Below are 72,089 nucleotides of genomic sequence, written 5' to 3'. Positions count from 1 at the left end.
TATTATTAATTTCCTACCCTTTACAGTGGCTATTCTCTGGCATTATTTGTATAGCTCTTCCTTAAATTGGCTGAGAAAAGGAGGCTAATTCCTTAGTTTCCAGCCTTCTTTCTTTTTATCGTCAATAAAATGTTTAGGGGGAAAATGCCGACTATGTAAACTAGAGATCACTAGAAGATTTTATATGTATATATTTTAAATTTCCTCCTCCATAACAAATGGGTTCAACAAAATGTTTTCTCCCAGGCTCTGGGTACTTATTTTGGGGATTTAAAAGCTCTAGGTTTATTTATTTGTTTATTCATTCATTAGATAGGCCCTACAATCAACAAGAATGGGGAACATATGGTTATTAATCTTTCTTGTCATCCATTCACAGATGTGAAGTTCACACTACAGCAAATGTGAAGTCAGCAGTACACAACCACAAGGTAGGGATTTTCAAGTGAAACAAGTTTAGAGAAAACAAGAGTGAAGGGGGGAAGATGGAAGATGCAGGGAAATGAATGTAGAATAGAGATGAAGATGTGAAGAAGATGAATGGAACCAAGAGAGGGGAGGGCAAGAAAAGATGAGAAGGATGTATAAAAGAGGAAGGAAGAGAGAAATAAAGATAAGAGTTTTTGAATATATAAGAATGAAAAGAGTGCAAGAAAAAAAAGGAGGAGACATAGTTACAAAACCAGAGAGAATATTTAAACTAGAGTGTTGATGCAACCATGGCATATCTGGGTGTCCTGAAGATGTAAAGGGTAATCACTCTCTCAGCATGTATGTACTATTGATATGTTAATATCATATATATTTTTCTTTATTTGCAAGCAATGAAGTTTGCAAACTGACTCTGATTAACTAGGTCTGACTCTCTCTTTGTGCATGTACGTAGATTGACAAATACATGTATATAAATATTTATGTTGTACACACAGTAGCGTCTGAAAATTCCCATAGAGCAGTGGCCAACATGAAAAGTCCTATTAGTATTGATGCAACATCAGACAGGCGTGTTTGTGATGATATAACCCGCAGCAATATCAATACTAATGTGGCTGTTTGGGAATATGAAATATGTAAGTAGATTGAGTCCTTAATAGAATTGCAGTAAGATTCAGAATGCTGAATAAAATATGCAATGTGAAATGGAAGATGGATTCTATCTGGTAACTTGAGATGGGGTGCATTTTTCTGGGTCCTCTATGATAGGTGTGAGGAGAACCCAAGTTCAGCTCTAAACACAATACGGTCAAGTCTCAATATATACATTAGCTATATTAATGTATTGACTAACAGTTGACTGTCTTCTCATGACATCTAAAATCAACTGCCTTGGATAACTGCTTCACCCTGCCTACTGGTAGAGCCATCCTGGGTAGTGGAACATGCACTGGTCAACCCTGTCCACCCACACACTGTTTCTAGATGTAATCTCTTTGATCTCATTTAGTGCTTCCCTGTGACAGGCATATATAGTTGTTCTCTAACTTTCAGTGCCCATTTGTCCATGTCTGTATGGTACATGGTAGAACTGGGAGAGGCAGTCATTTGAACAGACAGCAGAAGCTTATCTGGACCTAGGCCTTGGAGGAGAGTGGCCAAGTGATCTGAACTGAATGAATGTTGGCAGCTCTGATGTAACATGGTTCTATATAGCATCCCAGGATCCTTTGAAAATAAGTGAAATGGTTTTATGTAGAGCGTTTGCACATTCAGAGGGTTCATCTGGTTGATGGGCCTTGCAAAAGCCTCCAGGAAATCTGGAGAGAGAGGAAAGCTTAGGTCAATGTGGATATTTCTTTAGATACAAACAAAAATCCATCAGTGATACCTTTATTGGCCAACCGAAATACACAGTATTTATTATGTAATTTTGATTTTTTTTGTATTACTACTTTTTGTTATTATGTTGTGCTGTAACTGGTGTGTGTGTGTATTTTTGTATTTTTTCTGTTGCCTTCACTTGTAATCTGCCTTGATTCCACAAGGAAAAAGTGGAATATAAATAAATCATATCATCATCATCATCATTGTTACAAGCTTTGACGCTCCATGGGCTTCTCATCGGACAAGATTTACAAACCAAACAGGAGAGAAAAAAAGGGCCTACAAAGAGGCTGTGGACCTCACGGAATGGAGAAATATGGATTGCAAAAGAGGGTCCCTGTTGAGATGCACAAATGGACTTTAAATTTCCTGGACTTTGAAAATCTCTCTATTGCCACATGCCAGGAGGAGGAAGTGGCCTCCCTGCAAAAGATATCTTCCTCATCATAGATCTTTACTGGACTGAAACAACATGCAGGATCTAACAGCCTCCTCCAATTGTTTGTCCCCCTCTCTGTTGTGGGCTTGTAACCATCTTGCCTGATGACAAGAAGCCCCATGGAGCTTCGAAAGCTTGGCAAAAACAAGTATTATTCTGCCATTTTGGTTAGCCAATAAAAGGTATGCACTGCATAGATTTTGGTGTTGGCATTTGTAAATGGCCCAACACAGCTGACCCCTGCCATGATTCTTAGATTAAATACTGAACAAGTAGCCCAAGGATTTGTTTATGGTTGGTGGGGGGAAGACTGTCAGAAGATGGACCTTATCAAGGTTGTCGCCAAGTGCTTTTCGGCAGTTTTATTTTATATGGTTTATTACAGTACAGCCTGTAGCTAAACATGCTACAAAAGATTAGTTTTGTGTGGTTGTTGTGTGCCTCAAGTTAGTTGTCCTGCCTATGGCAAATTCTAAGGCAACCCTATCACAAGGGTGTTCTTAGCAAGTTTCTTCAGAGGTTGAGAGTTTCTCCTCTGAGGTTGAGAGCATGAATGGAACTTAGCCCAAATTCATTCCAGGGGTGGGGCATGGTGAGTTGGGATGTCAAACGCCAGGGGCCCCAATGGCCCTGTAGTCCAGTGCTCAAACCATTGACAACTATGCTGGGCCCACATAGATTTAACAACAAAGATTTTAAAATGAAATGGAAATTATGAAAAATAAATTCATTAATGACTTCATAAAATATTATTAGATTGTAACAAAGCTGCTTCCCAATTTTCATGATTTAATCCCTTTCTCAAATACTTGAATAATTGTTTTGAATTTAATTTACAAAGTTTATATAAACCTTAAATGGTTTGACTAGAACTTAATATGGATGCTGGAAAATGTATTGGGAACAACAATTGACTATAATATCGACTATGTCCATTTTGACTATCAGTGTATTTTTTTTTTCTTTTTCCCAACTTTGCTATACTTCATTAAACTAAGGGTTTGGCTGTGAAGTTGTGGTTGTGATGACCCATTATGTTTAAACAAATAATAAAAAATCCACAGAGGAGCTCACTGGAGCAGTGCAAAGTGCTGTGCGGGCTACAGGACAATCCTGAACAGCTCTACTTGGATATCCTCTACCCCATAACCAGTTCAGGGTGCCATATCCCAGCCGGGGGTTGGGGACAATCCCGGTTGGGCCGGTGCCATCCCGACGTCCCGGTCCGGTTTGGCCACCCAAACCGGACGGCCCGCCCACCGCGGCCACTCAGGCCCCGCGGCGGCTCCAAGGCCTTGCAGGCAGGCCTGGGAGGGCTCTCCGCGGTTGGAGCTCCACCAGCCCGCGGAGCGACGCTCCCTCCTGGGCCCAGCGAGGCCAGGGAGGAGGCGAGAGGAGGCCGCTTCCAATGTGGGCAATCACACGACGCGATGATGAGGGGCGGCCTCCGCCTCCTTCCCGGCCTGGGAGCCGTCCGCAGGCTTGCATCCCAGGACCGAGGAGGAGGAGGAGGCCGCATTCCACCAGCGGCGAATCGCTGCACGATGAGGGGCGGCCTCCGCCTCGCATGTCCCGGCCTGGGAGTCCGAGCCGAGGCTTGCTCCCAGAAGCCGAAAGGAAGGAGGAGGAGGGCCGCTCCATGGCAATCGCAGGCGAGGGGAAAGAAGGCGGCCTCCGCGCTCCTTCCCGGCCTGGGAGCCAGGCCGAGGCTTCTCCCCCAGCGGAGGGACAGGAGGGGGAGGCCAGCTTACCACCGGGCGATCGCTCTGCGATGACATGTGCGGCCCTCGCGCTCCTTACTTGGCCTGGGAGCAGGCCGAGGCTTCCTCCCAAGCCGGGACAAGGAGGGTTGAGGCCATTGCCACGCGGCGATAGCCGCGATGAGACAGGTCGGCCCTCGCGCTCCTTTCCCGGCCTGGGAGCAGCCGAGGGGCTTCCTCCAGCCGGGATGGGAAGGAGGTCGGGGGACAAGGTTTAAAAATGTAGGACTTTTTTTCAAAATTCCTGTAGGCAAATTAAAAAAAAAAGGTCCTTACATTTTTACACCTTGTCCTACATTTGTCCTGCCTGGATGGTCCCCAGCTATGGACCCCTAATAACAGTCCTCCTTTGGCCGGCGAGGGACGTGAGAAATAGGCTGGCCCAACTCCACCAAGCTGGCTAGCCTGAATATCGAGGCTCCTCCCTCATAAACTGTCATCCTTCGGCCGGGAGGGACGTGAATAGGCTGGCCCAGGGCTCCAACCAGGGTTAGCCTGAAGATAAGGCTCCTACCCACATAACGTCCTTCTTTTTCGCTTGGTCTCTGCGAATCATACAAAGGGTTTCACTGCGCCTGCGCAGTGCTTGCTCGGAACTATGGACTCACGGGCGAGTGTTAACTCTGCACCATATTGAAACTTTTTGACTGGTAACTCCGCCCACCCGTTATAAGGCCCCTGCCTTCCCGCTCTTTTCCCAGTTTCCTTTTTTCCGCCGCTCTAGTGCTTCTAGCACTTTCGCTGCTTTTTTCTTGCTGATTGAATTCATGTCGTTGTTTGAACCTTCGGCTGTTTTTGACCATTCTCTCTCTCCCGCCACGGGTGGTAACTTCGGACCTCTCGGATTGTTTTTTGACTCCGCTTCGTGCTTTGCCCTTGGCATTGACGACTCGGAAAAATATTGCCTGGCCCTTCAAGACGTTGCGACAGCTGCGGGGGCCAAGGTGCCCGTCCAGGACCCTTTCATTCCTCTGCCGTTCTGCCTGGAGGGGAAGAGATCCTGATGCCAGAAGGCCTGCATCTCTGTAAAGTCTACTGTCTTCCCAAGCCAGGAAAAAAACCGTCGAATCCGTGTTAATTCAGCCATTGCCCTGGGGGGAGATGTCCGGTGGGGAAGGGGCCCCCGACGCTCATCATCGCATCACTCCGGTTGCTCCGGCCGCATCATCTTCAGGGCCAGTCGCTAAAGTGTGGTCTCTGTCCCGGCTGGGACACGGTTCTCCGAACCAACCTCCGAGTGACCCGTTGGTCCCTCGAGGACCAGTGTCCACCGACGGAAACCCTCAAGCGCCCCACAAATCCTCGGGGACGAGGGTTCGAGCCCAGGGAGAGAGATCGGAGAGGAAGCCATCCCCGGACGGGCTCGCGCTCGGGAGACGCACCCCCTAGGAGTCGGAGGAGGAGGTTCGCACCGCACCGCCTACTGTACCTCCACAGGCGTAGTCGAAAGCATCTCGACACGCCTCCAAGTGCCCGTGTGACCGACAAGCATCTTCGTCATCCAAAGGCGCGGGCATCGGAAGGGGGCTACGCCATACCAAGGGGCCCACTCCAAGACGACCGCTGTTTGTCCTTCTTGATGGATTTGCCGGTGAAACACCCGTCTTACCGCCCGAAAGACCTGGCGGTGGACTCAACGTCTCTAAGAAGAGGCGTCACACGGAGGACTACTGAGGCCTCCTCCACCCAAGAAGTCCAAGTCCAAATCTGGGACGAACGGACCACACTGCGTTCGGGAGACGGAGGGCCCGGAGGCTAAGTCATTCTAAACACTGCTTCTCGGTAACGACCTCGTTCCCCTTCCGGGAGGAGAGAAGGGGACCAGCTGAAGAGTGACGAACCTTACTCGCGCCCTCCTGAGCCAGCGGTCCCGAGAACCGCGAGACAGTGGAACGGTTTTGCCGACCACACCGCTTCCGCGGGACCGAGGACTTGGCCGCGGCTAATCAACCGGCCTCTCCTGTGAGGGAACCTTCTCCACGTGTCGGTTCACTCGTTTGCAGACGAGGCTGCCCCCCTCTCAGACTGTTGACGGCCCCAGTGGAAGATGGACACTGACATGGTCTCGGAACGGAGACAGAGGAGACTCAGAGGTACTACATTGTCGGGTACCCACGGAGAAGGCCTTCAGAGCAGCATCACCCAGGGCTCAACCTGCGTCCTGTGATTGCTCAGGCTGACAAAGCCACTCCTCATCCTCCCAGGCCGTGGGCCTCGTCCTCAGTGCCTCGCCGCCAGTCCTTGGAACCGCCGGCACCCTCACCATTCCGTGCCCGCATCCATCCCGGGGCAAGGGTACCTGACATCCCCCTGGACTTTGATTCCGACGTACCCGACCCGGTGAGCCCTTGTCTCATCACGGGATCCTTCGGACGACGAAAAGACGATCACATCATAACCACCTCGCCGAGGAGGAGATTGCACCACCTGGCTCGTTTCCTCACCCAACCGGATGATGTTCGCGGCCTTCAGTGAGCATATCATCAAGATTGGTCGCTACCTCGACATCGACCTGTCTCACCCGAACGAAGTAGGCCGCGACCTGTTGGAGACGCGAGAGTTCTCGGAGCGTCGTTCCCACCCCACCTTGCATCCCCGATGCTGCCGTATATGCAAATCCATCGGTGCAGGAGATTTGGGATACCCCGGCCTCGTTGCTGCTCTTCCAAGAAGGTCGAAAAACTCTTACAAGATCGGCACCACGACCTGCTCATGGCTGAACCGACCATCAAGCCCGAATTCCGGCCATTGTAGAAGGGGCCACAGCAGACCTTTGTGGCCTAAAAACAGGCGACGATCCCCGGGCGACCGAGACGGCCAAGAGAGACTGCGACGGCCTAGCAACAGAACGCCTACTCTCTGGTCCGCACCTCATCGTAAAGGCTAATACTTACAATGCCTGCATGGGGGCATTACACCAGGTCTGATGGAAAGCATCTCACCATCGTTTGACGTTCCCGGATGAGGGTCCAACGCCGCTTGGTAGAGATCCGCGACGAGGGCCACTCCATAGTGCAAACTGGGATTATCACCGCCACCAGGAACGTCGCCGACTGCGCGGGGACGAGGGCATGGCGGCTTCACTAGCTTGCGGGACACGACTTGGTGAGGGGATCGGACCCTCAAGGCCCAATGTAAATTAAACTCGGCCATCGAGGACATGGCCATCGGGATGGCACCGGCCTTTTCCACGCCGACACCGACGAGCGTCTGAACCGCAAGTTCAGACTGAAGGGTCCCGCTGCCTACGAAGAAACATGGGATGTCTTCGATAACCCAATCTCGCCCCTTCAGAAGGGACGAAATAGGCACCGTCCTTGGCCACCACAAAGCGTCAGCCCAGGGCTCTTTCTCTCAGGACGACAGGCCTTCCAGCAGCAGGGCTCGGCAGAGGCGCCGTTACCGCCTCCCAGGTCTTCCTCCTCCTCTGGCCGTCGTAACTTCCCGCCCGGTACCGGCAAAAGATCCCGCGGCAGGGACACCGACCCAGGTGAAGAATGAGAGGAAAGAAGAGAGAGCGAAGGGGGACGAAGCGCACTTCGTTTCCCCGTCGACTTATTCTTTCTTGGACATCCTGAGGCCCAATTTGCAACAACCTGGGTATCATAAACTCGGACTCGTGGGTGATTAAAACATCGTCCGTAGGGGGGTATTGCCCTCGAGTGCCAAGAAGCTCCCTCCACACTGGAGCGTTTATGTTCCACTTCACCCGGACACCCTTCTCGACGAACGTGCGCATCTTCTTGAAAAAGGGGGCAATTTCCCCTTTACCTCCTGATCAAGTGTCTAGAGCTTTCTTCTCATGGATACTTCACGGTACCCAAGGCTGATGAGTGGGAGGGGATCAGGCCCATCCTTGAACTAAGAATTGAACTTGTTCCTTGACTACCGTCGGCTTCGACAGAATGGTAAAACTCTAGCTCCATTCTGCCTCTGCTCCACCAGGGTCTATGGTTTGCGACCGTGCTACATGAAGGCTGACTTTGCTTATTTTCCACCTCGGGATCCGGGAGAGTCCCATGAAGACCGTTCCTCGCCTTCGCTGTGGGCTCGGTCGGCTTACACCTACAACGTCCTCCCCTTCGGCCTGGCCACGGGAACCAAAGGGTCTTCACGGAAGTGCCATGGCCACCGGGTGGTGGCCCTACCCTCCATCAAAAGGGGTACATGGTTCTTACATATCTCGACGACTGGGCTGTTCGCCGCCGAAGTCCCAAGACACGAACGCAGGAGGCACTCTCATTCGCCTTACACCTTTTGCGACTCCCTCGGTTGGGTGTCAAACGGGAGAAGAAAGTCCACTTCAACCTTCAGACAGGTCAAGTTCATCGGCGCCATCCTCGGACTCCGAGGACATTTTGCTACGCCATTTCTCCTCCAGACCGTTTCCAGGCGCTGACGACCGCCCATCAGGCCTTTGCAATCTCTCGCAGAACGGGTGAGGGCCAGAGAAGTCCACAAGCCGCCTGGGAAACATGGGATGTCAAGACCTTCGTCACCCACTGGGCAAGACTTCGGATCCGACCTTCCACGTCCTGGTTCCTCTCCGTATTCTCCCCGTTGGAGGGACCCTCTTCAAAGGTGCCATCGGGTTACCGAGAACCGGTGGCCCACGTCCCTCAGATGGTGGCGGACAAACTCCACAACGTCTGACCGGGATGCCCTTCCATCAGCCCCAAAGCACAGCTGGACTCTGAACCAACCGGACGGGGCATCCCTGGAGGGAATTGGGGCGCCCACCTGTCGACCTTGTCCATCAAGGCGCGACAGGGGTCCGCCACAGGAACAAGCTGCTCACACATCAAACGCTCTGGGAGATGCTGGGCAGTACTAAAAGGGCCTTTGAGGGGCATTAGAGTTTGTTCAGTCTAGGAAGAGTGGTTCTCCTGAGGTACGGACAAACACACCGTGATGTACTAAAATCAACAAACAAGGGTGCGGCACCAGATCCAAGGACCCTGCTCGACCTCACGCTCACGCATCTGGGACTGGTGCATCCACAGACGTGTCCTCCTCCAGGCGATTTCCCACCTTCCCGGGGGGAGGACAACGAGCTGGCAGGGACCAACCTCAGCAGATCCCCATCGGGTGTCACGAGTGGAGGGCTCCATCCCGAGGACGTCAGCGTACCATCTGATCGGGTGGGAACCCGCCCGGATCGACCTCTTCGCGGACCATTGCCGCCGAGAACAACCACTGTTCCCCAGTTTGCTCCAGGGAGGCGTTTCGTTTTGACGGATCTCGGAGACGACGTTCGCCTTCACTTGGACGGGGGGAAGCTCCTTTACGCTTCAAGCCTCCCGTTCCCTTCATCATCAGGGTTGGTGTTCCAAGGATGGACGAGTGGAACCGCTCGCATGCGGATCCTACATACCAACCGTGGTGGCGAGACAAGCCGTGGTTGCGAATCTCTTCTCCACCTCTCAGGAGAGATGTTCCTCCGGCCTCGGGGACCCCCGCCCGGACACTGTGTACGATCCAGGACGGAGGATTTCTCCACCCCGACATCGGAGAGAGCCTGCCGTTGGTGGCCTGGAGGATTCCGACCCTAAATGCTTGCCGGGAGGCAGGAGGCAGAGTCTGAGGCGGTGATCCTGGCTGCGAGGAGGAACACCTTCCACCCAAGCGCTCTTATGCACCTGAAAGGAAGAGAAGATTTGCACTCTTCCTGGACCAAAGGGGCTTATCTACTGCTCAGGTTTTCCACTCCAGTGGTTGCTGGAGTTTTTGATGGCATTTTGGTAATGGAGGGGCTGTCCCTACGCAATCCAATCAAATGCTTACCTGTCTGCCATCTGTGCCAAACCCATACCAGGTTCGGGGGGAGGGTTTTTCTTCAAAGACCCCTTGGTGAAAGGGGGGAGGGGGTGTCCTGAGAGGGTTGTGCCACTCTTTACCTCTGTGTCGTGTTACCAACGCCGGCTGGAGTTTGGAAGTCCGGTGCCTGTCCGCCATCCAATCAAAGACCTTCGAACCGATGGCCACAGCGGAGAATTGACGACTTGTGACTTGGGAAAAGCCTCGTTTCTTGTGGCCATCACCCTCTGCACCGCCGTGCGGGCGGAACTCTGTGCTTTGCGGAAGGGGGACCAGCCATTCCTGAGCGTTCCAAGGGAAAGGTGGTCCTCCCGCACGAGACCTTTCCTTCTTGCCGAACGGTTTGTGTTATTCTTTTCACATGTGCCCAGGGACACTTGTGTTGCCCACTCTCGCATCCACACCCGGACGTCGGATGAGGAACGACGCCTGCACTCTCTTGATGTCAGGAGAGCGCTGGTTTTTTACCCTGGGACAGAACTGCTGCCTCTACGTCGTGTCCGAAGAGAACTTTTCCAATGCTACTCGGGGAACCGACAGAAACAAGTGGTTGCTGTTTCTGTCTGCGCAGAGGTTGTCCAACTGGGTGGTTGGGTACCATCACCTCTGCCCTATGAGCGGTAGGAGAGCCTCTCCCTGGCAGGGTTCGGTCCCCATTCCACGAACGGTCGATGGGCAGTCATCCTTTGGCACTTCCCTGTCGGGGAATCCCATTGGAGAAGAAAGTCTGCCAAGGCTGCTGTCTGGTTCCCCAACCTCTGACTTTTATTAAGCACTATAGAGTGTGACACCAGGGCCATCCGAGACGCAGCTTTGGCGGGGAGGGGCTGTGTGGTCAGGGTGTTGGCATTGATTGTTTACTACTGATGTTATGGTGGACTACACTTGTACAGTTGACACTGTTTACAGTTGTTGCATGTTCATTTGGCACAAGTTCTATGGTGATCGGTCTTGCATGAACTCTGTTCCCTTCTCAGGGTTAGCAACAGTTATATTGCATTTGATTTGGTGCTTATGAACAAAAAGACTGGACTCTTTTTATGGTTCAACAGGTGTTTATGTGTTGTAATAAATATACTTGGTTCACCATTAGCCCTTTTGGTCTCACGGCCACTCCCTCCGCCGCATACCTTAGCTGTCAGTCTAACAACCCATTGTATGATTCGCAGAGACCACCCGAAGAAGAAGGACAGGTGCTTACCGTGTAAACCGTATTTCTTCGAGTGGGTCATCTGCGGAATACATAGACATCCACACCGTCCCGTCCCCTCAGTGTCCTGCTCACATTGGCTCTCTTCCATGGCGCTGCGTGGCGGAAAAATTGCGGAACTGGGGAAAAGAGCGGGAAGGGCAGGGGCCTTATAACGGGTGGGCGGCGGAGTTACCGCCAAAAAGTTTCAATGTTGCAGAGTTAACTCTGCCCAGTGATTCAGTGTAGGTTCCGAGCAGCCACTGCGCAGGCGCAGTGAAACCCATTTGTATGTATTCGCAGAGACCACTCGAAGAAAGCAATACTGTTACAGGTAAGCAAACATTGTCCTCCTTCAGCCTTGGAGGGAGTTAGTGAAAAGGCTGGCCCAGCTCCATCAACAAAAAGGGGTATCGTGTGAAAGCATTAGAAGGCCTCATCCCTCCATACACTGTAATCCTCGATTCTGTGAGGGAGTGAACAGGCCAGACCCCAAGGCTCACCAAGGGATAGCCTGATGATTAGAAGCTCCTCCCCTCCAAACTGTCAATCCTTCGGCCGTGCGAGGAATGAATAGGCGGCCAGTCTCCATCAATGGGCTACGCCTGGAAGATAGAAGCTCCCTCCATCCCATAACTGTCATCATTCGGCTGGGAGGGGAGTTAAGTAGGCTGGCCCAGCTCCACCAAGGGCTAGCTTGAAGATAGAGGCTCCTCCCTCCACCAAACTGTTTTTTTTCATCCTCGGCCTGGGAGTAGAGGAATAGGCGGCCCGGCTCATCAAGGGACTAAAGCCTGAAGATAGAAAAGCTCCTCTCTCCGATTTAATTGTCATCCTTCGGCCATGGGAGGGAGTGGAATAGGGCTGACCAGCTCCACAAGGGCTAAGCCTTAAGATAGAGGCTCCTCCTCCATACCCTGTCATCTTCGGCCTGTGCGGGTAATATAGTGGAACAGGCAGGCCCAGTTCACTAGCCTGAAGATAGAAGCTCCTCCCTCCATAACTGTCATCTTTCGGCCTGGGAGGGAGAGAATACGCTGGCCCAGCTCCACTAGAGCTAGCCTGAAGAAAGAGGCTCCTCCCTCCTTAACTGTCATCTTTCGGCCTGAGAGGAAGTGAATAGGCTGGCCCAGCTCCATCAGGGCTAGCCTGAAGAAGAAGAGCGCTCCCTCCGGTCCATCTGCCTTGGTCCAGGCCTCAGAGGGAGAAGAATGCTGGACCTGATCCCCTCCCCCTCACCATCCCCTTCTCCTTTTGTGTCGTGTCTTTTAGATTGTAAGCCTGAGGGCACGGAACCATCTATTATCCCCTCTGTTGTAAACCGCTCAGATTCCCAGTGATTGGGTGGTATATAAGTAAATCCTATTATTATTATTATTATTATTATTATTATTATTATTATTATTTGAGCTTGTTTGGAGGTTCTAGCAGGGGAGCGCAGCTATCGTATACCCTTGACCGAAGAACGGTACCGGTCGTCCTCTTCCACCGAGCGCGCAGCTTCGGGAGGGACGCACATGGAGCGGTGAGGGAGGAAGGGGACACCCGCCTAGCCAGCCAGATCAGCCGAATCAACCCTGGTGATCAATGGGGTGACAGATGTCTCAGCCAGATCGCCCTCACATCCATCCTTTGAAACCCTGGAAGGTCTAAGTATTTTCTAAAAATAATTCTAAGGACTAAACTAAACATGCCAGGACTCTTTAGAGTAGAGCTATGTCAGTTAAAGTAGTATCAAAATGCTTTAATTATGTAATGCAGAAAGAGAGACCTTCTCACTGGTTCATTTTGAAATCTGTCTCATGAAATATATTGGATCATAACAGAAAGAAATGCTAGTTTTGATTGTTGTAGTAAAAACTAAATTGTTGGTATGTGCCTTCAAGTCAATATCCACTTATATAGACCCTATCATTGAATTTTCTTGTCAATAATTATTTGGTGGGAGTCAGTCATTGCCTTCCTCTTAGGGCACTTTCAGATTGATTAAAAAGACTAGAAAATTCCTGCTTTTGTTCCTGTTTTTTTTCTATATTATTTTGGAGCTGTGTGCCCATTTTGTTTATCCCACAATACGTTCTGTCACCTCCCAGTATGGTCATAGACTTTTTGTACAAGCTCCCCATGCCAGTTTATTTTAACCCGATACAAAATGGGAAAGAGCAAGAACAAAATTTGGGACTTTTTCAGTCTGGACGGACTCTTACATAGATTTAAGGGTAGATTATAATGATCTGCCCATGCAGTTTCATGTTGTCCTGCCTCCTTCTTATGGAAACCAGTTTTGAAACACTGACACCTGTTCCCCATGCTGTGCAGCAGTGGGAACATTGGCAGCACTTGGCTACAGATATGAGAAAAAGCTGCCACCATTTTCCCAGTTCTCCAGTGAAATTTCTCCTGGTTGTAGAAACACAGTTGGATGCTGCCTGTACACCTCCCACACTCACATAACCTGGATTTACAGGAGCATATGTCAGTTTTGGATGTTGTGGAAAGTTGTAGTCAATACCATCTCGCTCAAGGTTCCTTCCCCCACTACTATGAAAGACAGCATTGCAGCATTGAGGATATTATGCAAGAAGGTGTTGAAAACCTCCTTCCCCAGTATCCAGATAAGACATATGCTCACAACCCCCAAGTTACACAAGTGCATTTTACTAACAAGATTCCAGCCTTTGTGAGTGTACACATATGCAGCATGCCCATGCTGTGGGAATAATTCCCCCCTCCAGTGCATCTGACATCATCTGGCCTGGGAGGGAGTGAAAAGGCAGGCCCAACTCCATCAGGCTAGCCAGTGCAAGAACAAGGTCTCTCCCTCTAGTCCATCTGCCATGGTCCAGGCCTCAGAGGGAGAGAAGAACCACTGGACTTGATTCCCTTTCCCAACACCATTCTCTTCCCTTTTGTGTCTCTCATGTCTTTTTAGATTGTAAGCCTGAAGGCAGGGAACTGTCTAATTAATAATAATAATAATAATAATAATAATAATAACTGTAAGCCGCTCCAAGAGCCTTTAGGGCTGAAGAGCGGAGTCTAAATACTGTAAAAAAATTCTGTAGAAGAACAACCACTGTTTTGTTTATTTCTACACAGAAAAAGACAACTCCACTGCAGATGACCCCCTTGTGTCATGTTTCTATGAGACCAAATATTCTTTGGTGAAGATATATTTTTAAGCTTAACACTTTGGTTATTTATTACAATAAAATACATACCAACCTTCTTTGAGTGGCCTCAGAGAGATATACCTGATGAATAATCAGTAACCTCACAATGACCATGTAAAGTAGTTTAGGATCAGATTGTGAAGTAGCTCAAATTCCGCTATGAGTTTCTTTCCTAACTGGGAATTTGAGCCTGAATCTCCACATCTAGTCAGAATCACTGATTACTACCCCACACCTGTATTTTATTTTATTTTAATTTAATTTAAGATAGTTGAAATTATCAAACATAAAGGCCTCACCCCTGGTGCAAGGTCATTTGTAGTAGAACAAAGAACAAGTGTGTGGATGACTAGTTTAGTCATCCTTTGAATTGATTACGCTGGTTTCCTCTGAACAAGAGCCATGCGATTTCAAATGTGATGAGCCAATAAATCATGCTCACAACATCTTTGAGGTTTCTGCCCTCCCTCCTTCTCTTTTTTTGTAGTGGTGCCCTTCTCCCGGTGGCAGCTGGTGATTCGGATAGCAATGACTGCCCCACAATATCAGTGGGCACCCCACTGATATAGGAGTCACCACTTCTGCCTTCTCGTCCCTTTGTTATTGGCATTAGGAACAGTGTGACTCTTGAACCATACTGAAAACTTTTGTTTAAGTTGAAACAAATTGGGTCATTTATGTGTGCATTCATGTTTTCCTAATTTAAATTCATTTTCAAAAATTTCTATTTAAATCTACACTAGCTCCAGGTTTTCAGGAGCCCAACTGGGAGGAAGCCCCCAAAAGGCCACTTCTTAAAATGTGAGGGGGTGATTATAGTGTATAGCTGTCAGTTCATCTTATACTTATAGTTAAGGAATGGGATACAGACACCCTCCCCCTTTAATTTGTAATTTTGATTTTTGTTTTGTCCACAACAGGGAAGGAGGCTCAGAAACAAATCTCACAAGCTGTGTCAAATGCACATAGGAATGATACAGAACGTCTGAATCAGAGCTGAGAGTTAACATTTATATGGTTCAAAAACATCCATTGAAGATTTATTTTAAAAGGAACATTATGAAAACATTCATCAATGAAAAAAACACATTCTGTCTTTTTGCCTAGTGTGTGTGTGTGTGTGTAAATTTGTTATAGCCTCATATTTTCAGCCCTAAGTGAGTCAATACATCTGTGGGGGTATTTTACATTGGTTTGGGAGCCTGGGAAAAACAGCCAAACCCTATCTTCCTGTCCTATAAGTATTAGAGATTTATATATACCAAGAAGACTGTAACTCTATCCTACTGGCAAAGTATCCAATGCCGCCCCCCCCCCCCCTACTGACTGCAATAGCAGCATAACTTTTTCATTTGTGACTTTAAGCTGGGGCAGCAGGAAACATCATAAGCCTCATCCGAAATATATATTAGCTGGCGCAGCATGTCTTGGGATAAGGCCATTAGGTCTTGGGCAGGTGATTTTTCCACTATATATCCCAGGGCATGCTTGCTCATTCTCCAGTGATTCTGTAGGTGCTGCAATATAATCTAGTATGCCAGGCAATGCAAAAGCCAAACTCTGTCACTTTGAATTGCAAAGTCTCTATGTATTCATAATGCATAAACAGACTTCTGCTATAGAGCACTCAGAAGCTGTCATCCTGCAGGTCTGGAAAATTGGACAACTTCATAGTTCTTTATGAAAATGCTATGTTTCCTCCCCTCCCTGCCCATTCCTTGGGAGTACTAAATTATGCATTTGAGAATGGGAAACATTAAGAAGCTGCCTTTATTACTAACAAAACTCTAGGTCGGTAGGATAGGGAACTACAGAGTCTCTGACAGACTGTTAATAACTTCTGTGATTTCTGTTTCCTGGAGGTGATGTTTTATAATATGTGTTTTCCTTTCTCTTTTATTGTAATACTTATACAGAAGATTATTATTTCATTTGCACATCTCTTAACTTTTTTCCAAGATTAAAGGTTTCCCTAGTTCGGGAGCAGTGTCAATGAGAAGGGCTTGCATTGCATCTCATTTGTGAAACTGTCCATTGATTTTTAAGGTTTGCCTTAGTATTGTATAGATTGCATCGGATAAGGGTTACTATTCACATCTTTTTTTGCTTTATTTAATGCCATAAAGACCTGTGAGGGTATCCAGTGCAAAAATTAAAAAAGAAAAAAAAAGGGAGGACTTGTGTGGACTTGTGTCAGTGGGCTGATGAATCCGCTCTGGCTTTTAGTCTAAATTATAAAGTAACTCTAAAAGGGGATGAAACTTTTTTCAGTATAGGATTCAGCAGGACAGGGCTCAGATATTGTGAGGATAGAGTTCATCACCTTGGATAGGTTCTTAAAATTTTGACTAAAATACCGAGTGGATTCACCACCCAGCTAACATGGAAGCCTATAGCAGCCACTACCGTCTCTGAAATATCATCCATCATCCTATGGACCATAGTCTAGGTTTCTGTGGCCCTCAACAAAGTCCCCTCTGGTTGACCCTCTCCTACTTGGCTAAGTCCTCACTAACAATGGTGACTATTCATGAAGACTATATATGACCTCCCATATCAAACACAATATGACTTCCAATACCAGTGGCTGTAGCTGTAACACATTAGCGGGAAGGTGCTAATGCGTTTCAGTGATGTCTTGCTTGAAGGCTTTCCATAGTTATTCCGTTGGCTGCTGTAGGAAACAGTGGTTTAGATAGGTCTTTTGTGCGATCTAGTACAGCTTTGCTTACTTATGAGAGGTTGGCAGCTGCCACTTAAATTTCCCACATTACTCCTGGTGTAGGAATGCTTTGAATACTGGGGTAAATTAAAATGGCAGCTTTCACCTGCCTGTTGCAAGTACTATTGCCAACTCAGCAACATTCTGTGATTTTAGTCACAATCTGAGACCATAGGGCAGATTCCTGTGATGTCACATGTCTGGATCCTTATAATGTCATAGCAGTTGGTCAATGTGGTGTCACAAAAGTGGGACAGACAAGGGCTAGAAAATGGATTGGAACTGCTTCTGATCAGCATCATGGCAGTCTGAGTACATGGACCCTGAATTTGGGTAACCCACCTAACAGGCAACCCAGATCCATGCTGTTAACCACAGTAATGATTTTATATGGTAGTGAGCTATGCATATCTACCACCTCTCAGAGCTTGAAAGTGTCTGCATGTATGCACCTTCAATTTGCCTGTCAACTTATGGTCACCCCATGAATTTCATAGGGTTTTCTTAAGCAAAGAATACCGAGAGGTGGTTTTGTGAGTTGCTTTCTCTGAAATACAGCCTTTAGTACCTGGTATTCATTGAAGTACATTAATTACAAATAACATGTTACTTGCAATGGATTTCTTTCTTTATTTATTTTTGCAATAGCTAAGGCATATTTATATGCTACTGAGGAATAATGTTGTTTTCTTTATTGTGAAACTGAAACTTTTTAGTTACTTTCTCATTTCAGTGGTGTGGTATCCTTGGCAGGTGGAAGAAGAAAATTGCATCTCTATGTGTTGGCTTATGATGTGAGTTTCACATTAGAAGTCTGTGGGTTGCATCATTCAGATGTTTGAAAAAAAACAATTAAAGAGGTTTTAGTTACTTTTTTATTACTTTTCAGAAATGGAAAAATAAATACTTATAAAAACTTTCAACTATAATGATTACTACTTTGAAGTGGTTTGGACCTGTAACTGTAACTCATTACTTTTTAAAAAGTAACTATCTAAACTCTGATCTCTCTCTTACTCTCTTTCTAAATGACTACTACTAGTGATGGTCCATACCCAGGGTTTATGGAAGAACTACAGTTCAAGGCTAGAGTACATATTTTATATGTGGCATGTCCATGGTACAATCTCTGCCATCTCTAGTTTGAAAATATCAGATTGCTAGTGATGAGAAAGAATTCATGCTCTGTCTAGAGCATTGTTACCACTCAGGGTAGAAAACACTACGCTAGATAAATATGGGAGAGCCAGATGGTCTGGGTGTTGGACTTAGGACTCTGGAGACCAGGGTTCAAATCCCCACTTGGACATAGATACCTACAAGTCACATTTTCTCATCCTCAGATGACAGCCATGACAAACCTGCTCTAGAGAAATTTTTCAAAAAATACCCCATGATAGGTTCACCCTTGGGTCTCCATAAGTCGGAAATTACTTGAAAGCACAAAATAACAAGATATACAAAATGTCTGAACTGATAGCCAGACGTTGCCTACTGTATGTTCTTCATAGCTGACCTTTATCATGTGTCTATTTTATTGTTAAAATGTTTATGCACAGCAGTCACTTTGAGGCTGCTTAATTTTTTATTTTAGCTTTTATAATTGGTTGATTTGACATTATGAATTATATGTTTTTATCTGATTGTGCATTGTTGAGGCAGTGTGGTGCCTAAAGCAGCGTGGTAGAGTGGCTTGAATGTTGGACTAGGACTCCAATAGGCCAGGGTTAAAATCTCCAATCAGTCATGGAAACTCACTGAGTGGCCTTGGACAAGTCCCACTCTTATAGCCTGAGAGGAAGCAATGGCAAACCTTCTCTGAAGAAATTCTGTCAAGAAAATCTCATCATAGGGCCACTCTAAGTGAGAACTCAGATACATATATCTGAACAGTACTATTGATTCAGCATGAAAGCTACAGAACATTCTTTGTTAACTGCAGACTCTTTGTCATCAGAAGACATTTTGAGACTTCTTTTAAATGTTCCCTTTTGGTAAGAGTATGCATATGTGGATGTTAACAGCTACTTCCTTTTATAATCAGATATTACAATACAGAGATGGCTGGTGACTTCCATATCAGTGGGTTGGTGAATCTGGGTGTTAACAAAACCATCCAAGGTGCTGAAACCTATTTCCCAAATATATTCAAGTCCTAGGCTTGTGCAGCATTTGCATGATTAAATCTAGTGTGTCAGTTGCATCCATTCCTTAGGATGCTTGGTGAGGCCACTGTGACACATACCTTAGTCACATCCTATCTGGATTAATATAATGTACTCTGTGTCGGACTGTGCTGCCTTTGAAGAGGTTTGGAAACTTCAGCTTCAGTCCAAAGAACTGAAAAAAGGTGCTGGTTACATGGATCACATACCTCCCTTGTTGCAACACTGGATGCTGGTGTATTTCCAGGAGAATTCAAAGTGCCGGTTATGGCCTATAAAGCCCTTTATGGCTCCTGCCCAGGCAATTTGAAGGACCATATCTTCCCATATGAGCCTACCCAAGCTTTAAGTTCTTCAGGGGAGGTAGTTCTCTTTATGCCACTGCCTTCACAAGCACAATTGGTGGGGACACAGGAAAAGGTTTTCTCTATGGCTGCTTATATGCTTTAGGACTCCCCACTAGGGATTTTAGGATGGCTCCTTCCTTATGGTCTTTTTGGAAGCATGTTAAGACATTTCTAGGAACAGATTTTTTAAACAATGCCTTTTTATGGTACTATAATGTTTTGAATCTTTGTTTTAGGGTACAATTTTAGATGATTTAAATTCTGTTGTTGTACAATAATATTTTAATTTCAGTTTTATATGTTCTAACTATATTTTTTATTGTAATTTTCTTTTGTGTGCCACCTTTTGTTCCAGTCATGGAGAAAGGCAGGATATAAATAAAATGAAGGATGGATGGATTGCTCTGATACAGGTGTGTGAACTATATGGGCTCCCAGTGCCCAGATATTGTTGGACTGCAGTTCTTATTATCTTTCACTGTGCTGTGCAACACATTGGATATTATCGCATGGGAGATGGGAAGGGACAGGACGTCCTTGTCTCGTCCTTCCCGTGTGATCCTAAGATTATCATACAACATCATCATTATCATGCCCTTGAGACATTCTTATTATGTGATCATGATAAGATTTTCAGATGACATTGCACTTATCCTGTCTTTCTCCTGCCCCTGAAGTGGCATGGCCCCATCAGTTTGTATTAACAGAAACTCGTGTTAATACAATGACGGGTCCACTAATGGGACAAGCGCAGGCATGATAAGGACAGGGTAAGTACAGGAGCAATCCCTCCTTAATCCATGTGATAATCTCCATTGTGATCCAACAACATCTGAAGAGCCATATATTCTTCACCTCTGGTTTAATAATTTTAGATATTGGACAATATCAACAATGATCTTGTAGTCCAGTCTTGACCAGTGAACAGAATTCATTTTAGAGATCAGACATGGAGAAGGTTTCCAGAAATTTCTTTGGAGCTACAGTTTGAGAGGTAACTATAAAATGCAAATAAGATTTTCATGGTGAAAATATTTTTAAAATGACTGTGACAATATTTACTTTCTTACTGTTCTTCCCAAACGTCTGGTTTTGCTTAGATGCTGTTGGCAGATGGGATGTGGATCATTTTAATTAGATTTTATTGGACTGTTATATGGCCCATAATTGTGATCATTACTCATTTTCACTGTGATTCAAACAGCGCCTCTGTTTAGACATGATGACATTTTGATGAGACAAACTCTGTGTCACTTTTAAAGCAATGGGAAAAAATGTTTTCTAAGGCAAAATGGAACTGGTTCAAAGAAGGTTACAGGATACCATTTTCATTTCCAATTGTGTCTGAACTGTAGATATTGTACATAAGGTGTCTCTGAGACCTACGTAGTCATCAGGTCACAGGAAAAAGACATAGAAATATATTGAACTGAATTCTACAGTAATGTCCAACTAGATAAAACCATGAAAACAGTTATTGAATGTAAAGTCAACACACAAGTAAATCAGACTGATTCTATGGGATTATTCTAGTTGGAACTAACTGTAACCTGAAAGCAAGAGCATGGAATAAGGGTCCTGAGTTAATCTTTTTCCCCCATCTTGATTGGAATATTTGTCCAGAATATCAGGTGTCATAATTCCACAAAAAGTGGCTATGTGTTGTACGTCAGAGGGAATGGTACTTAATTGCAAGGGCTATCAGACATTAGTCCTCTATTTGAAGGCATCATCTTTTTGAATTTCTGTCCAGTCCATGTCTGGGTTGAAGATACAAATCCCTTAGAAGAGGGATCAAAGACCTTCAAACTGACCACCTACATTTAATCCCTAAACAAAAGAGCAGACATGCTGGATGGCCTGTTAAATGATTGATAGCTTTGCTTAGAAGATTGTTCTCTGTAAAGTAGATACCTGGATCATAATCCTGCAAAGTCTGTCCTGAGAAACAATGGTTGATGGAGTAATAGTGGAAGCATAGAAGTAGATTACAGAAAGCCTTTCATTGTGTAGATCATAATAAATAATGGTTCACTCTAAAAGAAATGGGTGCATCACATCTTATTGTCCTGATTGAATTATACTCTGGACAAGAGGCTACTGTCAGGACACAATATGGAGAAATAAAATAGTTTCTAATTGGTATGGAGGTCAGGCAATGATGCACATTATCACTGTATCTGTTTAATTTATATGTGCAACATATCATCTGGAAATCAGGATTAGACACAGGAAGCAGGTATGAAAATTGAAGAAAGGAACATTAACAGTTTAAGATATTCAGTTGCTACCATATTTGCTGTTATTATTTGCTTTGACATATGATGACCCTATGAATGAGAGACCTCCATAAACCTCACTTACCAACTGCTAGCATATTACTTGTGGAATCTGGAACAGCTGTTGATGAAAGTTAAGGGGAAAAGTGCAAAAGAAAGGTCACAGTAACATATTAAGAAAATAAAAATGATGACCAAACAAGATTTACATAACTTTAATAGTAGGGAAATGTGGTGGCTCAAGTGGTTAAGATGCCAATTCTGTTGATTGCAAGATGCCGCATGATGGGGTGAGCTCCCACCACTAGTCCCAGCTTCTGCCAACCTAGCAGTTCCAAAGCATGCAAATGCCAGTAGATAAATAGGTATCATTTCTCTCGGCCTCTACTGCTAAGACTCTGGTCCACGCTCTGGTGGTCTCCTGACTAGATTACTGTAACCTCCTTCTAGCAGGGCTTCCTCTTTCTCATCTTTGTCCTTTAATTTCTGTCCAGCACTGAGCGGCATGCATCATTACATCTGCTCACCGCTTTGACCATGTTTCTCCTTTATTATCATCCCTTCACTGGCTCCCCTTTCCCTTCTGTATCCAGTATAAGCTTCTGCTCTTAATTTTTAAAGCCCTGCATGGGCTGGCGCCTCTATTTATCTGAATTTCTTTCTCCTTACATTCCCACTCGTACCCTCCATTCTAGTAGTCAAGGTCTGCTGTCCCAGTCCACTGCCCCATCCCAGCTTCGTCCCTTTTCACTTGCTGTCCCTCACTCCTGGAACCTTCTTCCCCCACGAACATGACTCATCACTTCATTGACAACTTTTAAATCTGAGCTGAAGACCACCATGTTCAGGGAAGCGTTCCCAGGCATTGTGTGAATATTTATCTGATATTTGATTAGATAGTGGATGTTGCTGTTTTAATTGTTGCCTGTTTTTTTTATATAAATCTATTTTATATTACTACCTATTGTTTATATGTATTTTGTAGATTGTACACCATTGGCAGGTTTTATATATTTTTATTGACTGATTATCTGTATGTACAGTGCTGTGTACATGTACAGCACTATAGAAATAAACTATGATGATGATGTTGATGATAATACCACTCCCAGTGGGAAGGTAAACAGCATTCTGTGCAGTCATGCTGGCCACATGATCACAGAATAGTCTCTGACAACACTGGCTCTTCAGCTTAGTAACAGAGATGAGTACCATCCCCTATGGTCTGCTTATAATAATAATAACTTTGAAGAATGAATTCATTTACTCTAAGTCAACCAATTATTGCAGTGATGACAAACCTATGGAAGCAGCTGAAGGTTGGGTATGGCATAGGGAGAAGAGGAGGAAGAGGCGTGCACCTTTATAACCCTTCTTGGCCTCCAGCTGAAGGCTTGGGAATGCCACTGGGAGAGGAGGAGAAACAGGTGTGCACTTCTTCCTTCTCCTTTCCTCCTCCCCCTTCCTCCTCCCTTCCGACCTTTTCTGGGCTCCAGCTGCCTCTCCAGAGGCAGCTGAAGGCTGGGAACAGCATAGGGAGACCATTTCTGCCTTCCAGTTGCCTTTCCGGAGGCAGCTGGAGCACAGGGACAGCATGAGGGGACCCTCCTTGGCCTCCAGGTGCCTCTCTGAAGGCATCTGGAGCCCAGGGATGGCACAGGGGGGCCCTCTCTGGCCTCCAGGTGCTACTTCAGAGGCAGCTGGAGCCTGAGAACAGTGCAGGGGGAGGAGGAGGAAGAGGCTCATGCCTCTTCCCTTTCTTCCCCCTGCCCCTGGCCCTCAGCTTTCTCTGGAGTGATAGCTGAATGCCCAGGAGGGCAAGGAAAAGTCCCCCTGGAAGGTGGAAGTCCCGCTTCCTGGAGACAGATACCCTGCCCCTGACACCGGGGAACACCTGATGCTGCAAGACCTTTTAGTTTGGGCACTCGGCCCCTAAAAGGTTTGCCATCACTGTTCGTGTGTCCAACTAAACAAGGCATGTAGATGAAATAGTGTGATCATAATGGATTATCTCCTTATCATCCCCAAATCTTTGGTCACTGTATTGATGACTTCCCATCATTATGTTTTCCAAATGCTTTACCCAAAAGACTGGAACATGGGCAAATTACATTTGTCCTAACAATTTAATCTTCAAGAAAGATGTGATATATAAACAGTGTGTGAATAATGACTTGCCACACTTTAGCTGTGGCTTTGGCAGTGGGATATCTTGCTTCCTTTGTCCAAAGAGATGACCTCCACACTTTCTGGTATAGGGTAATTTTTCCTCTCCATTTAAGTAGAACAGACTCTTCCATTTTTGTTTTTGTTTTAAATCTGAAGAACTTGTATATAAATAGCTGTGTGTGCAGCAGAACTGAACCCACAAGCCTTGAGCAACGTCAGCAGCAGTAGGACTATTTGAGCTTGAGTTAGAAACCACATGGAGCTTAATCATTAATCACCAGTCTTTAATTAACAGCTCTGAGCTTTGAACAAAAGGGGCTTACCACAAGGCTGCTGAGGTGCCCTGAACTGCTTTCGTATGTTTTCATTTGGAGGGCCCAGTGGCCTTCCAAGAGAAGCTGATGGCGCAGCTAGCCTTTGTGTCAGGGGTCAAGATATTAAAGAAGAGCAGATGTTTGTGGCCTTTTCTATCCTGGCAGCTTTTCAAGCTGACTCAACATGTACAGGGCTGCCAGGTTCCCAAAGCCAGAAGAAACCCAGTGTATCAGTGACTTGTTGAGAACAAGAATTCAGACTATCTGAAGTTACTTACCACTTTTGCACAGGTGAGATTTAAACAATAAAGAAGTTACTGGAATGTTGACAAGATAGGTCTTTTGAAGGGCAGGGGCCTAAGCCCTTAATATGTAGATTCAAGTATTAATTGCTGTGTTATGGCATTTTGTTTTATTGTAGTCTTTACCAACCTGGTTTCTACAGTATATGTTGATGTGTGCCTTCAAGTTATTTCTTACTTATGGCAATCCTAAGGCAAACCTATTATGGGGTTTTCTTGGCAGAATGGTTCAGAGGTGATTTGCCTTTGCCTTCCTCTGAGGCTCAGAAAGAGTGTGACTTGGTGAAGGTCCCCCAGCAGATTTCTATGGCTGAATGTGAGATTCAAATGCTGGTCTCCCAGGATCCTAGTCCAACACCCAAACCACTACATCATGCCAGGTTTCTATATGACATTGATAGAAAATCATAGAATCATTATTTTGAATTGGCACAGACAAGGGAAGGTGGTGGTGGTCATTTGGGTGGTGAATCTGTTCCTGGTTGTAGCAAACTTTAAAGAAGCTATGCAAACCATTGAACCTCTTTTGGAGGTAGGAGTCAGCACCTTGGATAGTTCCTTTAAAATCCAAATTGAAATATAGTGTGGATTAATTGCCCTTCTGACATCAGAGCCACCAGTCACCACTAGGGATAGAATACTAAAGGGTTACTGGGGGGGGGGTAGGTTGTATGGTTTTGTGTTGCTTTTGCTGAACTAACCAATTACCATGACAACAAACTGTGATGATAACAGCCATATTATGAGGGTTTCAGCTCCAGTCAGAGTCAAGTATTAAAATGAATTATGGAAGAACATGGGTCTGACTTGGAGTGTGTATTATCTCATAACCTTGCCCTCTCCTAAGAAATGCAAAGGCAAATCCCTTTAGAGATCCTCCACACTACACAAATATAGCAGGGCTCCATCCCATGATCACCTGGGACTTGTAGTTTGATGGGAGTATTTAGCATTTCAGTATTTGGTAGTTCAGAAAAATGCAGTAGAGTATACTAGCAGAGAAATTCCCATCAAATGCAAATCCCAGTATTATATATGATGGAATCATGGCATTTGAAGTGGGATCATACTCCTTCAACTGTGTAGTCCTTTGAGAGCAGAGCTCTCCTACTTTAGTTTAGTTTAGCACTGAGGTTGCAACCATGTCCTTTTAATGTCCTGAATGTGTCTCATTTGATATCTTTAAGGCATACCTTATCAAATAAAATAAAATGCTGGAAAACCAGTAAATCAGTGAATAAAGCTAATAAAAGGGCATGCATTATGCCTATAAAATCAAAATATCAGTATCATACAAACTGTATCCTTGCCAATGTGACATAATATTTTAGTCACTGTAAACACAATGTGCAGCATAATCTGACATCTGTTTACCGAATCCTCAATATTTAGTAGGACTTATTCCAAAGCAAGTATTTTAGTTACTTTTAGCTACCAGGGGTTATTTTTAAAATAGGAGGCTATAGAACTTTACAGAGCTTGGAAAACTCTTCCTTTAAATTACCAATCTATGTATTGATCTTGCTTACTTGGTAGTGAGCGGAAAACATTTTATGCATGATACATGTTTTTAATGTTTCAGGCCAGGCTTTGACCCTGAAAAGTGAGTCTAGATGAAGGAACAGTGGGGCAAGAAATTATTTTAAAGTATAAATTTTAAAAACTGGAAAGAACAATACGAAAAATATATAAGCGCCTACATATTTTTTTTCTTCCCCCAAATCTTATTTCTTTTTTCTCCATGTCAACACCAAACAAGACAGGACTAAAATTAATGGGGAAAGCAGCAATTAGCAAATTAGGTTAGCAGCGTGTTGCAGTGTGCCATGGCTGCCAGGTGTGAGGGGTTCTGGCAGTATATTTATTAGCGGCTGTCAGAAAAGTGACACTTTGATGAATGGAGCTGGGTAATCAGCACCCTCCAAAAGTGAGCACTTTGAGGCCTCAACATGCTAAACTGCAAAATCAAACCTTTTTCTAACCCCCTGTACAAAAATAATAGAAGTTTTTTTTATATAAAAAATGGGAGGAGGAAGCCTCATATAAGAAAAACATATTTTTCTATGTGGAATTAATGATGATGGTGGTGGTAAAAAAAAAAGAGAAAATGAAAAAAGGATATCAAAGAAGAATTTCTGTGCTATAGGAACTTTTCCTTTAAATTGCAACTTATCTTGCAAGGAAAGCAAAAGTTCCTAAAGCATAGAAATTCTTCTTTGATTTTAATCATTTTTGAAAGATTAGATGTTTATTGGAAAACAATACAGAGAAATTCTACTTGTTCTTCTGCTAAGGTGAGGTTATGCCAATGATTTTTAGAAAGCACAGTAGTCAAACAGTCTAATCTTAAACTCAGTATATATAAAATTTCTGGAATTAATTCAACTGGTTTAGGATCAATTTAAAGAATGATATTATCACTCTCTGCTAGGACTGGATAATCAGTGGTTCACTTGGGGAAATTGCTCCAGAACCTTCAGTGGCTTGCAGTTCAGTGTTGAAGAAAAAGGCATCTCTTGCTTCTCTCTCCCCTCCCTCCAGTCACTTTCTGAATCTTGTGATATTTCTGTTCTCATTCACATTTTGTGTGTTACTTGAGCAACTCAGGCCCCATTTTCACTGGAGAAGTAACCTGGTGTAGGAACCGGGTAATTTCCCTGGAATGCCACGATCAAATCTCTCCGTGGCATTTATTGCCCGGATCGATTCTATCCATGGCATTGATTTGCCATGATCGTGACATTTTACACCAGGATTTTGTTCACATTTGGCAATGGGGTAAAATGCCACGATCCTGTCAGAAGGGGGGAGGAGAGAGGAGAGGAAGAGTGGAGGTGGCTGAGGGAGAGGAAGAGGAGGAAGGAGAAGGACAGAGGGGGTGAACGCAGGCAAGATCGTGGTGACAGAGGAGGGAGGGAGAGGAAGAAGGAGAGGGGTGGAGGGGGTGAATGCAGGTAAGATCAGGGTGACAGAGAAGGGAAGAAGAGGAGGAAGGAGAAGGACAGAGGAGGCGAACACAGGTAAGATCAGGGTGACAGAGGAGGGAGGGAGAGGAAGAGGAGGAGGAGAAGGGCGAAGGGGACGAACGCAGGCAAGATTGGGGGTGGCGAACAGAGGTGGCTGGAGGGAGGCAAGAACAGGGGTGGCTAAGGGGGAGGAGGAGGAAGGAAAGAATCAGATGGGAATGATTTTCAAGTTCCCATTGGCAAAAAACTGGTTCTTTTGAAAAGAACCGCAAGAAAATCCATGGCAAAAAGCCCTGCGTTATGAGGGATTTACACCGCTCCACCCCGAATCGGGTAGGAAAACCCTGGCGCAAGTATGAAGGACCCTCATTTAAATCAGATTGTAGCCCAGGTTAAGATGCAGTGTGAATGGGCCCTCAGTAAAAATACACAGGATCACATAAATAAATAAATAAATAAATAAATAAAACTTTTATTTGTATCCTGCTTTTCTGTGACGAGACAATCAAAGCAGCTCACAACACATTAAAATCCACATTTACAACATTGTGTCCCAAATTCCCCCCCTTAAAACAGGATTAAATATATTACAATTAAAATATCTATTAAAACTATATGACCCAGTGTAGCAAAGAGAGTCCCAACTAACCCTCTGTTATCCTACTTTTTCAGCTGCTTTAAAAATGACCCAGTTTCTTCTACCCTCTCCCCCTTTCCCCCCTTTGTACTCAGCGTACTTCATTTTCTGCAAACTAAGGGGCTTGACAGATTGCCCCGAAGGGGCGGTGGGCCACCACACCTTTCCTAGCCGGATCGGAGCCATGGCAACCTCACACTGCAGCCCCAATCCGGCCTTTCGAGAGTGCAAAAAGGCCCCACAAAAAGCAGCTCCATTTTGCACCCTCGAAAGGGCGTCATAGCTGCTGCAGCATGGCTATATGGCACTCCTTCAGTGCTGTGTCATATGGACACAGTGCAGGAGGAGCGTCATGACACTGCACACCATGTCCTGGCACACTCAGGTGGAGTCAGGGCATGTATCATCTGAATGCGACGCCCCAACTCCATCCTCAGGCTGGCCTTTTAGGCCAGTCTGTACAGGGCCTAAGTTCAAAGTACAAAAGTAGTTTGCAGTCAATTAACTCAGTAGAGAGGAGGGGTGAGGAAGGAGTGGGATCCTGCCCTTCCCATTAGGCATAGGGAAAAGTGGACTGCTGCAGCCTCTTCTAGCCTGTGTGAACTCTCTCAGTAATAATGTTTATTATCTTAATGATACTCTGTTGTTGCTTGGTCACACATGTCCTGGTTATCATCTGTGAAATGTTAGAGTTATGGGATCAGGCTATTCAAAGTCTCATGGAAATTGCAGGGCTGAGCATAACCTCTTTTTCTTTATATTTTATACCACACTTCTTAGAAAAGGCCACACATATGCAGAAAGATGTGCCCCCCCCACTATTTTGGGAACTGCTCCAGCACCCAATAATCTCAATTAGATCTAACTCCATGCATTTCACATTTCAGAATTTGTTTTTGCTCAAAATCCCATTTTTTGTCCCAAATCCCAATGTTTTCAATACAAAAAAATGTGCTTGAGCCAAATACAATGCCCCCCCCCCGAAATTTTCATTAAAAAGTTACAAAATGTAAAAATTCTCATGATAGTTGATGTTTTTGACAGGGTTTATTTACTTAATGACACCAAGGCTGGAATTCACAATCACAGTTATGAATATGTAATGTTGAGTTACACATTCATAACTGATTCGTATTAATGATCCCTGTCTTTTCAATAGTGTAGGGAAAATGCAGGGATTGTTAAAGTCCTTCAGTTCTGATTTGCCAGACAGCAGTCACTGTGGGTGATGGTATCTTCTGTCAGTCTCATGAGGGAAATTCAGTATGAGGAGGAATTTTGGGAGGGATCCTGCTTCCAATAGTCATAACAAAGATTGTTCATGGGAGAGGTGTGGAAAAGTCAGTCGGTTTAATCTCAGTCAACAGAAGAACAGGTCTCTGTTGCTTGCAGTAGCTGCTGCTTGGTAAAGCAGGATTGAGATGTTGCCTAGTCACATAATTAAGATAGTTACATAGCTAAACAGCTGATCTAGGATACAGGTGCATGTTTATAATCTAAAATGACATAACACAAAAAGAAAATGGGATAGGGAGGTAAAAGAAAAAATAAATTTATAATATCGCAAGATTCTGCAGCCTGATGGAATAGCTAATAGATATCTAATGAAGAGGGAAAGCCTATTGTAGCAGGCTTTTAAGGAAAGATTTCTGTTTTCCTTCTTCCTGTAGAAGCTCTCATCTGATACTCATAACATGAGTTAGATTGCAAGTTTTTGGTACTATGGCACTGAAAGGTGACCAGAATACGCTGTTGTAAGATATGTTTCTACATGTGTAGATATGTGGTTCAAAATATATATGTGCAATGGTGGCCAGCTCGTGGCTCCCATGCCACATGGCAGTGAATCTATTCTTAGTCTGAACAGTAAGAGAAATGTCCAAGATGCTGAACTCCAACCTTCAAATAAGTTCAGCACCTTGAGCAGATCTCTTAAAATTCAAACTAAACCCTGGAGGGAAATCATCATCCTATTGATGTCTGAGCCACTGGCTGGCATTGACATATATTCACACATAAAAATATACATACTTACATTCATAACATACATACATATTGCACTCTTAAGCTCCTTTTATGTCAGTACTGTTGTTTTAGATGCCAACCTTCCTTTTTTAAGGCCTGGCCCAGCCTAGTCAAGATTGGTGCCATCTTCTGAGTAGTAGATCACGACTCCGTCTCAACTCCATGATCTACAATGCCCATACATCTTTAGAGTGAGAGTGCACTCTGATGATGCATTACACCAATACATCATGGACACAGAGTTTGCCTGGGTGATATATGAGTGTCCTGAGAATGCATTTCTCAAATGGTAGTATTGTTCAGGGACAAAGCCTAGCCAAGGAGTAGATTCAATTTAATTACAGTGCGAGTGGTAGTCCAGTCCTAGGAGGCACTTTGGCATCAGAATCTTGGCATCCTAAAGAAATATAGGTTGCTGCTCCCTCTGCCATTGAGTTACATCCCAATATGCCATTTTTAAAAGTCATTTTCCCCCCAGGGAGAAATGGAAAGGAAAAAGCACAATGTCAATGGCCACTCAAAACAAAAGTCTGCCAGTCTTTGGAAATGCACTTTTGGGAACAAAAGCCATAAGCAGTTTTGGAGAATGGATAGCCAGCTATTCAGCTTGTACACAGGAGACTAGTCTGTATGAGGGGAACTAATTCTTAATTTTCCTTTTTCCTAATTCCAATTTCTTTCTTGTGAAGTTAGGAAGAGGTAACCCACCTCTGGTATTATGCTGCTGTTTCCTGATTGTTGGCTTCTCCAGGCACGGGCCACCCACTATGAGAACAGAATATTGGACTCATCCTTAGGTTCTTACTTCTTTTCTTTTCTTTCTTGATATGATAGCCTCATTGGAGATAACTGTGAACAGACCATAACATCATTTGTCGCTACTAGTAATCTATTCTATAATTGGTTGGAATGCTGGCTTTCATTTTGAAGTTTTCAAATTCTTCCCTTCTATCTCCTCTTTTTGCCTCCTCCCACTAGCCTTAACTTCTTTGTATACTTCATTTGCATGTGCTATTTGTTCCTCTTTCCTAGATGGCTAATCTAACGACCTGGATTTTCACCTAATAGTTGCTGTTCTTAATTACTGTTTGATAGACATGTTACATGCATTTACAGTCTGCAGAAAACAGTGCTTGAGATCCTGCATGGGATGCAAGGAGCACAGCTGTTCCAGGCTCATAGCTCCATGCTTTTCCTCCCTGTCACAGCAACCAAACCTTGTGGAGCTGCTGCCATTAATTGGCTGGGAAGGAGGAGGAGTGGGGAGAGAAGGTGGTGACTGGACAGCAGGGGTTATTTCTTTGTCTCCCCTGCAGTTTGGTACAGATAGATTCTGAAGAAAAACAACATTGTTGTTCCTTTGCCTCTCTCACACACAAACTGCATGAGGATGTAGGTAGCCCCCTCTCCCTCTCTCTCTGGAGCAGTGGTTTCACAGGGTTTGGTAAATTGGAAGGGAGGTTTTGAGCATGGTGCAAGGGGCTAGAAAATAGCTTCTTGCACTCTGTTCAAAGAAAGACACATGTATGCCACTAACAGGATTCCAGCCTGTTATCCTAGGTGTGAAGTAGTGAGCAAGCTTGTGGGGAAGAGACTAAGGAGATTATTGCACTCCATTTAAACTGACTTATCCCTGAAGGGATACACTTGAATTTAAATTTAAAAGTAGGTGTTATTGCACTCAGCCTGGGCTGGGCGAGTGCAACCCGTCTGCAGCCCAGACCTCAGCCGTGCTTATCTGGAGGCTTTTGAAAAATTGGAGCTTACCATTTTTGAAAAGCCTCTGGATAAGCATGGATGGGGTCTAAGCTGCAGACAGGTTGTATTCACCTGGCTCTAGTTGAGTGCGATAATACCTGTTTTAAATGTAAATTTGACTTTATCCCATCAGGGAGTGTGATAATCTTCCATCTTGTCCACCTATTAACTTGTCCATATAGTGTACACCCATAGAAAAGCTGCACTTAAGTACCTTTGAAGTCAATACGAACATTTTGTCATAAATTGCTCCCATTTATTTCAGTGTGGCTTATTTGCAACTACTGTATTTGGAACCAGACTCAAAATGGGGCTAAGGGGCTATGCAAAAGGCCCCAATGGTGCGGCCTCCAGACACCCCTTTTCCAGCCAGACAAGGGCTGTGGCAACCACACACCAGGGCCTCGATCTGGCCTTTCCAGGGTGCAAAAAGGAGCCGCAAAAAGCAACTCCTTTTTGCACCCCAGAAAGGGAGCAATAGTCATGGCGCTGCGGCGTTATGGAGCTCCTTTGGCAGTGCTGGAGGAGTGCTGTAATGCCACGTGCCATGTGGAGTGGTGCATGGCAACATGGCACCCTGGGGGTGGACCCAGGGCATGCATCATGCAGACACTAGGCCCCAAATCTGTCCTCCATCTGGCCCAAAGTGCTGGTCTGAAGCTATGTGGATCTTATGCTATGTGGATTTTTCCAGCATTCATAATCTTGCTTTCATTGGCTTTCCACTTCTAGCTTAAAGGTAAAGGTAGTCCCTTGACATGAATGTCTAGTCATAACCGACTATAAGGGCAGTGCTCATCTCTGTTTCTAAGCCGAAGAGCTAGCATTGTCCAAGGACTGCTTTGGTGGTCATGTGGCCAGCATGACTGCAGCACTGAACACTGTTACCTTCCTACTGAGAAGTGATACCTATTTATCTTCTTGGATTTTGCATGCTTTCAAACTGCTAGGTTGGCAGAAGCTGGGACTAGTGATGGGAGCTCATCCTATCATATAGCACCCAGGCCTCAAACTTCCAACCTTCTGATCTTCCAATCATCAGAATTGGTGTCTTAACCACTAAGCCACCACATTCCATTCTATCCCATTCATTCTTCTAGCTGACTTACCCCCAATATAATAGGGCCTATGAAAACAGAGGACATCCATATAATGGTATCCCTTTTCAATGTAAACTCTATTTTGAATAAATGTGTTGCAATGCTTTTCATTCTAGACATTATTCTACTCTTTCCCCACCTCTACTAGAAGTCATATCATTTCCCCCCTCTTTTCCAGGGTTTCATGTGCTTAGTGTGTGCCTTCTTCACTACACACTTACAGCAGTTTGATACCGCTTTTTTTAACATGGCTCCAGACTACAGAATTCTGGGATTTGTAGTTTGGTGAGGTATTTCGTATTCTTTGCATGGCTGTTCTTGTGTACTCTTTTGAACTGCAACACAGTAACTGTCTAGCAGAACATTTAAAGTACCTCACTGAGTTCCAACTGAGTTGCAAATCCTTTGAATAGACTACTATAGCTGTGCAGTGTATTGAGAGTAAAAGATGATCTTGCAGTGTCTCAGAGAGAGAGAGAGAGAGAGAGAGAGAGAGTAGAACCTTCTTCTATAGCTTTCTTTCCTTAAAAAAATGCCCTGCTCTATTGCCCTACTAGGTACATTACAACATTTTTGTTGTTGTTTGCTACCCTATAAAAGTATACATATTTTCTTCTTTCTTTCTCTCTTGACTCTGTGCTTTCTTCTGGTCTTGCATATTTATTTTTAGTTAAATGGTAACTGCCAAGAACATAAGGTGTGTTCTCTTGCTTCTACCCTCTGCCCCAGCTCAGCGGCAAGAGCCTCACTAGTAGTCGCTCCCATAATGATTCTTGTGGCTGCACCACATTGTTAAGCCATTAGGTTCAGGTTTTGCAAGAGAGACACAGAAAACCTCCCCCCCCCCCCAGCTTTTGTCTGACCTGAACTGTAGGTTCCAGTTGCAGTGAACTCAATCACTGTTCTCTCCCAGGCTGCTATTAAACCTTGGCTCTAGCCAGCCAAGAAATTAATCTCCAGTGCTCAACTTCTGCTGGCTCCTACTGTGCTCTGCAGCAGCCCTGTACCACCTTTGATCCTGCATCTGCATGACCTCATCCATAAGCTTGCTGTGAGTGTTGAATCTTTTCTTACAATCTTTTGAAAGTAAGGGCAATAGGAGTTTGTAGTTTACTTATTCTTCCACAGTTATGCCCCAGAGCTTAGAAAAGTAACTTTTGGGGATCCGCTTCCAAACTTCTTCATGCAGCATACCAGTGGTCATACTGGCTGGGCGACTCCAGGAGTTGTGATCTAAAAAAAGTATCTCCATCATGCTCTAGCTTAATTTGAGCATTTTTTTAAAAAAAATGGTGGCATTGGTACTACTGTGTCCCATCACCTTACCTTCAGTGGATTCTTTAATATTGATAATAGCTGACATAATGCAGTGGTAAGGATGTAAGAAGTTTTAAAATACCAGCAGACTAGAAATGTATAAAATGCCAGAGAAAATATGTACTTAGATTTTTGTGGTTTTTTTGGTCTATGTGGCCATGTTCTGGATGAGTTTATTACTGATGTTTCGTCAGCCTCTGTAGCCACATCTTCAGAGAATGCTGGCATGGAAGTGAGTAAAGTATATACAGTGGACCCTTGTTATACGCTGAGGTTTGGTTCTAAGATCCCCCGTGTATAACAAAATCCATGTATGCTCAAGTCCCATTAAATATAATGACACAGCAAAATGGTGTCCCTTTTAAAAAATGGAAAATCAAGGTTTGATATTCAAAATTTATACAGTACTTCTTTTGAACATTTTCAAACCGTGTATGCTTGAATCAGTGTATAAAAAAATCCGTGTATAAGAAGGGCTGACTGTATACTGTGTGACCCTTGGTTGAGAGAAATGATTTGCATGTTTATCTCTGTGTTGGTCTGTTGTTGAATGACAAGACCTCTGCAATGAGGATTTGTATCTATTTAATTAGTGATCCATTGTCTGCTGGGAAAACCCCTGACCCTGGGTGGTTTCCATTTGCATTTGCTGGGTCTTGATTTTGGTGTCTTTCAGGACTGGTAAGCAAACTTTGTTTACTTTAAGGGTTTCTTCTTTCTTGTTGAAGTTATCTAGGTGTTTGTGAATTTCATTGGCTTCCCTGTGCATTTTGATCTGATAGTTGTTGGCATGATCCAGAATTTCAGTGTTTACAAATAGCATTTTATGCCTAGGATGGTTTATAACATGTTTTGCTACTGCCGATTTTTCTGGCTGACCCAGTCTGCACTGTTTCTCATGTTCCTTGATTTGTATTTGAACACTGCATTTGGTGGTCCCTATTTACACTTGTCCACAGCTGCACGGTATGCAGTAAACTCTTGCGGCCGTGACAGTCTCTCCTGTCCTTCACTGAGCGAAACATTTGCTGGATTTTCTTGGTCAGTTTGTAGACCATTTGGAGGTTGTGCTTCTTCACCAGTTTCCCTATTCTGTCTGTGGCCCCTTTGATGTATGATAAAAATACCTTCCTTTTAGGTGGTTGTTCATCTTCACTCCTGTGGGTTTTTCTGACAGCCCTTCTGATGTCTGAACTGGAGTAACCATTAGCCTGTAGAGCCCAAACTAGGTGCTTCAATTCGTCCTTCAGGAGGTGGAGATAAAGAAATAAGTTAATCAAGAAATGATACATATAAATTAATTAATTAAATAAAGTATTACAGCACAAAAATTAAAAAAGAATTATTAACAAAATTCTTAGATGTGTTACAGAAAAAATAGTCAATTTTATGTACACTGCTCCCTCGGGTTACGAAATTAATTCGTTCCGCGGCCGCTTTCGTAACCCGAAAAGCCTTCGTAAGCCGAATTGCCATAGGCGCTAATGGGGAAAAGCCGCGTTTCGTGCGAAAAAGCGCCGAAAAGCACCAAAAAATTTTTTCGTAACCCGAAATAAATTCGTAACCCGGAACAATTATTTCCAATGGGATTTTTTCGTATCCCGGAAATTTCGTAACCTGGGTATTTCGTATCCCGAGGTACCACTGTATTGTAATTATTTGTTATATGTAGGTATGTAATTCTTCACCAAATTTCTTCTCAAAGGAAGAAATGAGTAATTTTAACAATTTTCTGTTCACTGTCAGAAATGTTTCAAAAGCTGCACACTGCTCAAACCCCATTCACAATTCAGGACCAATTGGCAGAACTGCTGTTTTCTAGGCAAATCACCATATAAGAATTTTACACAGAATAAGTCCCCACTTACAGTATTTTCTGTGCAGAAAATATATTTTTCTGCATGGGAAATAATATTTATGTGTAGAAATATAATTCTGCATGACAAAATGCTATTTTCTCTGTAAACAACCAAGTGTGAATGTTGCACAGGATTAGTCCCAAACTGCAAAGATTCTTGCCATTTCAGGATTCTTCTCATCACAGTTTCTTGACACTGGAAAAACATGTTTTTAAAATAATTTTTCAAATATTTTCAAATATTATTTCCATCCTTGCTTATATGAATAAAAATATTTAAAATACCCCAAAAACCCTAAAAAGGCCAGGTAGGTTTCACAGTTAGGTGTTGAATATTATTATCTGGCAGATCCCAGATGTTTGTCATGTGTTCTAAGATATCCATTTAGCAGTGGAATAGTGGAGAGTGGACCTACAGCTTCATGTGCCATCACTTTTTTTTCTTATCAAAGATTATGAGGCAGTTAAGTCCCATAAGCTCTATAAAAGATCGACTCTTTGTGGAGATGAAAATTGTTAGAATTTGTTTGATGATACAGATCAATAGTGCTGCCTACATTTTAGGACTTTCCCATGGGGGAGTGATGATGGAGATGATCACAATGAGCACCTGCATGTCAAAATTAACTACTCAGGGCTCTAAATACCCTAAATAAACCACATCGTATCTAATCTTGGAAGCTATGTTGGGTTAGCCCTGCTTAGTATTTGGATGGGAGACCATCAACGAATAGCAGATTCTTTAGGCTGTATTTCAGAAGAAGAAACTGGCAAAACCAGCAATGAGTATTCCTTTTCTTTCCTAAGAAAACTCTTATGGGATCACCATAATTTAACAGAACCTTCCTAGAGAAGCTAAACTGGTCCCCCATCCTTATGGTTTACACGCTTACAACTATGCTGTGGTGGTATAATCCATTTGTGGTCCCCATTGACTTAGTGGACAGTTGAACTGACAATGAATGCACTTGCAAAGCTACATTCCCAGCTTGGCATGAAACCCACTGGGTAACCTTGGAAAACTCACATGCTCTCAGCTTCAAGGGAAGGTAATGGAAACCTTATTTGAACAAATCTTGCAAAAAGAAAGCCCATGACAAGTTTACCTTAGGGTCACCATAAATTGAAAAAAATGCCCCTTCTGTTTCTAAATGGAAAGAGTAGTCATGGGTATAATTATGGACGGGTTGAGACTAGGGTGCTTCCACTCCTTGTATGTTTACTTAGAGTGGATGACTAAACACCAGACTCAGGTTTTGGTAAGAATCCTCCAAGTGCTTATTTATTTATTTATTTATTTATTTAGAGTATTTAGCTCCATTGGGCCTGGCCAGGACTAAGAAGAAGAGCCCTCAATCGCGTTCATCTGGTGCCATCTGGCCATGGAGGGAGAGATGCAGGCCCAGCTCCATCAGGCCTAGATTAAGAAGCAGAGCTCTTCCACCAGTCCATCTGCCTTGGTCCAGGCCTCAGAGAGAGAAAAGAACTGCTGGACCTGATCCGCTTCCTCACCACCAATCCTTTCTCCTTCTGTGTCATATCTTTTCAGATTTTAAGCCTGAGGGCAGGGAACCGTCTTAAAAATAATAATAATTGTAAGCCATTCTGTGAGCCTTTGTGGCTGAAGAGTGGGGTATAAATACAATAATTATCTATAGATAGATAGATAGATAGATAGATAGATAGAGATTTGGACCTCCGTGCCATTTGGGCAATTTATAGCACTTTGATGCCACCTTAACTGCCATGGCTCTTTCCTATGGAATCTTGGGTTTTGTAGTTTAGTGAGCTACTAAGATGATGAATCTAAATAATTTGTAAAACTACAAACCAAAGACTTTTATAGGATGGAGCTATGGCAATTTAAGTAGCATCAAAGTGCTGTAATTTTGTAGTATGGGAAGGGGGGAGTCACATTGCTTAACTTTTTGTCCATATGTTCACTGAGGTCCTCACCTTGCAAAAATCCATCTTTAATTACTTGTAGCGAAACACGATCCACTTGGTAGACTATGCAGCTTGAGGACAACTTTTTATTGCCAAGTATGCATTACCAAGGGCTAATTGTTAGCATGGTGCACCTGCCTGTTCCCCTGGTAGCTAGAGCCAATGAGGGGAAATACAGTAATTTATTAATGATCAAGTCACAAATAGTAATGAAAACAATAGGAATGTCTTCAGGAAGCACTGCCGGGGGCAGAGGTGCAGGTGCTTGTGTGTCCTAAGCAGAACATCGGCATTTTTTATGAAACTGGCTTGTCGGCTTTTCTGCACTCTTTTCTGCTCTGCGCATGCTCTTTTCCCCCACTCCAAATGTTTTACCTACACAACAGGCTCAGCATTCTTGCTGTGGGTGATAAAATAGCTGTCATCTTGAGAATGGAGGAAAAAGCACAGAAGCAAAAAACAAAACATAATGAAATCTCAAAACAAAACAAGACAAAAACCTGTATAGACTAAAAGAATTGGGGAAAGGAAGCCAAATCTCTATCAAAGCAAAGGATTTGTAATAAGGTCACTGGACTGGTGAAGGTATAAAGGGAAATGGTGAAAGAATGATTTCAGCTGTGGACTCTGTAGTCAGTTCAGGGCTTCCAAAATTCCCTGTGTGAAGCAGTGAAAAATTCCTTTTGTGAAATTTGCAGTGAACTTTGACATCATGGCACACTGGGTTTATAGTCCAAAGCGGATCTTGCCAGCTGTCTTGCTCTCATGCACCAATACAGTCTGGTACAATAGATTGTACAAGACTATTGCTTAATTATCTAGCTACATATTGACTACTCTGACTAGTAGTGGAATGTATGGGCCATCTGATCCTTCTTGCTGAAGTGGGCATTAAGAGAGAGGGCACTTGTATATTAGAGCAAATATGGTGTTTATTTATGTGTAGAAACATAGAATCATAGAATTGGAAGAGACCACAAGGACCATCCAGTCCAACCCCCTGCCATGCAGGAAGACCCAATCAAAGCACCCCCACAGATGGCCATCCAGCCTCTGTTTAAAACTTCCAAAGATGGAGAATCCATCACACTTCAAAAAAGTGTGTTCCACTGTCAAACAGCTCTTGCTGTCAGGAAGTTCCTCCTAATGTTTAGGTGGAATTTCTTTTCCTATAGCTTCCATTCATTGTTCCATGTCCTATTCTCTGGAGCAACAGAAAACAATCTTTCCCCATTCTCAATGTGACAACTCTTCAAATACTTAAATAGGGCTATCATATCACCTCTTAACCTTCTCTTCTCCAGCTCCAAAACATGTCCAGCTCCTTAAGTTTCTCCTCATAAGACATGGTGTCTAGACCCTTCATCATTTTGGTCATCTTTCTCTGGACACGGTCACCAAGAGGCTGATGCAGATGAGAAGGGAAAAAAAATATGGCCAAGTTAGGATTTGAACCCTGGTCCCAGAGTCATAGTCCAACACTTAAACCACTACACTATGCTGGCTCATTGTGCAAATTATATACATATTTGCACCCTGTTTCACTCTATTTTTGAGTGAAAGGCTATCCTATAATAGATAAATTACCACCATATTTGCTACAGTTCCTTCTCCTCAGTTCAAGAATTATTGTGAAATGTCTTGAGTCTTATGTTTCTGATTCACGTGGAAAACATGGCACCATGGGATCCATATGAGTACATGAAAATAAACAGAACATTAAGTTTCTATTGCTGTAAGATGCTAACAAATGGATAAAGGGGCTCCAATCATATGCAGCGTTTTTCAAAGTAAGCACTACTAAGTAAAAGACCGTACTCTGTCCTGAGCAGGCATGTAAACAATTACACTGAAAACCAATTTGCTCATTTGGCATGTTTTTCCAGTATTTGAGAATCTAAGCGAGATGACAAAGTTGTAAACTGTATTAATTTGATTGGGACATTTGTTTCTCTTGGTAAATGAAGAACTGCAGCAATACACAATTATTAACATCTGTCTTAGCAGTAATATAATTGGTGTGGCTATCTGAAGATATATGCACATTTCTAATAACCCAAACATAGCTAAAACATAAATTAATTAAGAATCAACTAATTTACTCTAAATTCAAGGCAAAATTATTTTTCCATATACTTCATGGTAGAATTTACTACCAAATAGCCACTTAAAAAGATTTAAAACCACCAAACCAAACTGAAAAAACAGAGACTCATGTAAGATCTATTTCCCACTGACAGCCATGATAATGTGGATGGAACCTCCATGCTCAGAGTCAGTACACCTCTGAAAACCAAATATTAGGGTCATGCTGTGTGTGGGAGTGTGCCTTGCCTTCATAACTATGCATACGGACTTCATAAGAACAACAAAAAGCTAATCTAAATTAATGTATTGGTCTTATGCAGGTGTCTTGCCTTCTTCCTTGTCCTTCACTAAACGGAATTGCCTTTCCAAAATGCTATCCATGGTTGCCTAAGTTAGTGGCATCACTAGGGTGTGTGGGGGATTCAAACCACACCAGGTGACACCCTAAGCGTGTGTGTGACACTATGCTACTCAAACATCTGCTTTTTGATAGAAATGGGGTGTGGCATTCACCTGCATCCCTTTAAAATGCTGATGAGATGGTGTGAGTGAGGTGATGCTCAGTGGAAGGGGAAAGGAGAAGTCCCATAGTTTTGGTTTGTTTTTTAATTACATTTTAATTTTATTTATTTATTTTAAGTAAAATTTTATTCTATTTAAATTTTCTTTAAAACCATCACCTTTTACCAAATTTTCACTTCAATCACATGAAAATGCACTGAGGCTGTCTGTGTGATACTGTAATTTAAAGGTATAGTTTTAATTTTGCTAGTGGTTTATTTCATAACTGTTACCATGACAGTCATCGATATGCAGGAATTATGATTTATGAGAAACATCAGTACAAAAAACATTACTAAGGATTCTGTATGGTGTAAAGTTCAATGAGGAAGGGTGACACCATGTGTTACTGCACCAGGTGACACCAGCCATAGTGACGCCACTGCAGGGGGTAACAAAAGAGAAAAGTCCATTTCAGGCCACTTTCAAGGCTACACCATGAGCATTACTGCTATTGCTGCTACTATCATCATCATCATCATCATCATCATCATCATCATCACCACCACTATGGGCTTCATCATGATCTTTTACACCTTGCTTTTTTCTTAATACAAGGATTTATGTATAGTTGTTTATCACTTAATTCCTTTTCTTCCCTCATGGCCCCCAAAGCAATCTACAATAAAACATCTGAAAATATTATTCAAGAACAGGTTTAAAACAATTTTATTGTAAGGGAACCTAAGGTTTACCTAGCCCAGCTCCTCTGCCAGAGCAGGAACTCAAAGTTAAGGAATCTCCAAAAAAATAAATAAAATAAAATAAAAAAAAAATAAAAAAAAATAGCAATCCAAATACTTAAGATTTAAAAACATTCAGCCAAGAAGTTTCCACAAACTTCCATTCCACTGTATGTTACACTGTCAAGGAGCTCTTCTAAGGGGTTGGAATATCCTTTTTTGACATTTGAATACAATGGTTCAGGTTCTACTTTGTGAAGCAGCAGAAAATAAACTTACTCCATCTGCCATGTAATAATCCTTTAGTTATTTGAAGATAGTGTATTGCTTCTCATTTTTCCTGCACCCATTCCTCATGGGATTTGATTTCCAGACCCCTTACTATGTTAGTTGCCCTTCTTTGGACACACTCCAGCTTATCATTATCCCACAACCAGATCAGTATTCCAGGTAAGGTTTCAATCATGCTGAATAAGAGTGGTATTATTATTTCCTTTGATCTGTACTTCTGTTAGTGTAGTCTTTTCTTTGCTGCCACATGACACAGTTGACTCATGTTTAACTTGAGATATACTGCTGTAAATCCTGGTGTCACCTGTCCTATATTTGTGCATCTCTTTTTTTCTGGCTAAATTAAAGACCTTACACTTATCACTCTTGAAATTCAGTTTGTTAATTTCTCCATTCTGCTGAGATGGTTGAGAATTTTGAACATCCTGCTAGGATTGAATTTGGATGTCATCTGCAAATTTGAGGAAACAAAAATCTATTTCTTCATCCAATTCATTAACAATCATGTTGAAAAACACAAGGCCCAAGAAAGAACAGCACCCCATTTTTCACTTCTCTCCAGTGTAATGAAGAACTATTGGTGAGCAGTCTATGATTTTGCTCCATTAACCATCTACAAGTGCACCTGACAGAAGCATCATGTAGCCCACATTTACCAGGAATATTATGGAGCACTTTGTTAAAAGTCTTATTGAAACAAGATATACTGCGTCTCCCCCCAACCTTGAAGCCCATTGCTGGAGAAAGGTGGGATAGAAACCATTCAAATAAATAAAATAGCATTTCCTCCATCTATCAAGCTTATATCTCTTTTTAAAAAGACTTAAGATTACCACGTTTTTGAGAAATCTATGTTGGCTCTTAACAGTCATGGCCTTCTTTTTAATTGCTGTTCAGTGTTCTGTTATAGACCCTTTCCTGGTACTGACATGAGGATGACTGGATGGTAATTGCTCGAATAGTCTTTCTTCCTTACTTTGCAGATTTCAAGTGTCCATGAAAAGCCAGTTTTAAAACCAAAGGACCAGACAGAATATTGAAAGTTTGCATACCTGTAATTGAAATGATGGTAAAAGAGAGGCTCTGGTTCATGTACTCTTCAGTCCAATCTGATGGGACTTGCAACAGGCTTCATTAAGGATCACAAATCTTGGGAAATTTCATATGAGAGCAGTTAGTTTTTCAGAAGTCCTGGACCAAGTCCATTTAGATCTTTGTAGGTCAACAATAGAATCTTGAATTGTTCTCAGAAACTGGAAGCAGTTTGTTTAGGATTGCTGTCTTGTGTCACCAGATAATGTACCTATTGCATTTTGCATTGGCAAACAAAAACAAAACCATGCACTTTCTGTAGCAATATTTTAGGTGTTGGTATGGATTAGGAAAGAAGGGCTGCTAATTTGTATTCTTTACTGATCTGTATTATGCTTTCTCAAAGCACTACTCATATGAACACACATACACAAAACTAGGCTTCGGAGAAACAGAATCTCATGCAATAACTTTATCTGTTCAGTGGTTCAAATCCATATTTACCCTCCAGCATTCTGACCGGCACTGGGATTTTCTGTTTTTTTTTCCCTTTGTGAGTTAACACTGGTACAAAGCTGTCCATCAGGACCCTGGCTTGCTTTCTCAGAGCACTATTAATAAAGTCACTGAAACAGAGAAATGGGATCCATCTAGAACTAGTCAGATTGTAGTGTGTGCGCGTGTGTATTTTTTAACCCGGGAGCCAGCTGGGGTGCCTGTGTTGTGGATAAATGCAGTGATGAATGGTAGGTCAAAGAAAGAGCAGACTGATTTCGCTCCAAGCTTGACCCTGTCTTGGGTCTGACGTTTGAAATGACAGGTGCATTAAAAAGTTATTTGTTTGGAGTGGAGGGGAAAGGAGAGTCATTTGCAGAACCCTGCAAAGTTAGCACCTGGTCTAACAAAAAACCTGGATTAAAATATTCCACATCTTTCTTACTTTAAATAGGAATATTCCACTTACGTCTTACTGGGAAGAATTACCTCTCTAAAATCTATGAAGTGCTTCCTCTATGAACTCTCATGCTGTGTAAATCCATGGACACATTGATTACCATCATGTGGATGGGCAGAATAAATAGGTTAGTTGTAGTATCCCTGATGAGATAGTTATGGCAGACTCATAATAATCTCTCACAAATCACCCAATCATCTCCTTATCAATGATGTCTTAAACCTTTAAACATTTATTTCTGTCTAAAACAAAGATTACCAAGTGAAATAAAGGATAGGATTCCTGTCCCTTTAATGGTTGTGTAGAAAAGGAAATTTCAGCAGGTGGTGCTACTCATGTCCCTTATTTCACCTGGCAGCCCTGTCTGATAACCACCCTCTTACAGGTGCATGGAGCAAATATCTATATTTCCTTATGTTCTTAATCTTTTCTACCCAGAATCTATAATCTATAAACTGTAAAACAGGAGTAGTAGTGAACTACACGTCTGGGTCATGCAAAACAACAAGGTAGACAAATGGGGATTTTTTTTAGGGGAAAGAGCAGTATTTCTTTCAATAATTTCTTTTTTTCTTATCCCTATGCTTGTCACCTCAACATTTCTACTTTGTCCCACATATTGACTTGTCATCTCTGCTGCACCATATCATTCACTTACTACTGCATCCCACTTGCCCCTGGCTGAAGCCATTTGTGGTAAAGTTCATATAAGTGACTCCCTTGTCTATTGCAGCTTTTCTCAAACCATAGACATAGCACCAGAAGTTCTGGGCCATGCATTTCTGTTCAGGCTTTATACAGGTGTTGGTATAATAATAATAATAATAATAATAATAATAATAATAATAATAATAATTATTATTATTATTATTATTATTATTATTTGTATTCCGCCCCTCTGAGAACAATCAGGGCAGCTAACAAAGTTAAAAATACAAAACATATAAAATCCCTGGTACCCTCCCCTCCTTAAAAAAGTATTAAATTCAATGCAATATTTAAAAAACAGAACAAAAAACAACAACAAACAAACATACAAGTTAAAAACTGACCAAAAGGTCAACAACATCATACCAACAAGCAACCAGTGGTAGCAGCAGTATCTTTCCCAGACGTTTTTCTAAGGCCAGGTTCTCTATTCCGGGAAGGCCTGCCGGAAGAGATCTGTCTTAACAGCCTTTTTAAAGCTGTCTAAGGATGTAAGTAGACAGATCTCATCCGGCAGGCCGTTCCACAGTCTGGGGGCGACGATGGAAAATGCCCTCTGGGAGGTAGTCGAAAGCCTAGATGTTTGTGGCTGAAGTAGGCCTCTCCCAGAGGAGAGGAGTGCGCGGGGAGGATTGTAGGGGAGAAGGCGGTCCCGGAGATAGCTTGGACCCAAGCCATTTAGGGCTTTAAAGGTGATAACCAACACCTTGTACTGGGTCCGGAAGCTAATGGGCAGCCAGTGGAGGGACTTTAGAACCGGGGTAATATGGTCCCTCCTGGATGTTCCAGAAATTACTCTGGCTGCCATATTCTGTACTAGTTGCAGTTTCCGGACCAAGCACGAGGGTAGCCCCATGTAGAGCGCATTACAGAAGTCCAGATGTGAGGTTACCAGCGCGTGCACAACAGTCTCAAGATCCTTTACTTCCAGAAAAGGGCGCAGCTGGCGTATCAGCCAAAGCTGATAATAGGCGCTCCTGACTGTCGCATTTACCTGGTTCAACATCAGGAGTGACAAGTCAAGGAGCACCCCCAGATTGTGAACGCAGTCCTTGACGGAGAGTGTGACCCTGTCCAGGACTGGAGGTTGCAACCCAATTCTTGGTTTCGGGGCCGCTACCGTGAGCACTTCCATTTTGTCTGGATTCAGCCTCAATCTGTTTTTCCTCATCCAGCCCATTACTGCCCAAAGACATTCATTGAGAGAGGAGACGCCATCAGAATTCAAGGCCGACGAACGAGGCATGGAGAAATAGATTTGGGTGTCATCGGCGTACTGATAACACCCAGCTCCATAACTCCAAATAATCTCACCCAGCAGCTTCATATAGATGTTAAATAACATGGGGGACAGAATAGCACCCTGTGGAACCCCACAGGTGAGCTCCCTTTTACTGGAGCAACTGTCCCCGAGCAGCACCCTCTGGGATCTACCTGAGAGAAAGGAACGGAACCACTGCAATGCAGTGCCTCCAATTCCCAGCCCCCTCAGACGATCCAAGAGGATGCCATGATCTATCGTATCAAAAGCCGCTGAGAGGTCTAAAAGCACCAACAGGGTCACACTGCCCCTGTCGATACTCAGACGCAGATCGTCGGTCAAGGCAACCATGGCAGTCTCAACCCCAAAGCCTGTCCTGAAGCCAGTTTGAAATGCGTCTAGATAATCGGTTTCATCCAAGACAGCTTGGAGTTGAAAAGCAACTGCCCTCTCGATTACCTTGCTCAAGAATGGTAGCAAAGAGACTGGCCTATAGTTGTTCATATCCAGGGGGTCCAGGGAAGGTTTTTTCAGAAGCGGCCTAACAGCTGCTTCCTTCAGACAAGATGGAATATGTCCTTCCCTGAAGGATGCATTGACGATATCCGTAAGGAACTTCCTCAGTGCATTCCCCACCGGACGGCCAGCCATGATGGGCAAGGGTTGAGAGAGCAAATTGTTTTCCTCACTCTACCAGGGAGCTTGTCCACGTCATCGGTACTCACAGATTGAAGCTGATCCAGTACAATCTCATTAACGGAATCGCTGGACACCTCGTCCATTGTTTCTGTTACAATACTGGCGTCTAAATCAGCTCTTATCTGAGAAATTTTATCTGCAAAGAAGTTGTTAAACGCATCACAGCAGGCCGTTGTTGGGTTAAGTAAAGGGTTCTGCGCAGGGGGTACCTGCGTCAGTTCCCTTACTACCCTAAACAGCTCTGCTGGACGGGACTCTGCAGACGCAATACGTGCAGAGCAGAAACGTCTCTTCGCTGCACATATTGCCTCCCGATAAGACCAAAGAAAGTTCCTATGGTGAGTCTTGTCAGATAAGAGTCGAGTTTTTCGCCAGATGCGCTCTAGTCGTTGGCCAATTCGCTTCATTTCCCAAAGCTCTGGTGTATACCATGGCTTCCGGTTAAGAGTGGGTTGGCAAGGACGCTTGGGAGTGATCGTGTCGATAGCCCTGGTAATGTCAGTGTTCCAAGTGTTAACCAGAGCTTCAACAGGGTCACCGGCATTTCCAACCATTAAACCCTCCAAGGCTTTTTGGAATCCAATTGGTTCCATTAGCCTTCGAGGGCGGACCATTCTAATGGGTCCACCATCCCCAGAGGGGCAGATAGAGGCTCTTCCGTCTTGACCAGGAAATGATCCGTCCATGACAAGGCGGTGGTTTTAATAACCTCTGCCCACGAATATTCCTGTTCGGTACTAAAGACCACATCGAGTGTATGACCTGCACAATGTGTGGGCCCAGCGACCAATTGGGATAGGCCCATGTTAGTCATGGTTTCCATGAACTCCCGAGCTGCACCTGTTAAGCTGGTCTTAAGGGGGATGTTGAAGTCCCCCAGAACTAAGAGTCTGGGGGACTCCAACAGTAATTCTGAGACCAGCTGTGTTAGTGGTATGGGTTCAAAAGCCAACAATCTGAATAAATGATTGATAATTGATAGGGCTTTCGGCACCTACGTATCTGATCATTGACCACTCAACTAATCTGGGACATTGCATCACACAAGCTCAACAAGGGTTCGGTGTGGGACAATCACAGTTAAGTGGTCATTTCTAATTGTGAAAATGAACTGCGGCTTTTGCTTTAGATTGTACACAGCACTGTGACAAGAAAATGTCACCTCTGTGCAATGTGAAGTAATTGTGTGAACTGAATGATTTATGGCAGGACTCCAAAGGTCATACATGAGTGCTGAGCTTATGTTCTCTGGTGGATTTCCCTTGGTCACAGGAAAATCAGAATGTTTGGCTATTGTTTGAGTGCAGTAGCCCCCCCTGGAACCCAAGACTCTATCTCAACCTTTTGGGCTCCACATTAAATATATCTATAATGACAGAAATGGATGCATCTATGTTTTTGACAGTCATAAGTCATTCAAACATCATGGCAGAGGCCTTAAAATATGACAAAGTGTTTTTGGTTGCCATCCAAGTTGCAGTGTTGATTTTCAAACTGAAATTCCAAAGAAAAGTTGCTAGAAGAAGAAGGGCTACCATAACTCACCAAGAATATTTTAACAACTTGAAAAAGGAGCCCTGGTGACACAGTGGTTAAATGGCTGTACTGCAGCCACTTACTCACAAACTACAAGTTTACGAGTTCAATACCAGCCAAGGGCTCAAGCTTGACTCAGGCTTACATCTTTCTGAAGTCACTAAAATGAGTGCCCAGCTTGCTGGGGACAATTAGCTTACACATTGTAAACTGCTTAGGGAGTGCTTAAGTGCACTGATAAGCGGTATAGAAATGTACTTGCTAATGCTAAAAAGGGAGGGTGCTATCTAAGTCATTTTTGTGATGATTCTGGAGCATTGAAAAGATAGGAAAATAGGAGAGGGTTGAATCACTTCTGCAAAGATACGAGAGGTTAAAAATGTGGGAAAATTGAAGTAACTTTGATGGTTGCTAGTCATTTCTGGCTATATATTACATCCACTCAGTATACCTTTCAGTATCAGTTGGTGGGGAACATGAGAGGTAGTGTGCTATCACCATCCATCATTAACAGAAGACAGTGCTATCATCGTGGGAGAGGGGGATCCACACAGGGTATTGTTTGATTTCAAACTGTTGCCCTCTTCAAGTAGCATGGATAGCCTTGGCAATAGGCTGAAAATATTGCTGATTAATGCCATGTTGGTAAACGTAAACACACCTATGATCCAGTACTTGATCCTGGATGAACATGCTCAGCTGGCTTGCAATATGGAGACCTGGATGGATGAAGTGTATATGTGGGGTTAACCTTTCCCACTTGTATCTACCTGAGTTCTCTTACAGCAGCAGGTGAGAGTTGGGGAGCAGAGGTGAAGTTGCAGTGGGCTATTGGGATTTCATCTCCTTCACCTATCTCTTTTGTGTTCTACCCTTAGTCTGCAGGGTTTGAGTCAGTGTACTTAAAGGTGGGTGGGTGGGACACAATAGTGTGCTGCTCAATCTGAAGCGCCACAGTCTCCCTTTCTGATTTGGCTCAGTTGGTCTTGGCAGTGGCATTAAAGTCTCCTCAACTTGTTACACTGTTATGCATATCCATGTACAGACCTCTCTGGAGTGGTCAGGAATTCATGTCATTTATGATGGCCATTGGTTCTTCCCAAATAATATCTGGCACCACCTGTTTTGCTGGTCCCAATCCAGACTTAGTTTTCTGTGATGGGTTGAATGATGGAGATCTAGGTGTGGAAGAACTTTCCATAGTTCCATTGTCATGGACAGATCAGCACCTAGTGTGATTTAGATTCACTATGACTCAGAGCCTCCCCAGGCATGGTGAATTATTTAAAATGGCCTGCCGCAGGAGACTTACGAATCTGAGGGGGCATTCCCACTTAAGTTTTAAATCGCTATAGAATAAACCGCTTGTATTTAATCCGTTTTAAAATACCACGCTATTTACCCCGCTTTCCGAATCGCTGTATTTTTCGTTCCCATTTATCACTATAAATCGATTTTAATGTCGCTGATCGTCCCCATTTAAGACATAAATCGGTGTATAATGTAGGATTTAAACCGGTTTCGTGGTTGTCAATCAAATGACCTAGTAGTGACGTAGTTTTTAACCGGGGTAATTTAAATCGATGTAAGTCTCCAGTCGTTCCCATTTGTCCGTCCGTTAGCATTTCCCCTTGTGTTTTGCGCCTTTTTTTTGAAAGGACCAATCAGGCTGCGATTTTCTGAAACGTCAAAAGCTTTTGAGCCTTACAAGTTCTCCCGCTTCGCTCCACTGTTCTCCTCCTTCACACAGCCATGGATCCTCTAGGCGAGTTTCATAATTTTTTCTCTCTGATTTGCTTGCTTTTGCATCACTTGATGGAGCAACGGGAAATAATCATGTCCACATTTGAAAATGGAGAATATGATGAAGATATGCTTGCACATCTTGAAGATCTTAATGGCATGCTTCGTTTCTACTATCATAATTCCCAATTGAGCATTCAGCCCATGGCTAGAAGGTGGTGGATTTACCCCAAATCTGATGTTCACTGGAATGTTTTTGCCAGAACTGTCTGGTCTGATGAGATGTGGAAACGGACTTTCAGAATGCCTCGCGCGATTTTTAATATGCTTGTTAAGGAGCTGCGTCCTCATCTTACCCGAAGAGACACAAGGCTACGTAAGGCAGTCCCTGTGGAAAAGCAAATTGCCATGGCCGTCATGTACCTTGCCCATAAAGAATCTTATGCAACAGTAGCTACATTTTTTGGAGTGGGCAAGTCTACTGCTTACAGGGCAATAATTCATGTCTTCCTTTGCATGGGGACACATCTACTCCGTAGAGCTGTCTACCTTGGAGACCACAGAAAGGTTTTGTATTTATTTTACCTCTTTGATTTTTGTAGGCTGTTTCCAGATATTACTTTTTTATTTGTTAACTTCCATTGCAATTGGAGGGAGAGAGAGAGAGAGAGAGAGAGAGAGGAGGGGGGAAGGAACAAGAGGGGGATGGAAGGAATGGATAGATAGATAGATAGATAGATAGATAGATGCAAGGAAAGAAAGATGGATTGAGAGAGAAAGAGAGAGATAGCTGTCTGGCTGGCTGGCTGGCTGGCTGGATGGATAGCAGGATAAACTAAAAGGTATGGACCTAACTTTCTACAGGTGCAGGTTAACTCAGTGTGAGGTAATTATGAAAGAGGAAAATAGGAGGGATAGAAGCCATCCTTCCTTCTTCGCAAGCATCATTGAAAGCGATGACAAATAGGAAGGGAAATTACCCCTTCCTCACATTTTGCTTTGGAGCTTGGAATGTATCACCGCATTCATCTACTTTGTAACTGTTCAACGGTAACTGACTGACACAATGTTTTCTAATGTTTCACCCCTAGGTAATGGCTGGTTTTGAGCGGCTAGGATTTCCACAGGTGGTTGGGGCGATAGACGGCTGTCATATTCCTATAATTGCACCTGCTCATGAGGGCGCGCAGTACATCAAACGGAAGCAAACGCAATCCATGATTCTGCAGGCGACATGTGATCATAACGGAATTTTTTTGGACCTTTTCACCGGGTTCGCTGGGTCCAATCACGATACGTTCCTCCTGAAAGAATCCCCCATTTATCATGCACTGAAGGCTGGAATTTATGTACCCGGGCGTCCGACTGTGACTATTGCTGGAAAATGAGTTGGCCCAATTCTGCTTGGAGACAGTGGTTACCCGATAAAACCTTTCTTGCTGATCCCTTTCAAGGTGGGACACAGCAAAAGGGAGGGGGTGTACAACAGAAGACTGTCAAAAGCACGTTGTATCGTGGAGAGAAGCTTTGGGAGATTGAAGTCGAGATTTCGTGCCCTGCAGTGCGGGCTCAATCTCACAGTGGATAACTTACCATCAGCAATTCTTGCTGGTGGCATTCTCCACAACATTACTGAAACCAATGGGGAGGTTCTAAATGGGAGGAACACTTCTCCAGAGACATTTGTTATAGACCCACGACGTTACATCAGTGATGATGATGAGAGGAAATTGGGGGAGGGAATAAGAGATGCCTTTGTGACATATTTTAATTCATAAATTTTATACTTATGAAATGGCTATGAAATACTGTCATGGCTGGAATATGCGTCAATGAAAAGTGTTTGTATATACTGTATATCAATAAATCATTACATCGAATGTCAATTTTTTTGTATGAGTTCATCGTTATTCAACATTTCAATACACCTGCAATAGTTCCTCTTCTCTGGGAAGACACTGATTTTTTACATTCCATTACCACTCTGTGCTATGTTCAGCCATGTCTGTCTGGTGGAACAACAAACTTCAACTCCAATCAGTCGTGTCTAGGGAGGGAAGCTTTAAATCCAGAGTAATAATTGGGATGTATTACGAGAAAGGGGGCTCAGAGTAATTTTGATTTATTATTAATTTTTAAATTCCCTTTTACCGTTAGACAAAAGGAGGTTCAAGCCTTTACCTCGAACAGTTACCTTGAAGAGGGGGGTGCATGGGCCGCTCCAATTACTTGCCATTGTCAAAGGCTATTCAGGTTCATTTACATAACAAGCCAGGAAGACAACATTTCTGGCATTTAGCCTTGAGCAAACTGAACTTATCTGATAGGGAGTGGTGCTGGTAATCAAACAAGTGAGGTAGAGACTAGAGTGACAATGGCAGAAGATTCAGCAAGAGTCCAGTCAAACATGGGCCAGAACTCACTGGAAAGCATATGCCATGCTGGTGGCAGCAGTGAAGAAATCTTTCTTTTCTGCTACCATTGTGTCTCCACACTGACACTCAGCAGAGCTGTCTTGAATGGTTATAGGCTGTTTATGCTTCACCCCACAAGAACAACATATAGACCACTCAGCAGCCTGCTGTGAAGAATTTCCACAACACCTTGTTGAAAAAATTACTTTTGGATGCTAAAGTTACCACAGGTCCAGTGAATGCAAGCTTGGCTTCTGATTGTCGTATGTTAATAGGATACACTTCACTCTGTGCAACCTGAGGATGTGGACAGGATCCTTGGAGATGTGAGAGCCACCATATGTGTACTGGAGCTGTGCCCTTTCTGGCTCTTAAGATAGCTAGAGGGGGATAGGGGGCATGTGTCAGTGGAATTCTGAATACCTCACTGGAGGAAGGCAGGTTTCTGTCCTACCTAACAGAGGATGAGATGAGGCCATAACTGACAAAAATCCTCCTTGAAACTCAACATAGTGGACAATAATTGGTCAATCTCCAATCTCCCTGTTTTGGACAAGCCTGTAAAGCATGTGGTGGTCTCTTAAGTCCATGGGATCCTGAATGAAACAAATTAACAAGATCTATTCCAATTTAGTTTCAGGCCTGGGACTTTATCACACAGGAGGTTTACCATGTGTAAATCACAATGAAATCACCAGAAATCATGAAAGAAGCACGATCAAAGTTCACACACACCATGCACTTTTCCTGTCAGTAAATTGTCATGAGGGTGTTTGGGCTTACTTCTGCTGTCAGTAAATCACCATGGAGCCTCTATTTAGCAATAACAGAAGATCCTGTTATTACTAAATGGCAGCTCCAAGGATGCTTTACTCAGGGGAGAAGTGAGCCCCAACACCTCCATGACAATTTACTGATGGGAGAAGCATGCAGGGGTGTGAACCCCAATCATGCTTCTTTCGGTCTCCCATTTGGTGTCACCAGTACCCAATTCTATTTCTCCAAACCTAACTCCAAGGAAATTGCTTTTGTACAAAACTAGTGTCTGCTTTCAGTAATGCACTGGATGAGGGTGAGCCAATTAAAACTTAATCCAAGACAAAATGGAGGTGCTCATGCTCATTTAAAAGGCAGTTTAGGGAATAGGGGTTCATCTTATGATGAGTTAAATACTGATATCAGGACCACAGTTTTAAATTATTATAAACCACTTTGGGCCCCACGCAAGGAGAAAAATGGGGGTAAAAATTCAATGAATTAATTCATGAATGAATGGGAACACTAGTGCTCTTAAGTCCATCTTGTAGGCTTCCCATAGGCATCTTGTTGGCAACTATTTGAAAAGAATTCTGGACTAGAAAGACATGTGTGATCTTGCAGTGTCCCTGTGAACAAAAAACCTGAGACTTCCTACCCACATCCCACCATGTGGAATTGAATTGCTTTCCTAAGAGATCCCTGTTTCCCATAAATTGCCATTCCTTAACATGGGACAAATCTTCTCTCAGCTGCATGGCTCTTAATGCTCTTGAATAAACCCAAATTATCCATCCATCGTATCTGATTAATGTTGCCAAAGATCAATTATCAATATAATTCACTGTATTCTCCATAGCAGTAGTATCTGAACTGAAACAAATGTTTGCTTTAAATACTTAGACTTTTTTTCAAAATAAGAAGCAGCTTAAAGCTCAAAATGGGCAATTGAGTTCTTCCTTATACTTCCACAAAGGCCCCAATATTGTTTTTGTTGTGTGCTTTCAGGTCATTTTAGACTTATGGAAAATATCAAACATTGGCTAGCTCAGGTTTAAGGAAGGGTTTGGTTGAGCAATGATGTGTCAAGGGTTTAAATATAAGAATATCTTGTAGTCTACAATCCTGAGGGTCCCATTGTTGTTGTTATTGTTATTGTTGTTGTATCTGTTCAAGCATGACACTTAAAGAGGCAGTTCTATCTACAACGACTCATTTAATCAGTCATTTGGGAGAAATTGATGGTGTTTTCGATATATAGCCCAAACATTTAGATAACTGATGTAACTGCTTTTAAAAACACATACACGTTGGTGTGAATACGTCTAACATACAAAAAATTCCTCTTAAATATATTGCCCAGTAATGGTACTAAGTATTGTACTGTAAATACTTTTAGGTAGCAATTATTTATACAGCAGCTAGCTGTATACAAGTCAAAAGAATGTGAAAGGATCAGTGCAAAAAAGAGTGCTATGTTTCTAACTTCTCTGTTTAGGTTATGCCCTTATGTACATAAAAGACTAAGAAAAATCAAGGAAAAAAGTGCAAAGGCAGGCCTATTGCTGGGGAAATGGGAGTTAAAAGTGATTTAAAGTACATACAAACTTAAACCAAACTTGCAAATTTAGTTAGTTTATCACACTAGGGGACTGCCCAAGTGAAATAATGCAAAGTTAATCTGAACACAAAGCAGAGAAAAATGACAGCTTTATTTACTTTTGGGTTGTTCTGAAAATAAAAAGCTACTGGTTTTCTCTGCTTTGCGTTCAGATTAACTTCATGTTATTTCACGTTAACTGTGATGTCGTATCATAAACTTTGGGCATTTCTGGGTTTTCTTTGGTTTTAAATCTAGTTTAACTCCCATTTTCCCGTGGAATCTCGCTAGTGTGATAAACTTGCTAGACAGTGAAGAAATAGAAGTCGTGAAAGAGTTCTCATACGTGAGATCCAACATTTATAGAAATGGGGACTGCAGCCAAGAAATCAGAAGATTAAAAATAGGAAGAGTGGCTATGAAAGAACTAGATAAGATCCTAAAATGTAGATATACAACTGAGAACAAAAGTTAGAATTGCACAAACCATTGTATTCCCTATTACTATGTATACATGTGAGAGCTGGACACTGAAGAAAGGGGATAGGAAGAAAATCAATGCATTTGAGATGTGGTGCTGGAGAAGAGTGCTGAAGACACACCCGTGGACAGCCTAAAAGACAAACAAATGGGTCCTGGAACAGATCAAGTCAGAGATATCCCTGGAAGACAAGATGACAAAACTAAGGCTTTCATATTTCTGGCACATCAGGAGAAGGGAGAACTCACTGGAAAACAGCAATAGTGCTAGGAAAGGTGAAGAGAAATAGAAAGAGAGGAAGGTCACATGCTAGATGGATGGACTTATCAAGGAGAACAAGGATGTGAGGTTACAGGACCTAAGCGGAGCAGTGGAGGACAGGGAGTCTTGGAGATGTTTCATCCACAGGGCACCATGGTCGAGAGTGACTTGAGGGGAGTTAACACCACCAACAACATTTGCCTGCACTCTGCATGGAGGCTTCCTCTGTTTGAAGGGATCACTAGTCTATGATATGTTTAAAGTTTTTTTAAAAAATCTTAATCAGGAACCTTGAATTTCCTCAAGAATAGTTAGAATCTGGCCCCTGTTTACACTTGGACACACCCATAGGACTATGGTGGCATATCCCTCAGCCACATGAGAAGGTTTTACTCCTTATCACTCTGAAGAATGAGAGTCATACAGCTCTTAGAATCATAGAATCATAGAGCTGGAAAAGACATCAAGGGCCATCCAGTCCAATCCCCTGCCATGCAGGAACACAGAATCAAAGCACCCCCAACAGATGACTATTCAGCCTCTGTTTAAAAACTTCCAAAGGAGGAGACTCCACACACTCCAAGGCAGCATATTCCACTGTCAAACAGCTGTTACTGTTTTAAATATGTGTGCTTTTAACTGAATTCTTCATTTATTTGTTTCAGCTTTTATACAACAACTCAATTTTTTTTCATTTATTGTACAATAAGATTTTAGCTGTGTTTTAATTCATTGTAAGCTACCTTGAGCCCCATGCTAGATGAAGATGGAATAAAAATGAAATGAAATGAAATAAATGCAGAAGGGCACTGTGGATTCATACTATGGTAAACTACAGTGTGACTTTCCCATAAAATGTGAAGTACCCCTTGTTTTCTCACTGAACAAAGCTTCCTGCAACACATGGCATGTTGGGAAAGGGGTATCACAATATTTCTGAATGAAACAAAAAAGAAGCAGAAACATGGCACTTTTATTCTTTCATAAATGTTATGCACACAATACTCAGATCTCTGGGCAACAGATCATACTCAGAACACTTTTGTGAAAAGCTATAAAACCTGCCCAATAACTGGAAACAATGATTCCAGAAATCAGCACATCGCTGCTCATAAGTAAGAGCAAGACCTTTCTGTCGATGTTCATTTACTGAACAAATGCTTGAGGGAAATATTCTCTGTGGAGCTGTAAATATTCCCAGTGTACTAATGTGGTGGGGAAATATTGCCCAGGGCTACTGAATGTTTTTAATTGGAATGTTGGATCAGAATGAACCGAACACCATTATAAAAATTGAATAAATTGGATGATTATGAAATAACAGTTTCTATAGACTCCTCCTTCCAACTGCTTATTGAATTTCTTTAGATAACAATAATATTATACTAACACAATTAAAACATTCATTTAAAACTCATTTTAATTGAAAGGGGGTGGGGGTGGAAAATGAAAGGATATGCCAAAAACAACCAAAAGAGAACCTTTAAAAAATGTCTAGATACTTTTTTGAGACTTCAGGACTGATTAAAACAAGTATCTTGGCAAGTTAAACAGGAAAGATATACTTTTGAAAATTAGAAGGTGTAATAATTGGACAGAAATAAAAAAAAAGCTTTTTCAATATATTAGTTTAGGAATGGGAAGAATTTTTTTTTTGGGGAGGTCACATTTTGATGTGACAGTTTTTAATTTTTCACTTCCAAACTAATGCAAACATCAAAATCCATTATCCTTTGAAACATTAAGAGAAAATCACACAAAAATACATGCTTTAGTTAAAATGCATTATATTAGGTAAATTGTTTGCAAAATGTGCATATGTGGCAGCTGGATAAGATGAATTTATTAGGAGAAATATGTACAAAAATGAACATGGGTTTTCATACCTATATCTATAATATCTATATCTTTAGCCATATGTCAGTGTTCAAGATGAAATACATTTAAGTGAAAAAAAAACTCACGTTCAAGATGAATCAAGCTAAATATTGGAATAGTGGGGAAGTGAGAGGAAACTGATTTAGATTCTTAGAGAACGATCATAAGGCATTCTGGTAAATGTAAACAATTTTTGGCTTGAAGATCCCCTCTCTACTGAAGATAGGGGATGGAAATGACAGGATGAGGAGAGAAAATCTTGAGAGTCTGGAATAAAATTATGAGGTTATTCCCTGAAGCATGTGTAATGGTATAGAAATATCTGGATTGCAGCCAGACAACCCCAATGTCTACTAATCTTCCAAACACCAACCACTATCAAACCCCTTTCCCAACACAGAAGAGAAATAAAATGTATTGAAATTGTTTTCAGAGGAAATACATGAATGGAAATTGTAGGAAAAATCGTAATACATGCAATAATTGCTTTCTTATGAAATCTAAACACATTTTACTCCTTTAGAAAGATAGATATGATTCCTTCTAACTCAAAACATAAAACTGACCTATTTCTGAAATGTTTGCTTCACTCCTATGGTCCTTATGATGGCGTTTCAGTCGCTCTAAAACTGGAAAGTGGTATCTACATGTGGAGAAGAAGATCTGAACTTGAATCCAGGAGAGGGATAAAATGAGGACATTGTCCCCAAATAAGAATTCTTCCCCCCTGCATGAAATTTTCCGTCAGCACTCAAATTTCTAGCATTGCCAAGAATGAGATACTAAAAGTCTTCCACAGCTAGAATGCTAAGATTTGTTGTGTTTGCATTTCCTTGGTAACTTTAACTGCCCCTTTCTTTGAATACCAGAACTGTGGCTGGCCTTATGATCTTGTAACTGCTGGGGATTCATGTTTACTTTAATTAATGACCAAACACAGCCCCTCAAACCTACCTTTTCAGCCTGACAGGGTCTCAACCAAAGGATTTCTGAGGTGCTGCAAACTGGGGTGCTGAGAGAAACACCATATTGCCGCTGTGCTGCTCTCTTGATTGTGGTATGCCATGAGACAAGCTGTATCCTAAGGGTTCCTCCAACTTCTTATTCCTGATGGGGCCCATGACTGACAGCATGCTGCAGATATCATTTCCCAGTGCCCCAGTCAGCAGTGCCTTGGAATCCCTTCAGTTTAGGCACAGCTAGAATGAAGATTTGGGGTTTTTTTTTTTTGGGGGGGAGAGGTGGTATTATCAGATTGTAATTACAGTGGCAAAGCTCCATCATTGTAGCCACATCTCAAGATGCAGAATCTCAGCACTCAGTTCTAAATGCTCCTCTGAAGTTTTACGTTACAGCAATGCTACAGATATGCAGATGGAAGCAAACTTTCATTTGGGAGAGGAGAAATTTTATTGGGGGACAATGCCCTTAATTTGTCCCCCCCCCCCAAGATAAATCTTTGCTTGAATCCCCTCCCTTCCAGCCTCTACAGAAACTTCTATGGCTACTCTCTATTTATATCTGGTATTCTGACATTTAGGAGTGGGGAGGAAATCATGACAGGGATCTGACAGTCAATGTGCTAGGGGAGACTTTCACTGAAAATAAAGCCAACTCTTTGGTAGTATAGAAAATTGTACATTATTCAAAATAATAATTTTATAGGTCTCTTTCCACCTTAGTTTCACATTCCTCTTAGAAACACTGGGAAAAGTCCTCAAGGAAAAAAAGAATGCTAATAGAGACACATTATTCTACAATCTTAGCATGGAACTCTATGGAAAAATAACACTGAATGAGAATCAATTTATGTTAGAGACTTTCATGACAGATAACAACGAACAACTTCTCTGTAACACATGCAATGGCTGACATTGTTGGATTTTTTTTTTCCTCATTGTTCAATGAAATTTTTCACTTCCTAATTTAAAGTGCACTGATAAATGTTATGGCTGGAATCCTCTATGGCAATTATAAATGTATAACCTGGAGTTACTGTTGTGTATTCATAGACCCTATGTAGCCCCTAGTTTAGGAACTATGGAGGGACCATGAAAGCCCCCTAGTATGACAGAAGCAGGAACGTAATTTTCCCTTGCACCAGGTACCATTCATGCAAAGGGGGTTGGGAATGGCAGTCAGCTGCTTACCAATTAACAAGGGAACCCTAGACCTCCATTGATCACAGCAGTTGCTTCTTGTTAAATGGGGATTGGGAGCGGGGGGTAGGCTGGGATTACTGTGCAGCAATGTAACTACAGTGCTCACACATAAAATTCCCTACAGGATTCCAGTCACTGTATATTCAGATAAATTTAAACTGCATAATTTGATAAAAAGAGGACAGCTCAGGTCTATGTTGTTTGAAGGACTGTATTCTCCTTTACAAATTTGCCAGTGTTTTGAAATCTGTTGGGGAGGTCCTTCTCCCCATCCCACCACATCACAGGTATATCTAGTGGCAACATGGGAGAGAGCCTTCTTGGTGGCTGCCCCCAGATTCTGGAATTCTCTTCCCAGAGAGGATGGACTGGTACCCTCCCTACTTTTGTTCCACAGACAGATGAAGATCTTTCTGCATTGACAGGCCTTTGAGTACTGAATGTATAAGATCTAAAAAAATGCCGGACTTTCTATCGATAATATTCTTGTGCTTACTTTATTATATCTGTCTCACCACCCTCTCAGACACCTTTGGTGGGAACAAGAGAGAGGGCCTTCTCAGTGGTTGCTCCCAAGCTTTGAAACTCCATCCCTAGGGAGGCCAGGATGGCGCCATCTCTACTATCCTTCCCATGCCAGGTAAAGATATTTTTTGTGCAGTCACAGGCCTTTTAAGCTGATCAGGGCTGGGTTTTTAATGTTGTGCTATATAAATTTTAATGAATTGTATTTTTAACATGTTATATTTTAATTTATAACTGTTTAAACTCTTAAAATGGTTTAATTGGTTTTTAAATTTTATATTTATATACTTTAATATTGTTGCACTGTTTTTAAATTGTATTGTTTTATACATGTTGTTCGCCGCTTTGAGTCCCTATATTGGGAGAAAGGTGAGATATAAGAAAATAATAATAATAATAACAATAATAATAATAATAATAATAATAGTTGTCTGCATTTTAACTGGTTTTAATTTTTTTTTAGTTTAATCTTTTAACTTTTATATTTTGTGAATATGTATTTTCTATCAGCTGTAAGCCACATTCACCATGGTGAGTACACATGCATAGCCTCTGTAAATGAAAATTTGGCCTGTCTGCTAGCAGGCATGAAAGTGAAGTCAAAGAGGAAATGGAAATTAAAGAATAAAAAAGTCCCCAATCCCCAATAGAAGTTGAACTCTTGGGAGACAACATGCATTACCTTCTAGCATTTATCTGAGCTTGTGAATTCATTATTTGGTATGGTCCAAGAAAGAATGGAAAAAACTCTGAAGGAAGAGGGAGGATATTGCTGAGCTAGGCTAATCCAGAGTGTGTACCTGGACAGCTGGTACTTTTCAGTGTGCCTTCCTTTTAAAGCTATCCATCATGCACATGAGAAAGCATCCAGGACCTGAATGGCAGAACTAGTACCTTGGAATTGTTCAGCTGTGAAACCTGAGTTGGCAGCACAGATTTGCCATGTGAAAAAAAAATGCTTGAAGGTGTTTTTTCTTCTTCATCATCTGGGGGGGGGGGGGGGGAGAAAAATAGAGGGAGAGGGGGAGAACAAGTTTACAGGCTGTGAATCAACTCCCAGAAAAGAACTGGAGAAGAGAGCCATTATTTTTGGCAAGCAAATGTTTGGCTGGATGGGTGTCTAATGTAAACCAATCAGTTCCAGTGCATCCCCTTGGGTACCCTTAGGGCTTCAGGCATGAAAGTCTGTGGAGATTATTAGAGATGTCTGCAGGGCCACTGATTATGTTGCATATTATGCCTGGAAATCTATGCACAAAGGTTAATGTACAATTCTTTGTGCTGGATTCTAGTTTCCAAATCAGGACCCAGCCTTCGAAACATCTTTCCCTTCTTACCCACTTTTGCTATGTAATGCAAGTTACATTTAAAACTGAACAGGCTTTCAAGTTTTAAGTATAGACATTGGTGCTTTACAGAGCACCCAAAAAGGGCACTCTGCCCGCACCCATGTTTGCTGCATGAGGGAGCTGCAGTGGACAAACCGTGCAGCTCCCCCGTGCAGCAAAAAGAACCCGCAAAAAGCGGCCAACCCCTAGTACGTACTGGGGGCAGAACAAAGGCCTGTCTGTAATGGGCCTTTGATATAATGTCTTAAAACAGGATCAGAGCTTGATCATTTTACAGTTTTCAAAAGTGACTCACTGGAGTTTATCAGACAAGGGGAATTGGAAGTATAATCTGATGGCAATCTGAACATAATCATGGGGTTTAACGTTACTGCGTGATAACCCACTACACACAAATTCGGGCAATGGGAAGTCAGTCTGAAAGCAATTATGTGGTTTCACGTTATTGTGTGATAGACTGCCACACGCAAATTCGGGCAATGGCATGCTATTTTCAGGCAATGGGGAGCCAGTTCGAATGCAATGCATATTCATGTAATTGCGCGAAACTAGCGACTTTAAGTGAATTCGTTTTGGCCCCACTTTCTTTTCGTTCGAATTTAAGAGAAATTCCTCCTGTTTGATAAACTCCAGTGGCTGAGGTCCTGGATTAGGCAATGCAATGTAAAGTTCTGCACAAGTGGAACTATGAAACATCTGCCTCCTCATCCTGCGTTTCAGCAGCTGCAGCTCTGCCATGCCAATTGTCTTACCAATGGAGAGGAAAGGAACAGCAACGAATCATCTAGCTATGTCAATACAGCTGCTTGCTCCCTGCTGTCCTCTGGGAGATCCTGGGGATCCTTCAAAGGTCCTGAAGGATGATTTCTGTGCTGTCACTTCTGTGTCCTTTCTTGCCACTCTGCTGTTCTACACTTGCTAGTAAAACGGGGATTGTGTGTGTCTGTGTCTGTATATGAGTGTGAGGGCAGCAGCAGCCAAACCATTGGAGATGGTGGGGAGTATGATGGTTGCTCAAGGTTATTAGAGAATTCCCCAAACAAAGAACGACTAACATAGGCATAAACTGAGCTTGCAATTGCACAAGTCACTCAGAGGAAGCCATCCATTTGGTACTTACTATGTTAATATTAATATCTCCCACCTTGCAGGTCCTCAACATAGTAGCCTGACCTGAAGTGTCCCCCCATTCTGGAAATGAATATTTATTGCAGATAGTCCTCTACCCACTAAAATTACTTCCCTCCTTCTCTTCCTGGTTGTATAGAAGGGGGAATTTCCGTGGTTTTTGTTTGCTACAGGGTTGTGTAACAAGCAGCACCTGCTGAAATTCATGTTCTGCACATTATTAAAGGTACAGGTATCCTTTCCAGTTTTCATTCTGGCAACCCAAGTCCTTTGTTTCTATGGTGTCAATGTACACCCCCCTCCCCCAAGAACACCCCAGGCCAGAGCAAACAAGGGGCAAAAGGAGTAAGAGATTGCATGAGTGATGTACATGTGAATGCATATATGCAGATTCAAATTTTAAAAGAATTATTCTAATTTAAATAGAAAGACAAACCATTTCACACACATGACTAAGTTTGTGTATTACCTTTCCTGGCCTGAAGATGCCAGCCACAGCAGCAGGCAAAACATCAGGAATAAACTCTTCTAGAACACGGCCTCATAGCCTGAAAACTCCACAAACAAGTATGTTCATCCATCGCTGGCTATCCAAGAGCTAATTCTGGATGGGCATCTTCTTGGTTCCTGCTCTCTCTTCTTTAGATAAGGATCTAATCACAGCCCTTCAAAAAGAGGATAACTTCAAGAAAACCAACTAAGATACACAGTCTGTTCTATCTCAATGGCTGCTATTTCTCCAAAAAAGGTATGGTTGGTTTGTATTGTGCATGTAAGCTTTGACTGAAAATTAATGTGTCATATGATTCAGATTGCAAACTCATGGCTACTTTTTTCAGAACAGAAGTGAGTTACTTATACTTGCTTTAATTTTTTTTTTTTAAAAAATATAATTTGTAATTTTTTCAGCAATGTAGTTTGGTCCTGAAATTCCCTGAGCTGAGCAAGTATTCAAGAGGTTGTTTGTTTATGCATCTGGCCTCTTGATGCCTATAATTAATGGAGAGAGGACAGCCTGAAAAGAGCTTGCACTAGGGAACTTTCTATACTTCTTTGCAAAGGAAACAAACCTTGAACCTTGAGAATTACTGTTAAGCTCCACTGTCTGTTCTGAACAGTAAACACTAATTCTGATTTAATCAGAACCCCACGTTTTGTTAAGTCTATAAGTAAACAAAGCAGCAGCCATAGTTTATCATTTATTTATTAACCTATTTATGGCCTGCATTTTGCATATTAATCAGAGGTTCTCCATGTCCTATATTGAAAAGAAAATGGAGTGAAGGGAAACACAAACACACGCGTACCTTTCTTCTGACTGTGTGACTTTTCTTTACTGTGGATAATATTCAAAGAATTAGATTAGAAATAGCCTTATGAATAAATGATGGAATACCATGTTATGTGTATAGTTAAGTGGAATTGTCACTCTTGAGAACACTGGAAAATAATCCACATCCCTGTCAGCCACCTTCACCACATCTCCCCACCATGTGTAGCAGAAAATACTGGCTGGTGAAGGACTTCATTTAAAATGTGTTTTAGAAAAGTTCCACAGACCAACTAAAGTAAGATAAATACTCTGGGGACAAACCCAAGATTATTGTCCTAGAAGTCTAAGCCAAACAGCTGAGGGTACTTTACATAAGATACATGGTCAAAATAAGGGAGGTTTCATTGTATTTTAATTGTAATGTTCTTGACAAGAGAAAACAAGGAAAGAATTCACTAATAGGGATGTAAATCCCACCTTGTCTCATTTTCCTGTGCAAGTACAAGAAACCACGATTTATTTTAATCCTCACCTGCAACATGTTGAGATACTTTTTTTCTGCTGGTCTCCATGAGAGTTTTTGTATTTTACAAGGATGATTTTTGAACAAATTTAACAAATTGCATAGCAAAACTATGATAGTTCCCACTTTGTTGTATGGATTTTAAAAAATTAGACAACATTGGATGGTCTGTTTGTGCCATTTTCATCAAGCAGCCACCTCTTCTTGCTTGTTGTCTTTGGAAAGGATGCTAATTTTTTGCAGAGACATTTTGTGCAAATGGGGGGGGGTATTGTCCTGTTCTTGTAAGAAAACTTATGGGGATTAATGAACTCTCAACAGAGTGCCTTTGTATGTCAAGAAGCCTGTCTTTTTGACAATGAGTAAGAAGAATATCGCACAGCGTTCTGAGAACGTTCTGGGAACCCGATGGGAACGGAACATATTTCAGTTTACCGCACGTATGTGTTCCCATTGGGTTCCTGGAACGTTCCCGATGTGTTCCACATGCGTTCCAGGGTGGGGACGGATTAGATGTGTTCCCAGCGAGCTGTAACGTTCTCAGAACGTTCCATAAGAAATCTGTGCAGTATTCTTATCCATTCCCAATTCCGTTCTCTCATTCTTCTGTCTCCTGATTGGCTAAAACAATGCCCTTCTCTTTAGTCCTCCAAAGTCCTAGAGCATACTAAATTTTTCATTGCTCTCCCATGTATGACGCGCCACCCTCTTTGACAAAACTAACATAGATTTTATCCTATTTTCCCCAAACTATGTATACATATGTGCACATTGGCAATATGGTTCTAAATGTTGTGTGTGTATATATGCATATATTTAAATATATGACTCTGTATGTGTCTGCTTTCTGCACACACAGACATACAAATACACACACACACACACACACACACACACACACAGAAACTATACATAAAATGGCTAATGTGTACATATTTGTGTGTGTGTCTCGGTTTGTTCTGTGCACACACCCAAACACCCAAAAATACAGACATATTTATATAGATAGAATTCATAGCAGTAACTTTCACAGCTTGAATGTTTGCAAACTTAAACAGAGTCTCAAAAGTCGAAGATACAGTGTCTCGGGAATTGTCACAGTGACTGTGTCACCAATGGATAGCAATGTGTCCAGAGACATTTTTCTGTAGCGGTGTGTTAATGGCCCGCCTGTGTTGGCTGTACACACCATACAGCATGATATCAGAGGGCGAGGGTTGAATGCGATAATACCCATTCCCAGAATGTTCCCAGAATGTTCCCTCTTGTAATGTTCTGAGAATGATATGTGATAATCTTCAAAATTAGGGGCTAAACAGACCACTGTTTTGGAGTGGCCTGCTGTTGCCCCTTTCAGTGCTGGAGCTACATGCCGCAGTCTCAGTCCAGCCTTTCCTCAGTGTTAAAAGGAACATTAAAATGTGTATAACACCAGTCTGTACAGCCTCTTAGTGAGATATATTCACAACCTTACAATAATGCTACACACTTTCACATCATGAAAGGTAAGTAGAGGGGACAGGAGGAAAGTAGATCAGGATCTCTTTGTAGATATGATTTGTAGTAAAGTGGCAATGATTAATGGAGATGGTTAGATTACAACAGGATTGATGTAAGAGCAGCAGGATATCATTTACCCTAAATTATAGAGCTGAAATGAAGAAAACTGGGGGTATCTGGGAGTGGATTTTTGTGTGAATGGACTAAGAGTTCTGTTCAGTTTTATACTGAAAACGAAGTCCTGGGCTTAAAATTCTTTATTTCCAAATATAATAATAATAATAATAATAATAATAATAATTAATAATAATAATAATAATAATAATAATAATAATAATAATAATAATCTTTTATTTATATCCTGCTTACTCTAACTAGGACTGAGGTATAATATAACATACTATGCCTTTTCTCTTGAGGGATCTTGGGATTCTAAAAGAAAAATAAAGAGGGTTGTACAAGCCCAGTGTTGACCATAAGAGATAAGCCAGTCATGACTTTTATGTTTGGATCAGAATACCAATTTAACCCTTTTACCCTTTTTGTAATAAAACATATGAATATGTTATAATAGATATTTGCAAGGAGATGGAGGGATTCATATGTGAAAAATGACTTTTTAAATTAATGAATATGCTGCTTTTTAATATCCAAAGAGTGGTGTGTGTGTGTGTGTGTGTGTGAGAGAGAGAGAGAGAGAGAGCAAAACACAATTAGAATAGCAAAATAAATTACAAGCCCAGACATGTGGTATATTTAAAACACTTCTGTGAATTTTTAGAGACAGATTCCTTTTACCTGTAAATTCATGTTATCAGGCTCCAATACTCTTCCTATTATATTCAATTTATTTATTTATTTTTGGTATTTATACTCCGTTCTTCAGCCCTAAAGGCTATCAGAGCAGCTTAAAATTATTATTTTAAATTGAACGGTTCCCTGCCCCCAGGCTTACAATCTTCAGTGGTTATTTTCACCCTTTGAGGCCTGGACCAAGGCAGATGGATTGGAGGGAGGGCTCTTCTTCTTCAGGCTAGCCCTGGTGGAGCTGGGCCTGCCTGTTCACTCCCTCACAGGCTGAAGGATGACAGTTATCATGGAGGGAGGGCTCTCTATCTTCGGGCTAGCCCTGGTGGAGCTAGGCCTTCCTGTTCATTCCCTCACAGGCCGAAGGATAACAGTTATCATGGAGGGAGGGCTCTCTATCTTCAGGCTAGCCGTGATAGAGCTGGCCCTGCCTGTTCACTCCCTCACAGGCCAAAGGATGACAGTTATTGTGGAGGGAGGGCTCTTCGTCTTCAAGCTAGCCGTGATGGAGCTGGGCCTGCCTGTTCCTTCCCTCGCAGGCTGAAGGATGACAGCTATCATTGAGGGAGGGTGCTCTTCGTCTTCAGGCTAGCCCTGATGGAGCTGGGCCTCCCTGTTCACTCCCTCACAGGCTGAAGGATGACAGTTATCATGGAGGGTGGGCTCTTCTTCAGGCTAGCCCTGATGGAGCTAGGCCTGCCTGTTCACTCCCTCGCAGGCTGAAGGATGACAGCTATCATTGAGGGAGGGCTCTCTTTCTTCAGGCTAGCCCTGATGGAGCTAGGCCTGCCTGTTCACTCCCTAGCAGGCTGAAGGATGACAGTTATCATGGAGGGAGGGCTCGCTATCTTCAGGTTAGCCCTCATGGAGCTAGGCCTGCCTGTTCACTCCCTCGCAGGCTGAAAGATGACAGTTATGGAGGGAGGGCTCCATTCTAGTGGTCTTTCAGCAGAATTATACTGCTGTAGATCAAATGTGGAATAGAACTTGTAGGAAAGTCATGCACATTACAGAGTTATAACATTATGTTACCACATTACAGTATGTCATGACTCCATCCTATGGGACACTGGGACTTGTAGTTTGTGAGGTGTTGAATACTTTGGTAGAGAGCTCTAGTGCCTCATCAAACCTCAAATCCCAAGATGGCAGTTAAAGTGGAATCAAAGTGTCTAGTGTGAAAGCAATCAATTAACTAACTGTACTACAAAGTATATCTACGTTTTTAAAGAGTAGCAGTTGAGAATACCCTATTTCATCAGACCAGTATTTGGCAAATGGCTACCATATTTTGATGGATAAGTAGCTAGGTAAAAGATAAAGGTTTCCCCTTTGATGTGATTATCTAGTCATGTCTGACTGTAGGGGGTGGTGCTCATCTTTATTACTAAATCGAAGGAGCCAGCATTGTTGAACATGACCCTGTGGTCATGTGGCCAGCATGACTAAATGCCAAGGCACACAGAACACTGTTACCTTCCCACTAAAGTGGTACCTATTTATCTACTTTTACATACTTTCAAAATGCTAGGTTGGGACTAGTGATGGGAGTTCACTCCATTATGTGGTGCTTGGATCTGCCAATCTGTTGACCATGCAGTTGTCAGAGTCAGCATCTTAATCACTAAGCCACTGTGTCCCCGATGAGTAGCTACGCATGTATAAAAAAACAGAGTAAATGCATTATACACAGTATCCATGCTAGGAATTCAAAATAATATCATGTGACTCTTGCAGCCAGTGACAGTTTGCAGATCTCCAAAATAGAGCCTTGCTACACAGAAAGTGAGTGTTTGCCGAGACTGGCTTGCCTTCAGAAGAGAGTTACATTGTTACTCAAAATAACTCAATTCGTTTTCTTCAAACAATCCCAAGCTAAATTTGGAAGGAATGCAGATGCTTTTCCAGGTCTAATTATAATGGTGCCTCTAACACTGAGCTATTATTTGAAACAAGGGCTACTTCAGCAGGATCCCTCAGACTGGGCCTCCCAGTCATTACAGAATCATTTTGCTGGCTTGGGGACTTGGCTTGCATCCTTTTGCTATGGATTAGAATGAACAGTGTTGCAATATTAACTCCCCAAACTGCACAATATTATATTAGGTGAGGAGTATTGGCCCAGAAAGTCATGCCCGGCTGTTAATGAGTCCTGTACTCTTCAGACATTTTATAGCTCCCTGTTTCAGGATTTCTTAATTGCTTTAATCTTGGCAGCAATATGTATCTGGGGAAGGGTATGAGGTTGAGGGAGGGTTGTTTAAACCACTAAGACCTTGAGTTTAATGATAATTAAGCCAGAGACAACAACTTACATGGAAATAAAGGATCTGATTTGAAGCCAAAACTGGGAAGAGGGGGAACTCTCCCACAGAAAGTTAGTATTCACATACATGCTTCCCTTCCCATATATCTGAGAAGCAGTCTCAAGCTTTTCTTTTAGTCAGAACTTGTCCCAATCCATTCAGAATCCTTTAATGTGTTTTTCTCTTTGGTGGGAGGTTTGGGAGTGTCCTGGAGGAGCATTGGGGGGGGGGGGGGGGGGGGGTCCATGGACTTCAGGACTTCCAGCTTGAAAGGGAATGATGGAACATCTAGAATGAAAAGAGTAGGGAACTATAAGCTAATGTAGCTTGACTCTTCATTCCATCACTTGTAGATGTCATTGTGCCCTTCATCACCTTTTCTGAAAAGTGCTAGGCTCCTTTCCTTTCTTATTTAAACCCTTTTAAAACACCTGGGAGACAGGGTGCTGCAAAGCAAAGTGCCATCTTTTTATATCCACAAATACCCATAAGTGGACACAGTGCTGGTCAGTCTTCTCTACACAAAAATCTTGGATTTTTCTAGGGATTTTTTTTAATGAGCAGCTCTGACTTCTGTCCTTAGGGTCATTGGATTTCATGTTCATTTCATTTACAGACAGAAAATAACCTGTTCAGACAATGCAATTGTTCTCTCTCTCCCCCCCCCCCCCTCCCCTCTTTTCTCATCCACATCATCCCAATTTCCTGGTTTTCTCATTCCCTGCCCTCTCTCATAGTTGGCATCAAAGTCTATTGAGCAAGCTCAGTCTTTGAGTTGTTTTGGGAATCCACTCACTTTCCTTATGCTCCCTTTCTAAAAGAGAATTAACATCACTTTTTTCTATGCTTCTACTGCTGCTCCCATTTAGCTTAAGTAAGTGTGGTTAGTTCATGACTCCAATCTACGTTAAAATACTGTTCATTAGACAAATTCATGGAAGATAAATCTATCTACCTTATTTACTATGACACCCTGATGTAGAAATTTGTTCATCCAAAGTAATTAAGTCTACAGTTCTGTGCATTACAGGTGGGAACTCTTTGACTCTCAAGATCTTTTTGGACTGTAGCTTTCATCAGTCAATAAACCAATAAAGCCAAGAGTGAGTTATGGTGGGAACTGCAGTTTAACAACATCTGGAGGGCCATACCCTCTCCACCTCTTCTATACATGCTTAGTTTGAGGTGCATGCCATTATATTCAGTTTACTGAAGTCTACTTACATCTGAGAAGAGATTAGGAGAAGATGGCATTTCTGAATATTCAGTTTGCAAAAGACGATGGAGTCATTGGGCCGAGTAGCTCAGATATTACAAAATGTGATGTCTCCTCAAAATTGAGGAAATGAAAGAAATTACTAGGCCTTTGATTTTGAATCTTGTGAGTTAAAACCGCCTCTTTTGGGGACAAAATGAGTGATTAACTGTCTAAATATTTGCTGGTATTTGAGTTGATTTATATGGTTCCGAGGCTTTTTAGGTTTTGTTAAAAGACACAAGGAAAGAGAAGTCCCAGCTTTCGACTTCTGAATACTTCACCTAGGAGTATATCACATGGAGCTTTTGGGAGGTATTGTGGCTCAGTTCCAGCTCACTTCCGAAGTGATTGCACTTCCAATGATGTGGTTTCATGTCATACAGGGACTTTTTTATCAGACGTCATTGATTTCTATGGGAGCCGCTTGCGAATTGCTTCAGCAGTGTTTCTGAAGTCACCCCTCATTTTGGTAAAAACGGGAAAAAAGTGACCTCACAAAATGCGCTTCCAGGCTGCCTTCGATTGCACTGCGATTTGGTCTGGTGTGGAAAAGTACTCCGATGCCACCCCCCTTGGCCCCTGCGTCCTGCTCTGTCATCCCCCTCCTCCTCCTTCATGCCATCTCCTCCTCTCTGCCAACCAGGCGATCCCATTATCCCCTGCATCCCCTGCATGCTCCTAGACCCCATCTGCTCCACTCCTTCACCCTGACACCTAACCCATCATCCCTTGACTGTTCCAGCATCCCCATCTCGCCCCCTCTCCTCCTAATCCATCATCCCCTAACTGCTCCTGCATCTCCATCTCTCCCCTCTCCACCTAACCCATCATCCCGACTGCTCCTGCATCCCCATCTTGCCCCCTCTCCACCTAACACATCATTCCCTGACTGCTCCTGCATCCCCATCTTGCCCCCTCTCCACCTAACCCATCATCCCTGATGCTCCTGCATCCCGATCCTGGCCCCAGGGACCCCCAGCGACCTATCCCATCATCCCCTGCTCCTGCATCCTGATCCTGGCCCCAGGGACCCCCAGTGACCTACCTCATCATCCCTGGCTGCTCCTGCATCCTGATCCTGGCCCCAGCAACCTCCAGCGACCTACCCTATCATCCCCTGATTGCTCCTGCATCCCGATCCTGGCCCCAGGGACCCCCAGCGAGCTATCCCATCATCCCCTGCCTTCTACTAGACCCTGATGAAGGATGACAGCTAAGGAGGAGGCAGGGAAGGAGGGCAGCGTCCAGAGCCCTACTGACCATGCCCAAGGGTGCCGATTCGAATCGTTGAACCCTCAAAGTATGCTCTGGTGTGGTAATACAATGTGCACTCACTCCCCTTTGCTTGAGTCCGCATCACGTGACTTGCTTGGAATCGAACTGACTTTGCTTGCCCCTCACTTCAGAAGGACGACAGAAAGGCAACCAGATGTGGGAAAACATCACGTTTTAACCTCAATCCACTTTGCTAGAGAGGAGTGACTCTGGATCTGGTGTGAAAAAAACATCACACTTTGCATTGCTAGAACAGGAGTGACTGCAGATCTGAGCTGCAACCCCCCCCCCCCCAATGTGTGATAAGGTCCCTAATTTTGGGCTGTTAAAATGTTGACTACAATGTGATTTCTTGAAAGGTGGAACGTGCTGGCTGGTCATGTAATCTCTACTGTATCTGTGTCAGGAGTTTTATTGATTGTTATTCTGTTACTTGTACAGAAACTTTCACTGCTCTGTCATCATTTCCCAGAAATACTTATCTTACCATGGCAAATTTTTTTTTATTGTTGCAGAGCAAAACAGGGAAAATAATTCTTACTTGTTTACTGTTGTTCCTTTCCTTTGTAAATTATTTTCCATATGCTTTCTCCCACTGTCCCAATGCATAGGCCTAGTTACTGCTTTTCTAAGAGATGGAGGCTGGTTGAAGGAAGGATTGCTGCTCATGCAGTGTAATTTGCTAGGCCTTGTCCACATAATACAGTTACAGCACTTTATCATTTTGACTGCCATGGCTCCATCCTACGATATCTTGGAACTTGTAGTTTGGTTAGGTCCTTAGAATTCTCTGCCAGAAATCTCTATTGCCCCACCAAATTACAAATTGCAGAATAAAATAAGATGCTGTTGTGGAATATGAAGTGGTACTAAAGTGCTATAATTGTGTTGTGTACAAGAAACCTTACACTTCTACCACTAGCAAACAGGT

At 42.8% G+C, this 72,089-nt stretch overlaps 2 long non-coding RNA genes across 2 annotated transcripts; one reads left to right on the top strand and one right to left on the bottom strand.

Moving 5' to 3' along the window:
- Positions 1 to 29,176: 29,176 nt before the first annotated feature.
- On the bottom strand, positions 29,177 to 57,646 carry LOC121917514. The gene is made up of 5 exons (XR_006101050.1): positions 57,619 to 57,646; positions 39,388 to 39,510; positions 35,428 to 35,544; positions 30,834 to 30,974; positions 29,177 to 29,528 (listed from the first exon to the last, which is right to left on the bottom strand). It is a non-coding gene; the product is annotated as an uncharacterized LOC121917514 (long non-coding RNA).
- LOC121917515 lies at positions 50,106 to 51,548 on the top strand. Its single transcript, XR_006101051.1, has 2 exons — positions 50,106 to 50,229; positions 50,754 to 51,548. It is a non-coding gene; the product is annotated as an uncharacterized LOC121917515 (long non-coding RNA).
- Positions 57,647 to 72,089: the final 14,443 nt, after the last annotated feature.

The sequence above is a fragment of the Sceloporus undulatus genome, unplaced genomic scaffold (genome assembly GCF_019175285.1).
Source record: "Sceloporus undulatus isolate JIND9_A2432 ecotype Alabama unplaced genomic scaffold, SceUnd_v1.1 scaffold_22, whole genome shotgun sequence".
NCBI classification, from domain to species: Eukaryota; Metazoa; Chordata; class Lepidosauria; order Squamata; family Phrynosomatidae; genus Sceloporus; species Sceloporus undulatus.
The sequence above is the reverse complement of the archived record's forward strand: the minus strand, read 5'-3'. Positions and strand labels throughout refer to the sequence as shown.